This window comes from Salvia splendens, chromosome 15 (genome assembly GCF_004379255.2).
Source record: "Salvia splendens isolate huo1 chromosome 15, SspV2, whole genome shotgun sequence".
In the NCBI taxonomy this organism is placed as follows: Eukaryota; Viridiplantae; Streptophyta; class Magnoliopsida; order Lamiales; family Lamiaceae; genus Salvia; species Salvia splendens.
The window spans coordinates 17,735,436-17,806,089 of record NC_056046.1 but is presented as its reverse complement, the minus strand read 5'-3'; the positions used below and the strand labels follow the sequence as shown (position 1 = coordinate 17,806,089).

The window sequence follows — 70,654 nt, the reverse complement described above, 5'->3', positions numbered from 1 at the left end:
CTTTGGTAACGACCTAGCATTTCGAGCACAAAGCTAATGTCTGATAGTACAGACTTGAGCATTCATCAAACTTCCCACAATAGATGCATAAGGAATATTTTCCATCTCTTTAGGTTCTAATTCAGTTTTTGGACATTGATTCAAACTGAATTTGTCACTTTATGAATTGGAACAACACTTGGAGAACATGCACTCATGTCATATCTCTCTAAAAGATTCGATCTATGTAGCCTTTATGAGACAATCCAAAAGTCCACGTGATTGATCACAAGATATTTCTATCCTATGACGTAAGATGTCTCACACATATCTTTTATGTCGGAATTTTTAGAGAGATAATTTTAGTGTCATGTAGTAATCTAATGTCATTACTAGCAAGCAATATATTATCAACATACAGAACCAAAAATATGAACTTGCTCCCACTAACCTTGAGGTATATGCACCGATCAACGGTGTTTTCTTCAAAACCAAAAGCAGTAATAGTGTCATGGAATTTAAAATACTATCGTCGAGAAGCCTGTTTCAGTCCATAAATTGATGTCTTAAGTTTGCAGACTAAATTTTCATTCCATATCTTAATGAAGTCTTCAGGTTGTTTCAAGTAGACTTGTTCTTACAAATCACCATTTAGAAAAGCAGTTTTTCATATCCATTTGATGTAGTTCCAAGTCGAAATGGGCTACAAGTGCCAAAATGATTCTAAGTGAGTTCTTCTTTGGTACATTAGTGAAAGTCTCTTTATAATCAATGCTATCTTTCTGAGTATAACCTTTGGAAACAAGTCTGGCTTTAAATCGTTCGATTAAACCATTCATGTCGAATTTGGCCTCGAAGACCCATTTACACCTAATACATTTGTGTCTATCAGGTAATTCGACAAGGTTCCAAACATTATTATAATCCATAGATTTTAACTCTTCTATCGTGGCATTAATCCATTTATTAGAATTATTACGCTTAATGGCTAGTGAAAATGAAACTGGATCGTTATGCATACCTATATCGCATTTAGATTCTTGGAGATATATCACATAGTCATCAGAAATGGTCAACCTTCGTTTTCATAGAAAACGCCTTAATGGCACTTCTGTAGATGCTTCTTCCACACATATGTTCAATGACTTTGGCATCATCATTAAGTAGTTGGTCATTCAAATATTGTTAGGCTGTTCAACAATATTTGGCACACTTAATTCTTGAGAAAATGAGGGAAGAATGTTATACCCTTATTTCATTAATGACCACATTACGAGTGTTAGAACTCCCACTAATCTCACCATTCTCAAAGAATCATATATTTCCAGTTTCCACAATTTCCATGCTATCATTAGGACAATAAAACCTACACCCTTATAATTTTTCCAGTAACCCATAAAATAACCACTAATTGTCTAAAATCCATTTTTCTTTTCTTGCGAAGAGTATACTCTAGTTTCCGCTGGACAGCCCCAAACTGGGTTTTCTACCTGTCCAAAGTTCATAAGAAAGTATTTGGTACAACCTTACTAAAAACTCTTTAATACATAAATAGCGGTTCTAAGAGCATAAATTCACAACGTTATGGGTAAGGTAGAATTATCATACTTCTAACCATTTCCATGAGAGTTTGGTTTCGTCTCTCAGCAACATCATTCTGCTGAGGCGTACTTGGCATAGTATATTAAGCATAAATGCCATGCTTTTCTAAGTATTTGGCAAAAGGTTCATGTAATTGACTTATTTTAGTGGCACGACCATAAAATTCACCACCTCTATCAGATCGAATCATTTTCACATTTCTATTTAATTGCCTTTCAACCTCAGTCATAAAATGTTCAATTGTGCCTAAGATTTTTCTTGCAATAAATAAATCCATAACGCAAAAAATCGTCAATAAAGGTGATAAAATATTTTTCTCCACCAAAAGTCGAAACATCAAAAGGTCCGCAAATATATGTATGTATAATTTTAAGGAGCTCATTGCTTCTTGTGGCATTTTTAGTATTGTGTTCGGTTTGTTTATATTTAATACAACCTCACAAACGGTAATGCTTGTAAAGTCTAAATTCGAATGAATATTATCCTTGATAAGCCTCTTGATTCTTTCACTAGAAATATGATCCAGTTCCTTTATGCCATAAGAATGATAAATTCGAATGAATATTATCATTTAGATGCTCCTTCGGTTGCAATGTGAGCATGAGATGCACGCTCCTCCTAGACCAATACGTTTCCCAATTCTTTAAGAGTCCACTAATCTTTTATAGTGAATCAATTTGGAACGGTCCATATTAAGGAGGTAAGGAAGTTAGGATGAATTGGACAAGGAAATACTCATCCACCTATAATCCTAATTTATTTATTTATTTTTATTTTTTTGGAAGAGATGTTATTTATGTCCATCACATGCTCGTATATAGTCCGAGAACCATTATATTGCATGCTCATGAGATCCTTCATAAGTTTTCCTGCAATAGACTTATATGCAGTTGTGAAGCGATCCTCAACATTCTGCAAACATTCTTTTGCAATGTCAGTCGTTGAGAGACTTTATCTGCAACGAACATTCTAAAGAACTGTAAACTTAGTCCTGTTAGATTTTTCTCAAGCATTATGGGTAATCAGCCAAACTACTTTGATCATAAGATAATTTGCTTATCATTCAATAGTGTTAGGTCCAAGTCCATTACTCCAAGAGTGAACTTAAGTTTCTCTTTCCATTCAAAGAAGTTAGTTCCATTAAGTTAGGGAACGTTTGAGGTAAACATACTAGTTAAAAAAATATATGTTTTTACATTATAGGAGCAATTAAGAGATGAATGCTCACATATAAAAGCTTTGAATAATAACACGAACATTAATTTGAAAACTCATATCATGAGGCAATTATGAAAACTCCTTTGGGTAGTCTTCATACAATAATAAAAATCATGCTTTTAATATCCATATCTTAGTTCAACAATTGAGTAATAATAAATTGGCGTTACCTTTGGGTAATCGACACCAATTTAAATTATTAACTCCATTAGTGTTCATTATGTCGCAAAGACTATTTCCTTTGGGAATCTAGACCTTTTATGACAAACAAACTATTTAGATAATGAATATCCACAACAAGCATGGTGATTAATTGCATACATAGATTTTCATATTAACTTGATTATAAACTATTCTTATTTTACCTCACTATGGTGATGGCAAAATAAACATAATATAATAAGAATGTATAGTGACTAATTGTTTAAGCAGATTTCACTTAATTTGATTATAAACTCTTATTATTTTACCTCAATTTGGTGATTGCAAAATAAACATAATATAATTAAAAACGTATAATGATCAATTGTTTAAGCATATTTTCATATGAATTTGATAATAGACTCTACTTATTTTATCTCACTTCGATGATTGTAAATAAACATAATATAATCAAGATTGTATATATTAAAACATAAATTGAATTATGTAATCATTCATTCCACCGTCTAAATAGATTCATAATCATAAAACATTAAATTAAAATCTCAATTACAAACTCAATTTATAGTATATACACAGTAAATTCATCAATTCCTTGAGCAGAAGAATGACGGCAGTAAATATGTTATATACAAACGCACGTGAATTCACCATATGTCCATACATATTTTTCACATATAATCATACTACAAAATAAGCAATCTTTAATTAATATAGTAATTAACCAGTACAATTCACATACATATTATGCGAACAAAATTAAATAAACTAAATTACCAATTTCATCCTACTGTCTCGATTCATGCGGAATTCATAAAGACAACCAATCAAAATATAGTTGTTCAATTAGTCATATGCATATATTGAATCACAAATACATAATACACAATTGAATCACCTTTATTTGAAATCACAATCCATTAAAATGCCGAAAGAGATTTACCGAAACCAAACATACGAGAATACATAATTCTCAATTAATCAATAATTTATTTAAATTAAAATTCAACAATTATGGTTTTTTTCAATAATACAAAAATACATGACTTCTCAACCATGCTCTGATACCACATGTTGAAAATTATTTATCATCATATATTCAATAATACATAATTGAATATAAATAAAGCAAGATCCTCGAATATCATGTATTTCACGTATTAACCATAAACATAATGGATCGAAAACTTACCTTGACGATCCATAGCGGAAGCGATTGGGGAAGACGGAGAGAACTTCCTCGGACTTTCTTTGGCTTAGTGGCGCAACTCCAACTCCAACTCCAACTCCAAGGATTTATTTCTCTCTTTCCCTCGTCGTTTATGTGTTCTCTGTGATGTGTGTGATTTGATGAGATTTATAGGCAGAGAGAGGACAACCCCTAAATATCAAAAAACTTTAAAGCCCTTTCCATCAAAGTGGCTATTTAAAATAATTAACGGGAGACATTTCTTTTTACCAATATAGCCGAATCAATGGAATTGATTATTTGAAATCATGATCATATATATTGGTCGAATAGTTTGACCACTTTATAGGTATTAAATATTTCCTCAATAGGTTATATGATCTTATTCTTCCAAAGTCAATCATCAATTGTCATTATACCATATATACTTGAATGGCTAATTAGGGGTAAATATACAACATTATATATAAATATCTCATTTTCCTTAATAGCAATAAACTAATAGGAAATATATATTATTAGTCAACAATTAATGACTAACTAGGAAACATCCAGTTAAAATCAATATATTCAATTGATAGCTAATTAATTAGGGAAAAATGTCCAAATTAATGTATTACATCAAAAATCCAATTCTATTTAGGATTCTATCACATGTCACATATGTGAGACATAAAACTTACAGAGAGAGTCACAAAACAAGGGGCAGAGTGAGTGAGTGAGACGATGAATGAGACTTTGAATTGGTGGGCGGGAGTGGCCAGTGGGTATGCCAACTGAGGACTTTTCTCAGTTATTCAGAAAAGAATCTGCCCATTTTCATTGAAAAAATTAACCAGTGAAAGGGGTGAAAGATACACGGGCCATCCATTTTTTAGAGGGCCTTTGGGGAAAATGCAAATGTTAGGGATATTTACTCAAATGTGAACAATAGGATATACTGAAAGATGTGAAACTTTTTCAGATCAAATTAATTTGGTGGTTATACCAATATTTGATCGGATACAATTCAGGTTTAAAAGTTTCGTATATTGATTCTGCGATCTATACTTTGAACCGAAAATGATCAATAAGAAGAGGCCTGAAACGAAACGTCGCGTCTTTTCACGAAACGTTGCGTCTCTTCGAAAATTGCAAATTAGTCCTTCGACTATCAGAAATTATATTTCCGGATCAATTTTCTATACATCTCGATCCCCGCCAGGGGCTCTGCCCCCGAACTCCGTCTAATCATAATGAATTCAAACAAGCATGCACTCCACACTTTCCAAACTTGTATGATGTCTCATTATAACAATATTGATCAATCAAGTTAATCCAATTATACTAAAATAACCAACAGCAAATGGTATCAAACGTAAGAAAAGATCTGAAAAAAAACTCCTTTTCATGCCTTTTACATGCTATCAAACATGCCTAAATGTATAGATTTACATTTCATAACAATAATGGAATGCAGACATGAAGAATTATTGATGTAGTTGGATTACACCGGCAAATTTTAAACAAAAACTCAATATGATACACAATTATTTAAAATTTGTAAATGATAGTAATTTTCATACCATGCAGTATATTTTATATGGTCGAATAATTCCCATTGCGGAAAACTTTTCTAATTTAAATACTCAAAGATATTTTAAAATTCAATCTGATAATAAGCTAAAATACTTATAAATTCATAATAGTATCAAATATTATGGTATAGTCCTAGTATATGATTTTTTTGTTTTACACTTTTTAATTTTTTGTTTAATATTTTTATTTTATTTTCTAAAAAACTTTTTCCTTTAAATACTCAAAGCTAATTATTCTATTCTATAACTAATATTTGATGTCATAACTACAATTTATAAGTATATTAATTTACATAATTATTTGAAATTTATACTATTCTTTGAAGAAAAAAAATGATATACTAGCAAATTTGTAGGGAAATTGAACTTTTTAGTTAAAAATTTGCGGTGTCGCGAACTACACTAGCTGTTTTTTAATCTTAATTGAAAATTCATACAACCTAAAATAGTTATCTATGCATTTATTTAATAATACGTAATTAAATCTATACAACGAGTAAAGAAATATAAAAAGTAAGAAAAGGATGGCCCACTTTTTCCTGCGTTCCATTCAGTTTGAGCTGCGTTTTAAATACAGCACCTCATGCTGTGTTTTGTGAAACTGCAGAGGATCCATCCACCTTAGATAAATCGCAGGTATGTGAAAAGCTGCAGAGTTCAAGATGATCGGACAAAAATGTCCTTCAAATTATTTGGGCATTTTCGTCTGAAAAATGACAAAAAAACCTCATTTGTGATTATATATTTTGTTAGGCCCCCCTGATGCTATTTTTTTGTTAAGGGTCACTAGTGCAAGAAGTGCAAAAGTTAGGGTTATTTGGTGCAGTTCATTACTGTAACGCCCCGTTTTTATAAACCTAAGTTTCGAACCCTAAAGTACTTGGATTTAATGCTATTAATATTGCGAGGCCCGTGAATTAATTGTTAAGTGGAATTTGTCGCTGGACTAGGGTTTTGTGAAATAAATTACTGCGCGAATTTAAAACAATTCCTTTCCTTGAGGAATATATATTGGACTCAATTCGCGAGTTGGATCGAATAAATTGAATAAATAATATAAAAAATTCAGTTCGTGATAAATAAATTATGGGTTGTATAATTTAAATAAAATACAACCGTGAATTAAACTAATTTAATTAATTCCGCCAAGATGCATTAATTCAAATTTTGGTCAAAGATTGTGCAGAGATTTTCCTCCTCGTGATGAGATTTTCCTCCTCCGTGATCTGTAAATAAAATATTAGACAAATCAAAATAAGTAAACTAACGTCCAATTTGAAAGAAAGAAAGAAAATAAGAAAAATCGCCCCACTCCCTTTCCCACGTTGAAACCGTCCCTCTCTCCACTCACTCCATAAGTCTCTCCTACATATAAACCAAATCACCTCCTCTCTATACGTTCATCAATCAATTTTCCTATTTTTCCCATCTCTGCAACAATAACTCATTCCTCTGAAATCCACGACAAACCTTGAAGAGTTGCCGAATTCTCAATCCAGTCTCAACCGTGGTAATCAATTTCCTAATCGACTCATATCTAAATTTCTTTTGTTTCAATATCAAAACATCGGTGATTTCTTCTAACAGAGAGGAGGCAGCAGTCCGCGGTGACTGATCGGCGGTGAAGAAACTCGCCCTCGTCGCTAGATAAGTCTGGAACGCAGCGGCGGAGGCGGGCGAACGGTGACCGGGCGAGGAGACAGCGAAGCAGCGACGGCGACTCCGGCGAGGAGACTGCACAGCAGCGACGGCGACGCACGGCTAGGTCCGCTGCTGTCTAAATCAGAGGCGACGGAAGGCTGACCGCCGGCGAAAGGGTCGACGCGACGGATTTCTCGCGAATTGGAAGTTGACCGACGACCCTCGCGAGTTTTGGAGAAGGCGACGGGAGATTGAGAAGAGAGAGAGGCGTGGAGATGGTGGCAGTAGAAATTGGGCCTCACTAATTTAAATTGGGTAAATTATTAAAGATGGACTCCATTTAATTGTTTGGGCTTTAAAATGTTAATTTGAGATATAAGGTGGGAAAATAATTAAGCTTTGGGGCTTTTAAATAAATCTTTGGGCCGATAATTAATCGTGACGAAATTATTTAATTAAATCCCGAAATAAGTTTGAAGTATGAATAATTTATCCCAAGTCCGGAATATATAATTTTCTTAACAAAAGGGAAATAGTTGTGATAATTCAAATTATGCGCTTAAATAAATTTTGGGAATTTATTTGACATCGTGGTGGAAAATACGAGGAGCCAACGGAGGAATTATGGGCGCAAGCGGCCGCCGAATAATCGAAAAAAACGAGAGATAAATAACTCTAATTAGGAGGCATGCATTTATTTTTATTTATGTGAAAAATATGTTGAGTTATCTATTATCTAATTTTAAAGGGGAATCCTCGCAAGTGAATTGTGATACCAATGGAAAGAAAGTACTTGAGAATTAAGCAGTCGAGGTGGGCTTTCTTTTACTGAATCTCTTTAACGTTTTCAAAAGTATGATTATGGTGTAATAAGGGTGGTTTAAACTGTTATGTCATGCCATGTTTGTTTGATAATGAGATTGTTGCCTGATGCCTAGTTTGTGAGTTCACTCCATTAGGCTATAGGGCTATGTTAAACGAATTCGGGTCTGAGTGGGGCCGCAAACCCTATCAGGTTGTGTACACATGTGGGATCGTGAGCCGTCCTTACTAGTCGGCCGGTCTGTGGGCGAGTAGTGTGGCCACACTTTCGTCGCACTATGGAAATGTTGTGATTGATGGATTGTAGAGAAAGTGGGGAGATTGTTTTGCCTGGCCAGGTTATGAAACTGGTTTTGTGATACTCGATGATATTTATTTTCTAAATGCAAAACTCGAGTTCACTATGGTATGGATGACATAACTTTTCTCAACTATTTTCAGCGTGTGTCCACTGAGTATATTAAGTACTCAGCCCTGCATGTGTTTTCCTTATGTGCAGGTTGAGCGGCGACGAGAATATGGTGGTGTTGAGCAAGTAAATTGGAGAATGAATTGTTCATCCTTGGATTATGAGTGTCGTTGTGTCTTCACACATGACATCACTCTCTCTCTCTTGGTCGTTTCCGCTGTGACATTTCTTTTACTTACCATTTATTGGGCCTGCAACTCAAATTGTTTGGGCATTGAATACCTGGGATTTTGTTGGATAATGTCAACTCTTGGTCATTTTCTTTGAATATAAATTATTGGTCAAACTCGTTATCGAAACCCTAGTTCTCTTCGTCTGTTTATTAAATTCTTTTAATCACGATCGCCCGTATTTATTAACCCTAAAGGGCGGTCGTGACAGTTACTCACTCCGTCCCCAATTAGGAGTCACTCTTTGACCGAACACGAGTTTTAAGAAATGTAAAAAAAAGTTGGTTGAAAAAGTTAGTGGAACGTGGGACCCACTTTTTTATATTGGTTTTATAATAAAATGTGAGTGAAGTGAGTTAGTAGAATGTGAGACCTACTTACCATTTATGGTAAAAATGAAGGGTGACTCTTAATAGGGGATGGAGGGAGTATTTTTTATTATTAATTTTTTTTTACCTACAATGGTTGTTAAGTTTCTTCCTTTTTCATTTGTTGCTGATCTTGTGTTATAGTATAAGTAAGTAATATTGATTGAATTAATAGGTATTGATTTGAAAATATGAAGAAAAAAAAATCTAAGATAACGACAATGGAGCTAACATCATGCATTACAGTGTCGATATATGTCATGATTAGTACGTCATGTTCTATTCTCTCATCAAAGTCATTCTTAAAATGATAATCTTCGTCAACTCTTTTGGTCTTTAATTTGTTCTGTACTACACTATATTTTTTTTGAATTTAAATTTTGTTGATTAAGAGAAAAATTGAAAGAAAATAATATAGTTATAGTATTACTTAGCTACAAGATAGAAAAACATACCACAAGCAATAGAAAATAATTTTAGTTAATCATCATAAATAGAGAAATAAGATTATTTTTTTATGAGTGAATCAGTTCTGAAATTTGCAGTCACCAGAACGAACATAATTTAAGTTCTTAATCTTAGGGCGCAATTAGTAATGAAGGTGAGATATAAGAATATATGTAAAGTAAGATAAGTAATGCGACTTTGTATCAAGATATGCACAAATAATGTTTTTATATTATAGTTTGATAGAAGATTAATTATCTTGATTTTGTATTAGATTACATATGAAATGACATAATTATCCTTATTTTGAAATGCGTACAAGTCTCTATATAAACAAATTTAATAACTTAATTAGCTATTGCCAAATCATGTAAATATTACCTCCATCAAATAATAAAAAAATACCCACATTCATCGAAGAACAAAACTACTGACATACTTGGATTCTACATGGTTTTATAGGGTGGTTTTGTATGAATTTGATCATATTTCTTCTATTATTGGGCGTGTTTATATCTACTTCTCTATTATGTTGGTATGTTGACCATTTTGTTAAGAATGTGTAGAAAAAGGTACAAAATATGTGGATGTGCAGCGGCCTTGGTTTGAGACAATTTTTACTGGATATCTTGAAGTTCAATCAGCCCTTAATGCATATCAATCTCTTCGTCTTTGAAAGAGCTTCGTGTGGGTATCTTACACGCCTCAATCGGAGTCCCGTAGAAGACGTTATGACCATTTTACGAACACTGCGCTGTCCAGAAAATTTCACGCGGCCGGGTGAATTAACCACCCGGCCGGGTACGAAGTAATGCGACTTTGTATCAAGATATGCACAAATAATGTTTTTATATTATAGTTTGATAGAAGATTAATTATCTTGATTTTGTATTAGATTACATATGAAATGACATAATTATCCTTATTTTGAAATGCGTACAAGTCTCTATATAAACAAATTTAATAACTTAATTAGCTATTGCCAAATCATGTAAATATTACCTCCATCAAATAATAAAAAAATACCCACATTCATCGAAGAACAAAACTACTGACATACTTGGATTCTACATGGTTTTATAGGGTGGTTTTGTATGAATTTGATCATATTTCTTCTATTATTGGGCGTGTTTATATCTACTTCTCTATTATGTTGGTATGTTGACCATTTTGTTAAGAATGTGTAGAAAAAGGTACAAAATATGTGGATGTGCAGCAGCCTTGGTTTGAGACAATTTTTACTGGATATCTTGAAGTTCAATCAGCCCTTAATGCATATCAATCTCTTCATCTTTGAAAGAGCTTCGTGTGGGTATCTTACACGCCTCAATCGGAGTCCCGTAGAAGACGTTATGACCATTTTACGAACACTGCGCTGTCCAGAAAATTTCACGCGGCCGGGTGAATTAACCACCCGGCCGGGTACGGTGTTTCTACGCTGAATTTTACCCTTTATAATTCCATACGTTGTTTTGGCGTATTCTTGTGCCAAAAATGCCATTTTTGATGGGGGATTAAAGGAAAAAACGCAAAGGGTTCACATATTCTACACCTACCGCCTCCAACACTCACACACACACACCCAAGAACACCTTTGAGAGAGAGAATTTAAGATTGAAGTTGCCATCAACAACGTACTCGGTGGAGTCATCTGAATCCGCCGCATCAAATACGGCTAGGGGTGTGCATTCGGGTTTAGGTTCGGTTTTTCTCCCTAACCGAACCGAACCTGAAAAACCGAATTTCGCCTAAAATTAAAACCGAACTGAAACCGAAAACCAAACTTAAAAACCCGAATTAAACCGAAAAACAGAAATTATATAAAAACCGAAAAATCGACATGCTAGACAGTGGCGACCCGACGGCAGAGCATCACGTGCGGTGGAGAGTCGAGGCTGCAGGCGATTCCCGACGCGCAATGGCGGTTGTGGGATGAGCAAGCGGCGACTGAGGCGTCGGCGAGATCGGCTAGCTCCAAGCCAAGCTCGACGACGGTACCTCCGAAACGGCGGTCAGTGGATCGACTCGTTGAGAGGAAGAGAGAGAAGTTAGGGTTATTCGTTTCAACCGAGATTTTGATTTGTGAGGGAGAAATGAAGGAGGGGTGAAGTAGACGGAGAGAGGTGGGGAGAAGGCGGTGTCGGAGGTTGCGGGACGCCGCCGCGAGACGCGGGAAGGGCGGCTGCCCTGCGGTGTCGACGAGAGGGATGAGAGAGATGTAGGCGATCTAGGGTTTGAGATGATTTGGGGATTTTTGGAGTGGTAGGGAGGGAGTAGGCCGACGGATGGGAGTATAGTAGGAGATTAGGCCATTTTTTTAAAATTGAATTGGGCCACTGAAAATAATTAATTTGGGCCCGGTTTTAAGAGTCATTGAGTTATTGAGTTTCCAATTAGGATTTTACTTTTAGTTATAATTAAATAATAGTAATATATATATATATATAGGGGCATTATTCTCCTATTCATCCCTAAGATCATTTCTTCTTCTTAATATGAGTCGTTAGATTATCTTAATAAACGGTCCAGATTGATGCCTCATTTTAATCTCCGCGTTGCATTATAGTGGTTATCTTAATGCATTATGAGGGTATTATGGACAAAGACCAAAAAATGAACCGTCATAATTTTGGTAGTTCCGAAATTTGGGAGATTTGGAGATTTCAAATCAGGAGACGGTTCATTCTCACACATTCAATACTCTGTATTTCCTCTCCACTCGCTACCTTATCGAAACCCTAGTGTAGGCCGTCGTTTTGCTCTCATAGTGAGACCGTGAAAATCTTGACATCAATCGTCCAAGATCTCGTCTCCCACCTCCACCGGTGCTAAAGTCGAAGCTAAACCGCCACGAACTCCCCTTTTGTATCCATCAAATCGCCCAGGTATGTTCGGAAAGGGCTTTCTGGAAGTCGTATTCAAGATTTTGTAGATACGAAAAGTAAAATTAGAACTTCCACTATGTCCGATTTTGAAATTCAGAATAATAACTTGAAAAATCCGTGTGTTATCTGTATCCGTAGAGTATTCGATTTAAAATCGTGGATTCTGCTATCTTATATCTGTTTGTTTTGACAGATTTAAAATGTCTAAACGAGGTCGTCCGCGCTCCCAACCTTCACAAGCTGCAGGTATATTTGTGTCGCTAATTGTGCAATTCAAAATCATATGTGTTGAGTGTGTGGAAGGGTAATTGCATGTCTGTTTAGTGCGCATTAGGCCATATTAAAACTGCATTGCAGATGCACTTGGTTGCATTATTGGAAAAAAAATTGATTAATGTACCAGGATTTGTTGTTGTTGTGCGAAAAAGTGGTTCCTGAATGAATTTTATATGCATTATTTTGATTTGTATGTGCATTATTTTGTTTATGATGTGCATTATGAACATGTTTTTTGTCATAATCTGCAGTATATCATGCATTTTAGGGGTATTGTGTGTATTATTTACGCAACTCAGTCAAGAGTACATGTATATATTATTTGGTTTGAGTAGTGCAGTATGTATATATTTAAATTGTCATTATGTCCAGTAAATTATGCAATATGTAGGGTATTGTGTGTTTTAGTGACTAATCACAGGAAAGATTATATATGTCCATTACTTAGTTTAGACTGTGCATTATATACAATGATTTATGCATTATGTTGAGTATATTATGCATTAATAAGGGTACTGGCTGTGTTGGTTAAGCAACTCAGTCAAGATTAAATATGTTTATTATTTGGTGTGGGCAGTGCGGTATGGATCTGTAATTATGCATTTGTTGGAGTATATTGTACATTTCGAATAGTATTCTTTATATGGGTTAATAACCTTTGTATGTAATACATGTGAATTTTTAGGTTTAGACATTGCATTATGTACCATGATATTTACATTAAGTGAAGTAAATTAAACATGATCAAAGGTAATTTGTATCTGTACTTACATTGTGAAGCATGTAGTGTATGTATCAAATGTGCATTACTTGCCTTGTCCGATGCATTATGAGTCATTTTTAATTCATAATTTCGTATGATTTATGCATTATTTGATATGATATATGCATTAATCCTTAAAAAGCTAATAGCATTATGTATTCTGATTAATTGATAATTTTCTAATGTATTATTTTGTTTGTTCCATATCAGAGAAGCAACTTAGATTTTACATAGACGATGTCGTGGACGACGTTATTCCCGTTGCGCTGGCGAAAAAGTTTAGGGATAGGTTGTCCGTGGGAGGCTCTAGTACGTCTGGAGATGATGGTGAGCAGACACAGACTAAAGGACGAAAGGGTGATCGATGGTACTGTCGACGGACCCCGTCGGAATAGTTTATGGATAGTTTTGGTACTTTTGCACTTCAGAGATTAGCCGTGACTTTGCAATATTTATGTTCTGTGATACATTGTTTGTCAAAATTGGATGTAGCTAAGGGATATGGAAATGTGCATTATTTGAATTAAACCTTTCATTATTCTTCGAGAAATTATCATTATTCAGCAATATACATTGTGCATTACGTTTTTTAGCTCTGCATTATGTGTAATTAAATTGTCATTATTTGCAATATATTATGCATTATAGGAAGTATGGTGTATATGGGTGAATTGGTTTAATATTAATTACCATGCGTGTGTTTTTGTATTTTTTCTTAAGTACTTTTGGTAATTGGTATATTAAAGTAGTTAACTACCATTGTGGGCATCAGTCAAACAAACGTGTACATTATTTATGTTCAGGGATGCATGATATATTAAAAGTGGATAAAAATTCATCAGTAGACATATAAGTGCATTATTTGACTAAAACGTTGCATTATTTACTGAGAAATTATCATTATTTAAAATTTTGTAAGTAATATGATATATCAATGGGCTGCATTATTTAATCAAATAAGTGCATTATTTTATTCAAATGTTGCGCCAGAATTCAGGGATGCATGTTATATTAAAAGTGGATATAAATTCATCAGTAGACAGATAAGTGCATTATTTGATTACAACATTGCATTATGAACCTAAGACAACCATTATTATTTATAATATGTACATTATGTAAATCAATTAAAAATAGTCCATAGCCGCGATTAAAACAAAACACTAGTTTTATAACTCAAACAAGTGGTCTTTGTTAACGTTGTTATTAATGTGTACATACTACACCCTAAACCCTAGGCTTGTTAAACCCTTAGGAAAAACAAGAAACGTGCACCAAACATCGAAAAACGGCACAACTTAAATTAAACGGGTCAGGATAAATGTTCATTACATATCATAAATAATGCATTACAGAAACTAAACTACGCATTATACTACACAAAAATGTACATTATGTATCTGTTTTAAAAAATACCTACGCGCTATGCATGTGCAACCCAAGATGAATTACTGCAGCTCGTGTATTTGGACAACGTTTTTTAGACTTAGAACATACTACACCCTAACCCCTAGGCTTGTTAAACCCTTAGGGAAAATAAGAAACTTGCGCCAAACATCGAAATACGACACAACTTAAATTAAACGGGCCAGGATAAATGTTCATTACGTATCACAAATAATGCATTACAGAAACTAAACTACGCATTATACTACACAAAAATGTACATTATCTATCTGTTTTAAAAATACCTACGCGCTATGCATGTGCAACCCAAGATGAATTACTGCAGCTCGGGTATTTGGACAACGTTTTTTAGACTTAGAACATACTACACCCTAACCCCTAGGCTTGTTAACCCTTAGGGAAAACAAGAAACGTGCGCCAAACATCGAAACACGGTACAACTTAAATTAAACGGGTCAGGATTAATGTTCATTACATATCACAAATAATGCATTACAGAAACTAAACTACACAACATGTAAATTATGCACATCTGTTTTAAAAAAACACTACGTGCTATGCATGTGCAACCCAAGACGAATTACTGCAGCTCGTGTATTTAGACAACATTTTTTAGACTTAGAACATACTACACCCTAGCCCCTAGGCTTGTTAAACCCTTAGGAAAAACAAGAAACATGTGTCAAACATCGAAATACGACACAACTTAAATTAAACGGGGCAGGATAAATGTTCATTACATATCACAAATAATGCATTACAGAAACTAAACTACACAACATGTAAATTATGTACATCTGTTTTAAAAAAACACTACGCGCTATGCATGTGCAACCCAAGATGAATTACTGCAGCTCGTGTATTTGGACAACATTTTTTAGACTTAGAACATACTACACCCTAGCCCCTAGGCTTGTTAAACCCTTAGGGAAAACAAGAAACGTGTGTCAAACATCGAAATACGGCACAACTTAAATTAAACGGGCCAGGATAAATGTTCATTACATATCACAAATAATGCATTACAGAAACTAAACTACGCATTATACTACACAATATGTAAATTATGTACATCTGTTTTAAAAACCAAATCCGGCGACGAACTTCAGGCGACGAACACAGTGTTGGAACATAAACAATATGTACCTTCTTCCATTGTTCAATTAATAACAAATACCAACGAGGCACACCTGGAAATCGTCGACGAACGGTTGCAATAGACTGCACATATACTGTTGCAAATATATCAAATATATTAGCGAATGCATACAAGAACAAACAAGCGCTTTTTGGAAACATTATCATTATTGTGTACGTACTATACCCTAGCCCCTACGCTTATTAAACCCTTGGGGGTCACAACTCTTGACGTGTGCCAAAAATCTAAAACTACTACCGACATTTAAGCCCTAGAGGAACGAGGCATACTAGCGGTCCTATCTTAATTCGTACGACCTATACATTGCAAACAAGATATTATGCATTATACAGACAACATAATGCATTATGCGTATTCATTTTTTGCATTATTTGCACGACCTTTATTCAGTATACTATATACATTGGAAACTGACGTCATTTATTTATAGGTCAAACACAAGCTATTCTTAAACGTTGTTATTAATGTGTACGTAATATACCCTAGCCCCTAGGCTTATTAAACCCTTGGGGGAAAAAGAAACGTGTGCCCAACAACAATACTACAACCCCATATTTATACCCTATACATTACCGCTCACGTATTATACATTATATAGTCAAAAACATTCATTATACTTCATCATTTTGTGCATTACATGTATCGTTTTAAACTACTACCCTAGTTAAGCCGAGAGCGAAACCCTGAAGGAATATGTCATAATCGCGGTCGTTCATTTGTAGTATCTATCCTGTACATGGCATTACATACATTACGCATTATATAGTCTACATAATTCATTATCCATTACTATTTGGTGTATTGTTAGTACCAAATTACAGGATATTCGTCAAAACTAACGGCCATCATCATGGTTTTGTTTCTCACCCTATACTAAATAAGCAATCCCCCAAAATTGGGCAACCACAGGCCATAACAAGAACCCTATCGGATATCAAACGAAACCTGGGCAACAATTTTTTCGAAATATAAAAGAATACACGCAATCCGAGTTCAACAAGCATCGAGTACAATAAGGGATCTTAATTGGTATTGAAACCAGCGATTCATACACACACACGCATACGGAGAACAAACACTAGATTTACCTTCTTCCATTATTGAGAGATAAACCATTGCAATAACTCCGACGAACCAAGATAGAAAAGCCGAGGATCTGGGAACCGAGAATCGACAATTGCAACGTCCGAAATACTAAAATAAAAATTGCCAAGATTGAAAACAGGAAAAATTGCTTATCGAACGCGTGAGATTACTGAAAAAACAGTAAGATCTTCAAGGGAGGATTTGATGGAAATTTCCATAACCACCAGCATATTGTTTCCCTAATATGCCCCTCGTCGATTTAAATTTGATTAAATTGTAATATTTAAGTGCAATATTTTCGGCCTTAGGATGATGAAAATAGACGGTTGAGATCAAGAAGGAAATAGGAGGAAAAATGGGAAAAGGAAATGAATACATCCCTATATATATAATATAAATAATTAAATAAATTCGGTTATTCGGTTTTTCAGTTTTTTCTTCGTCCGAACCGAACCGAACCGAAAAACTGAAATTTTTGTATTTTCAAAACAGAACCGAAAAACCGAAATAACAGAACCGAATTTCAAAATTTTGGTTTGGTTCGGTTCGGATATTCGGTTTCCGGTTTTTTTGTTCACCCCTAAATGCGGCAGAAAATGAAGTGGGGGGGAGTATTTATAAAAAAATGCATGAAAATTTTAAAAAAAAATCGGCCGGCGCCGCGGCTCACGGGCCCCGCAATAGCCCGCCGCGGCTCATAGCCCCCGCCCCGTCCACGCCGAGAAGTCGGCTGAGGGCTGTCCGCCCCCGATCGCCGCGGCCCATGTGTCCTCCCCTATAAAGAGCCGTGGCGCCGCCGCAGAGTCGGTGGCCGCCGGGGCTCCCCTATTGTGGACACCCTAATACTCATCTGTTCACCGTTTAAAGAACTATTTTGTCATTTTGAGTTGTTCACTATTTATAGAACCATTTACTTTATTCCATTTTTAGTATGCTGACTCCACACTACACTAATTTTTTACATTCACAGTCTAATATAAAACTATTACTCCCTCCGTCCCTTTGTAGTAGAGACATTTCTTTTCGGCACAAGATTTAAGAAAAATGTGTTAACTGTTAAGTGAGTTAAGTAAATGGATAATAAAGTAATAACGAAAAAAGGTAGAGGGATGAAGAGAGAATAAAGTAAGAGAGAAGAAAGGTGGTTGATTTTTTTTTATCATAAAAGGAAATGACTTAACTACGGTGGGATACAAAAAGGAATACGACCCAGCTACAGAGAGACATGAGAGTATTTTAAATAGGTCTTCTTACATTCCACTCACTTTCTCCTTTTACTTTCTTTACAAAGTCAAACAATTTCTTAAAACCTGTGTCAAGTTAAAATGACTCTTTAAATGGTGGACAGATGAAGTAAAATGTGAATGGAAATGAGTTAGTGGAATATGAGATCCACTACAAAAAATAATAAAAAGTGAAATGTGACAAATTTTGTGGGATTGATGAAAATGGAAAAATATGACAAACTTTCTAGACGATGGAGGAGTATATATTAGACATCACATTTACTATGTAAATCACATTTGATAAGAAGATTCTTCTCTATTTTTTAAATTTTCATTATATATAAAAATAAAACGGAAATGAAACTGCAGAACGATACTGCTTGAGGAAAGAAGATTTAACTGGAAAGGACACCAAAATTCTAAAATTATGTTACTACTAAGTACTCCTTCTATTTCATAGAAGTAAACTCATTTTCTTTTGTAATTTGTTTGAATCATTACGAAAAATAAAAACACATTTGTGTTTATATTATTCTCTTTATATGTAAATGGTCATTGAATTATGCGTTTCGCATGCAAATGATTTCTGAACTTTAAAAATATTATGGGTAGTCCATGAACTAAGGTGTAATCACATTTATGGTACTTTTTCACTATTCATCACAATTTTGCACAAAAAATCCCTCCAATGCATGAATGGCAGTTTTGGACATTCATAATTAGGTACTGAAGTATGATATTTTCTCCATCTCTCTAGTATTAGATATGATATTTTCTTATAGTTTCAATACCTAAAATGATATTTTTTCACTGCACTTTTTCAATCACTTTATGTCAAATTCTCTTTCTCTTAAATTAGAATATAAAGGAAAGTTTTAAATAAAAAATACTACTCTATCCGTCCCATAAAAATATGGGCAATGGGTATGGCACAAGAATTAAGATAAAATTGGTAAAGTAAGAGAGAAGAGGAGAATGATATGGGTAAATTAAGAGAGTGGAGAAAAATGGTAATTAAAGTGGTGTTAGTGAATAGTGGGACCTAAATAATTAAATTGATATAAATTTCCAAAAATGGAATGCACATATTTTTGTGGAACGGACGAAAATGGAAAATGCACATATTTTCATGGGACGAAGGAAGTATGAAATTCTTAAATATAAATTACAAAAATTTAAATTATAAATTTAATTATCAAAATAATTTGTAACTAAATTTATTTTTGATTGTGATTCGATTTTTTTTAATATTAACAAAATAAAAAAAATTTAATTAGTCCTAAATTTTCAATTTTTAATATTAAAAAATAGCTTAAATCACAAGCAAAATTAAATTTAGCTACATTTTATTTTAGAATTATATTATAATTTTTATACTTAACTTGTTTAAGAAATTTCATACTATTTTTTATTTTAATTTTTACTTTCTAAAAGTTTTAAGAAAGAGAGAGAAAGAGAATCTCCCTAAACGGATTGAAAAAATGAAATGAAAAATATCATTTCAGGTACTCAAATTAAAATATCATATTCAATACTCAAGAGGGATAGAGAAAATATCAGATTCGGTATCTAGATATGAAAGTCCAAAAGTACCGTTCATGCCTTGAGGGTATTTTTATGCAAAATTGTGATGAATAGTGAAAAAGTATCATAAATGCGATTACAACTTAGTTCAGAGACTACTCACGATATTTTTGTACGAAACGCATAGTTCAAGGACCATTTTGCATAGTTCACTCTTATTTAAAACACAAAATAAAACTACATAAATTCTAATTAAACAAATTAAAAGAATAATAAGAATAGGAATAAAGTTGAGTAAACTCTGAACTCACTGAGCCATATTCATTTATGCAGTGTAATTAGGCCTGAAAATTTAGTCCGCGGGTTTCGGGTATACCCGATTCCCGACCCAATACCCGACGGGTTTTGGGTACCTGAAACCCGAAATTATGGGTTCGAGTACAGGTTTGGGTAGTTAATGTTAGGATTTTTCGGGTTTAGGATATCTGGAACCCGTATTAGGGTACCCGACTAATACCCAATTAAACCCGATTAATTATGTATTTGTGATAAATATTTTTATTTAGTATAGGGTGAGTAAATTTATTTAATCACATGTAGATTTATGCCAAAAATTTCTTTATTTTAAAATTAAGTAGTGTCTATTTGTCTAATGTCTATTATATACTCTCTCCGTCCCATATAAATAAGCCATATTTCATTTTTCGTATGTCCCATACAAATAGCCCATATCCAATTATGACAATATTTTTCTACTTCTCTTTACTTTATCTTTTTATGATTCACTGCATAATTTTAACTACTTTTTCTCATTCCCTCTTACTTTACTAATTATGCATTAAAACTCGTGTCAATCCCAAATAACCTATATCTATGGGACAGAGGGAGTATATGTATATAGTCACAGAATCATAATCTAGAAAAAGCTAAAGCATTAGAATTGAAGTTTAGACTTTAATAATAGTCAATAAATAGTATTATTGCATTATTTTTAATAATTTCTATTCTTATCACAATATAATTTATATGAAAGAATAAATTTGAAATACTAATTTCGGGTTTATGGGTATCCGAATAGTTAGGTTTGGGTACCCGCACCGAGTATTAGGGTACCCGAATTCACGTGCGGATTGAGTATTAGGTATGATATTGTTGAGATTTCGGGTTCGGGTACCCGAATTTTCGGGTTTGGGTACCCGTGGGTACCCGAATTTACATGCCTAAGTGTAATCGAACTTCATTTCTCTCTGCAATTCGCCCCAATCTCACAACCCTAAACCACAAACACCCAATTCCGTGAAGAAACCAACACGAGGATGGGCACTATGGGAAGAGCTCTGTACACCGTCGGATTCTGGATTAGGGAAACCGGCCAAGCCCTCGATCGCCTCGGCTCCCGCCTCCAGGGAAACTACCTTTTCCAAGAACAATGTAATCTTGCAATCTCCCTCTTTTGCTTTAGCTACTGGATCTTTTGTTAGCTCTCTGGTACCTGCATTTCTTTATTTATCTAGTTTTCGCTGTAATTTGAGGTCGGGGTTTTCAAGACTCGATTTTTAATTTGTGAATCGAAGTGGGCGCTGCGCTGTATGCTTTCGTGAGGTTGCGATTGAGCTGTGTGAGAGAAAAATGTGATCTAGGGAAAGTGTAAGACGGAGAAAGATTGGGTCTAAAATCTAAATGATGGAATGGAATGCGACATTTTCTATTCCCCGTTTCTTTCTCTTCCCATTTCCAGGTTTAATTTAGAAGATGGGGGTTTTGGAGGAGGAACTCACCCATACCTTATCTTTGTAATTGCTAGTTTAATGAGCATTTTCTCTGTGTATATTTCTTGTATCTTTAGCTCCCCATCTTGCCAACCATTTGGTGTTGTTGAGTCAGTATTATTTCATCTGATACTGAATTCTAACAGAGCAGTCACTTTATCTCCTACTTATTGAAATGTGCTGACCTTTGGAGGAGATGGATGGCATGGATGATGAACCACACAACTATTGTTCTTTTTTCAATTTCTGTCTCAATGGAGGGAACGTCATGGTGATTTATCATAGAATCCACAATGTATATCGTTTTCTCTGTACACATGTATGGATAATTGGATGGCAATTCATAACATTTGTGTCTGTTCTATTTGCTTAGTATCTTATTTCTACATTCTTCGGATATATTTGACACGGCAATTTATTTCCAGTGTCAAGGCATAGAACACTCATGAACTTATTTGACAAAGCCCCCTCAGTTGCTAAGAATGCCTTTGTGGCCCCTAATGCATCACTGACTGGGGAGGTTTATGTTGGACCTAGCTCCTCCATTTGGTATGGATGTGTTGTCAGAGGTATGGTCTTCACTGAATTAAATATAGTTTCTTTTCTTTCCATGTTATACTTGAATTTGATTGATATCCAGATATATAAATTACTACTGTACTATGAATTTTGTGCTCTAGAAAATGTCTTTTGGTCTGCAACTAAACTCTCTAAGTAGCTTAACTTATAACAAGAGAATTTAACCAATATTTAGTCATGTAAAATAGCATATTTTACATTTACTGTAGAATGTTCGTCATGCAGAGTCATCCATGCCTTCTCTCATAGTCTCATTAGACACTGTTCTTTCTCGAAGACTTAGCGTATACACTGAGCTATTTCAGACCCAACTATAACTATCATTGTGAGATGAAGGTCACTGTACAATCCATCTGATGGACCATTGCTCTATATTTCATTATGATGTATCTGAATTGCTTATGGTTCCTTTTCAAATGTAGTTTTTTATAATGATGGTCTTAGTTATCCCTTTGTCACCATTTTGATTTTGAGGTTTGCGTCAACTCTTTTGTTTAGTAATATTCTGTTCATGGAGATGGATTGACATTGTCCAAAATGAAAACATAAACATGAAAGTTTCTTTGACATTACATTTGATTATAGCAAGCTTCTTAGATGTGTTTTGGTTGTTTATGTCATCACTACTGGTTCAATCATAGTCTTTAGGCATGACATTCTTGTGTGATAGTAGTATTTTTCAAGTTGAATTGGTCTCTGCAGGTGATGTGAACAGCGTTAGTATAGGAGCTGGAACCAACATACAGGATAACTCTCTTATTCACGTAGCTAAATCCAATATTGCTGGGAAAGTCTTGCCCGTCCATATTGGTGACAATGTCACTGTTGGTTAGTATCATCAGATGACATTCTCAGATTATATTTCCTGCTCGGAATTTCTTGGTCCCGAGTATTAATTTTCACATTGGGCTCTATAGGGCATAGTGCTGTCTTGCACAGCTGTACTGTAGAGGATGAAGCATTTATTGGTATGGGTGCAACATTGCTTGACGGGGTGGTTGTTGAGAAACATGCAATGGTTGCTGCTGGAGCTCTTGTCAGACAGAATACAAGAATACCCTCTGGAGAGGTTAGTTAGACACATTGATGAGCTTTCTATTGTCTTGCCTTGTGAAGTTTTATATGCATAGAAGTGCCACTAGCTGACTGTATGAATTCTGGAACTCATCTTAAGATTCTTAACATATCTTAATAGCTACTTAAACCATCTTCATTCGGACCTTAAACATCTCTTCATGTTGGCTTCAAATCAGTGGCTTAAATATCTAATTAGGGATTCCGTTCATCTAACAATGCAATTTGGACTAATTAACCTTAGAGAAATAGGCGTTTATAAGGTGGCAATTGAAGGGTCTTTTCTGAATTTGTGATTTTTCAATACCAGATATGGGGAGGGAATCCAGCCAAATTCCTGAGGAAACTCAAAGATGATGAAATCGCTTTCATATCTCAGTCTGCTACCAATTATGCAAACCTAGCGGAAGCTCATGCTGCTGAAAATGCCAAGGACTTTGACAAGTCAGAGCTTGAGAAGGTTCTTCAGAAGAAATTCACTGGGCAGGATGGAGAATATGACTTAAAATCGGGTGTTGTTGTTTAGGTGTCAGCATCACCATAACTGCAGCACAATGAATCTTAAGAGTTTCCTAATATGGAACATGTACCAGCTTTGTTTTTTTTTTCTTTTTTACTGTTTCAGATGGATTTCATAAAGATGCCTGAATTTTGCAATCGCTTCCAATAAATTCTGGGGCAAGGCTGAAATTTCAAAGGATCAATCCTGGTAGAAAGTAATTCTTATGCGCGCCCTCTTCATCTTCCATTGATGAAACACTTAGATATTGCTTGTTCCTTTCATGATTATCTGTTTCGACTTTATTAGATGCCCTTTCTTTTGATATGTCTAGGGGAAGGCATCAGGAAGATGAGTTGTCATGTCTAAGAATTTGATATTGAGCTACAAGGAAATTCATAGTACTACTTAGCATGAGTAAGCCATGAAATTGTTGTATTCTTTCACCAATAATGGGAGGCACCATTCTGTTGTTTTTTTGTTGAAATCTTGAAAAATTTGGCACTGTGGTAGCATTTTCTTAGCACAAATATGCATTTAACTTGTGCCCACTTCTGCTTCTGTCTCTATTCATTTCTCTCAACTCTTAAATTGTTGCAATATTTACTGTTCAAGCTTGCTAATATACTTCATATATCACAAAAAGAGCTGGTCTATCTTAAAAGTGGCATTGATTGAATTACATAATTGCTGTGATTTTATAATTGGAGTTGATATTACACTGGCACTAACACCATCTTGACATTTGGTACTCACTGATTTTGAAAGCTCAAGTGGCCTAAAACATAACATTATCACAGTGCAAGATAAACTTATTCAACTCTTGTAGAATGGTGATGGGGAATGTGAGTGAGATTCAACAGAACAACACCCAACTTATTTGGAAACAGTAGATCAACAAATCTTCACAATGTTGTGCACATGCTAAATTCATTCACATTTTCCGTTCTCACCCGCTTCCATCTGTTTTTCCTTAGTTACAGAATTGTCAATGGTAGTATGCTTTTTCTGGGAATCCAAAGTGGATTCTTTGTTTTCTCCATTGCTGTGGGTCTGAGTGGAAAACGGCAGCAATCCCTTCTCTCTGCAGCTGTCAATGGCTCCTCTAAACATTTCCTCTAACGTGTACTTGAACGAGAACCCCATTCCTTCCAGTTTCTTGGAGGAGAAGCTCACCACAGGTATGTTCTTGTCAATGCCTTCAAACCTGTCCATGAAAACATAACTTTTTTGTTAGTGGTAAAATTTAGGGGTCGGCCAAATCTGAGACTAGGCTTACTCAGTCGGGATGCTGTATGCAGGCCATTTTTCTCTGATCAAATTTGCTATGTCGTAGATAGTTGCATCGTGTGAGGAGCAAATGTATCTTCCCTCGGCTTTAGGGTGCTCGAACAAGAATATATGAGCTTCACATAGATCATCTACATGGACAAACTGTCCTTGCTTTATGATGGAGTAGTGAGCTTCATCCCCTAGTTAAAATTGAGTAAACATTAGTTGAAAATGGACTTGAACTCTAGACAGGCACCAGATACATGAATGATGAAATTCACCTGTAATAGGAGAGAGGGCTGTGAGTAAGCTTGGCGGGAATGTAGGCATGAAGAAGGGTCCAACCACCAATGGTGGTATGATGCTGATGAAGTTTATGTTACTCTCTTTAGTTGCTTCCATGGCAGCTTTTTCAGCTAAGATTTTAGACACAAAGTACATCTGCAGCAAAAAAAGAAAATCATTTAATAGTGTTCCCACCAACAGCTGATAAACAGAAAGAGGAAAAGAAAAACAACCCATCCAGTCATTTTCTTGGAATATATGAATTCCAGATCACTCCAATTTGTTTCATCATAGGCTGGTTTCAGATGCTCTTCAGCATTCACTGTCCCAGCTGAGTTTGTGAATATTACTTTCTTGACAGTTTTGGCCTTGGCACATGACCTCATTATGCTCAGCATCCCATCAATTGTAGGCTTGATCACTTCACTCTGTTACACCACCCCATCATTTCATTTCAATGTCCAAACCAATCTATACACAGCAATGAATCTTTCTTTCAACAATCTTACCTCGGGATTGACGGGCTCGAAATCCATGGGAGTGGCCATGTGAAACACCCCTTCACAACCTTGGACTGCCTCATCGTAGCTTCCTTCTATACTCAGGTCTGCTTTCCACAGTGTCAAATTGGTATCTGCTCTTGCCAATTCTAGTAGGGGCTTTACCTTCTTCATGTTTCCTGCACAATTATATTGTCAAGATTATATCTCATGATTAAATATGTACTTTTGTTTGATTTATCAGATTGAATCTCATAACTTAATCCTCTATAAATAATCATGTGTCATGGTCAACTATTTAACTAAAATGATCTCATAACACAATTTTAGATTATCTAGGAAATCGAGCACCACCATAGTATATACTTATTGTGATGACTAGTTATACCTGGATCACGGACGGTTGCGCGAACAATGTAGCCACGTTCCAAGAGTCTCATGACAATCCACGAGCCGATGAAGCCGGACGCTCCGGTCACACATACCGTGGTGGATTTAGGGGTCGGTGGCGTGGTGGTTTCAAGTGGCATTTTTTAGAATATGGTTTCCATTGGATGTTGTTTAATTATTTATAAAAGTCCATAAGTGCCAATCTACATAGTAGGTTGTACAACCACGTGACGTTACTCACCATTCATGCACACCACCAATAAGTCTACAAATGAAACCTCATCTACCAAATTAATCATGTTCACAACTCATTTTTATTAGTCACGATGATTGAATATATAAGATACATATACATATATATGATACGATAAAAAAATAAGATTAAATAATCCAATATACTCCATTGGTCCGCCATCAGAAGTTCCGGTTTACCGTTTTAGTTCGTCCACCATTATGAGTCTCGATTCACTTTTACCGTAAATGCTAGGTAGACGCTACTTTACACTAACTCATTTCACTCCTATTTTATTATAAAACTAATATATAAAAATCGATTTCCATGAACTCATTTTGCTTATATGAGACTTTCTAATGGCGGACAGGGGGAGTATATAATTAAAATGGATATTGGTCTCTAATATCATGAAACTTTTAAAAATTTGTTTTTTCACAAACTTTCAACTTGACAAATAATATTACGAACTTTATCCGTTGTTATTTTCCACCGGCAACGAATACCAGCTACATTAAAATGACATGGATTCTAAGTTCGTATACATCTATATTAACAAAAATGGTGAATCTTGAATCGCGAACCCAATTGAAAATAACAATTACGGATAAAGTTCGAGATATTATTTTTTTTTTAAAAGGAGGATCGACGGTGGTTCCCCACCTACCCCCGAAGTGACTCGGACCCCCGGCCTAACGGTCGGAGGTGAAGCGTCTTACCAAGACGCGCTTCGTTGTCAAGGAGGGACCCAATGGGTCCACCAGCCCCGCAGGAACGGGTCTAGGATTTTTCACCTCCCCCAGCTCTGGAGTCAGGCCAGTGAATCCACTAGGCCCCAGGGAAATTAATCCCCAAGATGCGCCTCCCACCTCTAGGATGAGGTGGTATCCTTGCCTCCCTTCTCAACCAGTTGAGCTAGGAGGCTTGGATAAGTTTGAGATATTATTTGCCAAGTTGAAAATTCTTGGAAAACAACAATTTTTTAAAAAGTTCCATATATTAGTGGCCAATATCCCTAATTAAAACTCGACCCCTTTTGCTTAGAATATGCAATTTGGACGTGTACACATACATACATTCAGGCCGGCAGTTCCATGCCAAGCAATAATTTAGATTTAATTAAAGAATGGATACGAGGAGATTAAACTATAATCACCAAGAATCAGTCTCTATACATTATCATAATAATTTTTTTTCAACCCAAAGAAAAGGTCAAAACATCACAACTATATGTAACATAAAAGAATACTCATAACATGAGACCATATATAGAATTAGAAACCTCCTCATCACACTACCTCACCAATAAAAGCTACTCATTTTTCTTCATCAACACAACAAATTACAAACACCTCTCTCTCTCTCTCTCTCTTTCAGATAAAAAAAACATCCATGTTTAGAGCTCTGAGCATACGGAGGCGGGGCTACGAGCACCTGGACGAAGGAGGCGAGCCGTCGCCATCAGCCTCTTTGATGCCAAAGTTGAGCCGAACAAAAAGCGTGCCTACAAAAATGATGAATTCCCCAAAAAGGGTGCCCACCGCGGCGCAAGAAGCCAGCAAGGCACGCAAAGTTCATCCCTTTTTTAGTATGTTTGAGACGAAACGGAGGAAGAAGGCGACGATGAAGCCGGAGTTTTCCCGGTATTTGGAGTATCTCAAGGAAGGAGGGGCATGGGACATGGCTGCAAATAGGCCAGTTATGTATTATAAATGAAAACTACTAATGTTTTTTTAATTAGCTTTGGGATATATGTTTAATTAAGAGCACTCTCATAAAATTGTGAGTGCAATCACATGTGCTATGCAATATTAATTGTATTTCAAAATTTTTGAGGTGATTAATATTGCCACAATGATTATTGCTTAATTAAGGAAGGTCACTATCGCCTTGTTTCTTGATTGTTGTTTTTTGGACTTTGTGGTCGCATATTTTCAAGATTTAAGACTTTTTAAGGGTGGTTATCAATCATTTTCTTTGGTAAGGGAAGAATCAAACATGATGAGATTTGATAACCTATTTTGGTATAATTATTTCAAAATTTTCACACTTTATTTTGCTATAATAGTTACTGATCTTAAAATTTTAAATCAGAATATTTTGCCACAATGATTATTGCTTAATTAAGTTCACTATTGTCAAATTGGAGTTGAATTGAAATTGAAAAAGGGCTAATTGCGCTTTCACACGTTGAGCATTTCGTTGACCGGAACTCGTTTACAAATCATGCTCTACGCGCTTAATTAATACTGCGAAGATGCATGTAATTAAAATTGTAAAAGCATACAAAAGTCAGAAAATCGAAACTTGACACATGGTTTATCCGTTTTTTATATTTTTCTTATCTTACCTTTATTAATTATAAATATAAAAACTTCAAAAAATTCCAATCGATCATGAACGACTAATTTTGATTTTAATTTTATTTTATACTCCCTCCATCTCACAATAGGCATCTTATTTGGTTTGATCACCAGTTTTAAGAAATGTAAAACAAAACGAGTGGAAAAACTTAGTGGAATGTGAGTCTCACATTTATATATAATTTTTATAATAGAATATGAGTATAATGAGTTAGCAGAAACTGAAGTCCATTCACCAAAAATGGAAAAAATAAAGTGGACATCGGACAGACTAAAATGACAGGTGGACAACATTTCACGAACGGAAAGAGTAAAAAAAGAGAAGATGGTTGGGTTGGATGAATATGATGATGCCGAAGATGATATGAATGAAATAGAAATTAATTAAATATTGAAAAAGTGGATGGTTAGGTTGGATTGGATTGAATAGATGGCATGTTTATCAACAACCCACAACCCAACCCAACCAAACCATCCACTTTTTCAATATTTAATTCATTTCTATCTCCTCCACATCATTAATATTCATCCAACCCAACCACATATATTTTCATGGTTTATCAATGACCACCCAACCACACTATTATATATTTATTTTTATATTATTTTTTAATACTATTATTATTACATGAAATATTTATTATTGTAAATTTATCGAAAAACGTAATAAATGACAAACTAAAAATTATAAAAACAAACAAATAAAAAACATAAATTACAATCTTTGAAATACGAAATTGAAAATACATAATTGGTGCTCATACATAAGATGAAAACTAGTCATTCAATTGCAACTGCCGAATTTTACCCACATATGCTCTACCAAATCGTTTAGCAGAGCTTTGTGAGCTTCTTTGTTTTGAAGTTGGGCTTTATTTTTCATGTAAGAAGCTAGACTCGCAATCCTATTCGTAGAATATATGAAATCATTATTCGCATCTCCATCTTCATTCTCACGACTACTTTGTCCAAGTCGATCTTGAATAAATTCTGCTGGATCACAATAGTTCGAATACGTGCTTCTTTCGTCTTCCACTATCATATTGTGCAAGATTATGCAAGCAATCATTATTTTCCTCATAATATCACGATCCCAAATAAGACATAAACATTTGATAAAAGCAAAACGAGCTTGCAAAACACCAAGCAGACATTAATGCCATAGATGGTTACTAGTTTGGTTGGTGCCAACAACTGCATTTGTGCTCACGAAACACCAAGCAGACATTAATGCCATGTCTTCTTGCTCACTCCAACCATGTGGGGTGTTAACAACATTCTTGGTTTGTGATATGTCTTGACTTGATTGTTGATTTTGAAATGAACTTTGAAATTGCTCAGAATTCGAAAAATCATCAAGGCTAGGGAAATAATATTGAGAAGGGTTAACATTTTGGGAAGGGTTGATGTTTTGGGAATGGTAGAAATTTGGAGAATCGGAGAATATATTATTCTCATCATCCTCCATAGCTAGCAACAAGGGAAACAAAAAATATGAAATTCTATTAAACAATAAGGATTATAGGAAGAGAAAAGATGATATTGTTTTGTGTGCAAAATTATAGCAAATGTGGTCTCTATTTATAGAAGAAGAAAAATTATGAATTTTGATATAATTTTTATAATTTTTTAATATAATATATTAAAAATATATAAATTATTAAAAAGAATAATATCAGCCAATGAAATTGTGTCATTTGGCACAATCTCATTGGCTGAGTGGTGAGAGTGGGGAGAGTGACCTTTTGAAGAGAGAAGGCAACCTATGTCAAAGAGAGAGACCCATGTATTGAATAATTTTTTTTAATTAGTTTAATGATGTGGGGGTCGACCTCATGGACCGATAAACATGGTCTTAGAGACCAACGTAGGAAACGATTTCTGCTCATATTACAAAATATCGTATCACTCTTCCAAATAATCTCTAACAACTCATTAAGTCTCATGGTTTTGTGATTATATGTTATGGAGTTGATTCTTGAATGATAAGCTTGATAGATGTTTCATTTTCTTCTAATTTCTACTATTTTCGACATTTATATTAGTCTCTCATCTCATCTCTCCGTCTCGACCTTTTGCAGAACAGCAAGGCGACTCAGGCTTTGGAAAAGAAGACGGAGATGGATCTGGGGTTCGATTTCTGCCACATTGATGCTAGGTTCGGGAATCTTATTGTACTCTTACTTACACGGTGATAATGGATCGTCTTCCCAAAGCTCAGCACAAGCTTCTCCGGCGCCCCTTTCCAGGGGACTTGAGCCCGTTCCGTCGCTGCCACAGCCCATACGGCCATACTGTAAGAATGATAGTAGTCATAATAATAGAAAAACAAGGGGTTAAGCACCATCTCGTGACTGCCAACTCTGAGTAGCTACTATACGGAGGCAATTAAATGCCAAAATATGAATCTTTTTGTGTTTTTTCCAATAGAGAATGTCTACACTTCAAGTCGAGCTTGATGTAAAAGATTGGCTCGTTACATGCCGAATTCTTTAGCAAATTTTTGGTTCTTACTGATAAATAGGATGTTTTTTCTTAAATATTTTGAAGCTTAGCTCAAATCAGACAATGCTCAAGATGGCTGCTATAAAACCAAGAATATCTTCATGGGTCAATCTTGTTAATTTCTAGATGTGCATAAAAAATTCCATTTCATTCAGTACAGAAACAGTCCACAAGCAAAAATGAAACTAGAAATAGTCTATATACTAGAAAAGGAACCATGCAAATATGGAGCACATAGAAAGTCAGAAATTCAAATAAGATGCATCAACCTAGTGCTCAAATGTGACACTGCCCGACAAAAGAAGGTTACAACGATTAGATGAACATCAAGAAAGTAATAGGCGTCTTAATTCATGGAACATAAATCGCTAAGAAGAAAAGTTCTATGCTGCCATGTGATTCTCAAGCCATTATTTTGGCTGACCTTGCATAGAGGCTGTCCACAACCTTCTCCATGTTTGATATAGTCTCCAAAGTCGCTGGGTAGATGGCGTCAGTCTTGGGATAATCAAATATGATCAGGCATCCAGCACCCTGGTCTAGAGTCCCTGCAAACTTCTTATCCAGAATCATCTGAGATAATTTCTTCTCAACTTGGTGGGATGGCAACTCGATTAACTCAGAAATGTGGGCAATCTCGACTCTTGAGAATGGCTCGATCAACCTGCAAAGATTCTGCTCCTGTAGTGTGTCATAGAGGGCGGAAAGGTGCCTGTGGACAATTGGGTCCTCATCCAACTCATTCTTGAAATTCTGCAGGGCAGTCTCAAAGAGCTTCAGCGAGCGCTTTGAGTGAGCGTCAGCAATGGCCTTCATTGCATCTAGTTCTGGTCCTTTATATTGCAAACCAACCTTGGGTGATGATATAATTCCTGCCACGTCCTCAGCCTGGTTCACCATAATTTTGCACAGAAGCATGTACTTAAGGCCGTAAATTGCCTGGGGATCTGCAAGAGTGTTGAAAGCTTCAAATGCTTCAAAGAAGTAGCTGTATGCTGTTTTGTAGTCCTTCTCTTCAGCATGGAGGATTCCACTCTGCAAATCTATGGTGCCCTGCTGCGCTGGGGGCACATACACCGCATTTGCTGCTGTTCTTGCAGCAGTAAGTGCAGCCTTGGCTTTGGGCAGGTTTCTCAGGGCAAAATGGAGTTTGCTCTCAAGCAAATCAATTTCCACAAGCAGCAGCTTGTCATCTAATCTTCTAACCTCTTTAATGAGACCTGAAAGAAGATTCAGTGCTTCTGAATATTCCTTACTTTCCATCAAAAGAGCTGCAAGCCTAGCCTCAATTCGTTGACGGAGAAAAGTGCGCTTCTCAGCCCTTGTCCATTGCACAATCTCCTTACAGAGAGAGATTTGGAGATCAGAGGTCCTAGGTATTTTAGCAACTGAATCGATAATACCACGGACAAGCTTTGCAGTTTTTGCTTTAGGGATCAAGGAAAAGAAAGGCCGCAATTTAGTAAGTAGGCTCTGCAGTTCTTCTGCTCGGCCAACTTCCCTTAGACGATCTGATAGGTCGGTAATAGCCAATTCTTTGATCTTTAAGGCTTCTGAAGAAGATGAAGGATCTTCAAGGATCCCATAAAGGAGAGGGATGGCCTCAGCAGCAGTTTTCTCTTTAGCAGCACTAATCGAATCCTCAGTTGCAGGAACACGTTGGGACAACATAACTACCACTTTCAGAAGGAGGTTCTGCCAGATTTGAACTCAATAGTTACAAAAAAAATCTCCAACAAAGTCACACATTGATACGAGAATATCTCTACGAATATCCCATATATCTATTATTTAGTTTAGTATTGATTTAGCATATCTTTCCATATATTCTTAGTATCTTTATTTCTTATTCCCTAAGTCAGAGTAGTCTTATAAATAGGAGATATTGTATTCTTCTATTTCAATCAAGAAATATGAAATTATCTTTTTAGCTTTTATCGTATTTTATCCTTTTGCAATCCTAAATCTTGGTTTGATCGACCGGCAAAGCTCCGGCGACTGCCTTTTATCGTGTTAAGGGAACTTCACCCTTAACAATTGGTGCTTTCATCGTGAGCTCATCCTCCGAATTACCACCATCTTGACAGCCACGTCATGTATTGTCGCAACCAACAATATCAGCCATGGGCGATTCCGCGAACAGAAGTTGTCCTTGACGCGGAGATGCCATTGCTCCAGGAGGCGCAAGCAGCAGACCCTATAGCTGCGATCCTTGATCGTCTGATGACGGTTGTATCGAAATTGGAGACTCGCCTTGACGATACAGATCGGTTCGTTGGAGAATTTCGACCACCAGTCCAGCCACAGCCTGATCCAGACCCCCTATATAACCAGCCTCCCTATTACGGTGCAGTGATGAGGCCACTTGATAACCACCAACACGATTACCAGCAGCCTCGCAACGGAATTCAGCCACTGCGCCCGGATTACCCACCGCCGCACACCGACTTCCAACACCATCACAACAAGGACCCACACTCCTGGTGGCAAAACTTAAATTTGGGACTATATACGCCTGATACAGCCCAGCAGCCGCCCTTTACGGGCTTCGATTCGTGCGGTGTTGGAGAGATTAGCACCCCTCCGGTGCCGGGGCCACCACTACATTCAGCTACAGACCAATTGTACAACCTGTCGCCTTGGGAGACACCGGGACAACGTGCTCTCCATGAGTACGCATCGTACGATCAGCCGCCGCCGCATCCACCTTGTTGCTGGGATCCACTTGCGCAGTGAGCCCTTAGTGGCTATCCGCCCCCCAATCAATCCCACCACGTTCAGCCGCCGCATCGGGACCCAACCCCACCCTACGGTGCGCCGAGTTACGGACTCCTTGCTTGGGACTATCACGTGCAGCAACAACAAGAAGCATGTGATCAGCAACAGTATGAAGTGTGGCTTGATTATTACAATCAAACTCAAACGGAGATATCTGCAGCTTCCACCCCTTCATGGAGACCAGAATCTACTTCATTCGATGTAGCTCCTATGCAGTCCGTGGCAGCTACTAAATTTGAGAGTGAAGAAGGGATTTATAGTTATGTGTATGGAAGTAAGCATCGAATGAGGGAGCAAGTAGGTGAAATGTCAGATTCTTTGATTTTAGATGCTTTGGTGGAAGGGGAGCATTGTGATATCCCAGAGAGGGACTCTATATTAGCAACGGATGCGACTAAAATCATAGATCGTGAGGCTACTTATTGTTCGATGACGAACCGCCCCAACCGTCCCCAATGTTGCAGTTGTACATCCTCGATGTTAGTGAGGAAGAAGAGGCGTTGTTCGAAGATAAAGTGGAGGAGGATTCTATTGGTGAAGTGAAGGAGATCAACACATCAATTCATGTTGCTCGTGTGTCATCTCAAGCTGTTGAGAATTGTTGGAACAAGAGAGGAGGTGCTTATACCGCTTTGAAGATAATTATCTATGGGGATTTGTTTGTTTGTGATGTTACGGGTACTGTTCATCGTTCGACATCACTAGACGCCGATGCCCGATTGGTCCCTCTGCGCCACTACACGCCATTCCTCCGATTCCCTGCATCGTCTTCTTGGTTTCAAGTTTCTAGAGTAGTATGGGGTTTTTTGATGACCAAATGTATGGAGCTCAGTCATTTGAAACATAAGTGCGGTCTCTTTTCTTCTGAGAAGAGCAGTGGCAGTTGCATGTCTTACCCCAATGTTGATTTCTTTCTAAAGGTTTTTGATCCCGGAGAAGATACCTCAAAGCTTCTGCTATCATTGACTCTCATGATTACTTCATGGATCCCACCTTGAGGACAATGTGGCTTTCAACCGTGGGGGAGTTGATACGAGAATATCTCTACGAATATCCCATATATCTATTATTTAGTTTAGTATTGATTTAGCATATCTTTCCATATATTCTTAGTATCTTTATTTCTTATTCCCTAAGTCAGAGTAGTCTTATAAATAGGAGATAGTGTATTCTTCTATTTCAACCAAGAAATATGAAATTATCTTTTTAGCTTTTATTGTATTTTATCTTTTTGCAATCCTAAATATTGGTTTGATCGACCGGCAAAGCTCCGGCGACTGCCTTTTATCGTGTTAAGGGAACTTCACCCTTAACACAAATCACAAGCGGAACAAACAAGACAATTAAACTGATCCGTAAATTCATTGTTCCATGAGACTTCTACTCAGAAATTCAAAAGGCAACAGAGTATATAAAACCAAAATCTGAGACAATAACAATCGTGTTTAACAGGAAATCAAATAGAAAACCAATATACAGACGGTGGAGCAATCTCTCACGGTTCCTCAAATTTTCCATCACTCTTTCCTAAAGATCCCATTTTTCCTTTCGAGATCAAAATTTCAGCTGAAGTTATGAATAGCACTGGAGCCTACTGCTTCAAGCAATTAAACTTCAATTTCACAAATACTTCCCCCAAATATATCAAGCAAGCATATAAAATACCACAATGTCCAAGTACAATTACGGCAGGCAAGGGGAACGAAAACGAAACTGAAAATCACGAATTCATAACACACGCAAATTAGGCAGATAAATAAATAGCATACAGCAATACAATAATCACATACTCAAAATCCTTAACGAGGAAAGCTTACGAGTAAATGTCAGAGCAAATCCACCGCCGGCGCCGATGCGAAGAGAGAGAAAATACGCAGCAAGAAAACTGATAGATTCGAAATAAATTAAACCATTTCTTGATGAGAGGGGCAACTCCTCAATTTGGGCCGTGGAGTCTTTTGGCCCATAAACAGAAACTGATGGGCCTGGTGAAATACCGGAAATGCCCTTCATCGAACGACGTCGTAGCTAGTGATGACATGATACAGTCGAACAGATAACGTTCTGTTTTTTTAGCTATGGAGTTTGCAAGCTTTCCCCACGCTTAAAAATCGAGCGACGGCGGTTGGAGGCGGAAGATACGGCGGAGATGTGTATCGAATTTTGCCTGTGAACTTGAAGAAAGCCTAAAATGAAGGAATTAGCTCTGCAATACAGCATTCCCCCCTCTTCCACCTCAAAACTAGGAATTTTCCAACGGAGGAATTTTCCCCAATTTCAGTCCTCTAGGAATAGGTGTGTAAATTGCAGCTCCGCCGCCGCTGGTAGCCGGAGAAAATCGAGCAAACCTCTACAAGTCGAAGAAATCGAAGATGTATTGCGCAGCAGTAGGTATTACGTGCAGAGCAGAGACGAGGAAGAGGAGGTAGAAGTGGATGAAGATGGAGATGAAGCGACTTCGTCGTCGATGCTCCTGTCATTGAGCATAAAGCCTGACAGGAACATTGCTTTGCTGGACGATTACGAGATGGAAGAGATGGATTACGTCTCCGACGACCCCAATCACCGGAGCGGCTACGTGGCGGTGGTCGGAAAGCCAAACGTCGGAAAGAGCACTCTGTCGAATCAAATGGTCGGTCAGAAGCTGTCAATCGTCACTGACAAGCCTCAAACAACTAGACATCGTATCCTTGGAATATGCTCTAGCTCGGATTATCAGGTTAGCTTTCTCTCTCGTTTCTATGAAGATTTTTTGTGATGCTTAGTATTTCTAACAGTTGATGGAATTGATGATTGATTGTGTTTCTTTTTTTTAATGGTGTTATCTACCTTTGTTAATAAATTGATGTAATTTTGGGGATTCTGCGTAGATGATTCTGTATGATACACCGGGTGTTATTGAGAAGAGAATGCATAAGTTGGATTCTATGATGATGAAGAATGTGCGGAGTGCTGCCATTAATGCAGACTGTGTTGTCATTGTTGTTGATGCTTGTAGGGCGCCTGAAAAGGTACTACTCCCTCCCTCCGTCCCTCTGTAGTAGAGAAGTTTCTTTTCGGCACGAGATTTAAGAAATTGTGTTCAAAGTGAGTTAAGTGAAGAAAGAATAAAGTAGGAAAGGAAAAAAGTAGAGAGATGAAGAGATAATAAAGTAAGAGAGAGTAAAGTAAGAGAGAAGAAAAGTTGGTGCTTTTTACCAAAATAGGAAATGACTAAACTACAATGGGACAACCAAAAAAGGAATACGACTTAGCTACAGAGGGACGGAGGGAGTACTATTATTTTTCATTTTTGGAAGAAAGTTTCAGTTTTATGTCTTTTTTGAGTTGAACTACTTATCTCTTATCAGATTGATGAGGTGTTGGAACAAGGAGTTGGAGATCGGACGAGTAAGTTACCCACCTTGCTTGTTTTGAACAAGAAGGATCTGATCAAACCTGGGGAAATTGCAAAGAAAATCGAGGTATATATTGCTCTTTTATGCTGGTATCCTAAGATATGAAGAAGTTGATCAATATTGTCACAAGTGCCAGATGATATTCTGTTAATGAAAGCATGGTTGGGTCTAGTGACCCTAATGAATGAGTGCATGCAGAGTGCTTGATATAAGCTGTGGTTGTGTCACATTATTTTGCCCAAGATTTCTGGCCCCGATCTTCACAGTTTAACCTGCAAGATATAGTTTTCTTCCTCAAAACTAGTACAGGCATCCATGCTTCCAGACTCCAGTACGTTCGTGTAAATGCAAACATGGTTAACTATCACATCTCTTGCAGTGGTATGAGAAGTTTGCGGATGTTGATGAGGTCATACCTGTGAGTGCCAAGTTTGGCCACGGAGTGGATGATGTCAAGGAATGGATTCTATCTAAACTACCTAAGGGACCAGCTTATTATCCTAAGGTGTGGTGTGTATATTATGTTTCCAATATTTTCTGAAATTTTTTTAAGAAAGATTTCCAGAAGGTGTAATTGTAGCTTTGGAATGATTGGCTTTCATCTCTTTAATCAGAAATCTATTTAATATTACATGGGTTCAAGCCATGACCAATTGTTTGGTTAATCCTTTCAGAAGGTAAAGATCTAGATTTGAGATCAAGTTATTACTTGTCTTCAGGATATTACTAGTGAGCACCCCGAGAGATTTTTTGTGGCTGAAATTGTCAGAGAAAAAATCTTTATGCAGTACCGAAACGAAGTCCCTTATGCATGTCAGGTAACCTACACTTGAAATTGTTAAAAGTAATTCAAGATATCCATAAATTGTCGATGATATTGTCTTATTTGTTCACTGTGACATTTTGTACAACCGGACAGGTTAATGTTATTAGCTATAAAAGTAGGCCTAATGCAAAAGATTTCATCCAAGTAGAGATTGTTGTGGAGAAGAACTCACAGAAGATTATCCTTATTGGAAAGGTAATCTTTTCTATCCATGAATACACACGATCTCCTGTACTCTGTATATCTCTGGTTGTTTTGATTTCTGTTAGAAGTTAGATAGAGAAGCAGTAAATGGCGCCCCTCTAAGGATTCATATTCTTAATAATCTTGTTGTTGATCACATACTATTAACATCGCAAATAAGTAAACAGAAAACTTTAGGATCCTTTTATTGAAACATGGTTTGAGGCCAAAATGAAATATTGATAGAAAGGAATATTAAGACGATCAGTCAGAAGGAATATGTAGGTTTGTATTCCTCAAATCTTATGATTCTCTTTTCACTCTCACTTCCTTCTTCCCATGACAATGGCTTGGCTCCTTATACTGTTATCTACTTAGATTCATAAAAAGAAAAGCTGAACTGCATAGTATTGAAATTGCTAGCAACTAAATCCATTGGCAACTGTAATCAGGAAGGAAAAGCATTGAAGGTATTAGCAACAGCAGCACGGCTAGATATAGAAGATTTCTTGCAGAAGAAAGTTTTCCTCGAGGTATGAACTTCTCCAATCGAGCAATCATTAATGTCCTTTTCTCAAGATCTTCCTTTAAAAAATTTGAGCTAACAAAATCACGTGTGCAGATAGAAGTGAAGATAAAAGAGAACTGGCGACAGAACGAAGGACTGCTCAAATACTATGGATATGGTGGCCAAATACAAGCTTTGTGACACACATATGACCTTCGATTCGTACATATGCCGCGAGTTTTGCTCATGGCCAAGTTTTGGTGTGCACATATTTGAGACAAGAAATTGAGGAATACCATTGGAAGATCAGTTGCCATCATGCTGAAAGGAAGGTAAAGCCAAAGGTGCTCATTGAGTGTTGGCTCATCGTTTGCCTCCTATCAAGGATGGTGGCCGTGGTATTTGATAGGTAGGAGACACCACGCTACATGTCTTCACATATTAGGTGCCACTCTTCACGCCTCAATTAATACATAGCCCCATTCAATGTTCCTTTTCTGTATACTCATTTTCTCTTCTTTTCTCTTTAATTTGGAAGAAAATACTCTTATTTTCAATTACGAAAAAGGTAAATAATGCAATGTAGGGAGCAAAATAAGATTGCTTGGTTTCCTTCATTTGTTACGTCGGTGCCCTTTATTACTTTTTACTTGATGAAACCACAGTCCAATAAAAAATAATACCAGTGACCCACCATGTTTATAAAATTAACAAAATTTAAATCTCTTTAATTTTTAAAAAAAATTAAATACATTTCCCGTTAATTCCGGTACACATAGACATAACTGCAAATATAAACTTCCCCAACCAAAGAAAATAGGGTATATTCTTGTGGGACGGAGGTAGTATTTGTTACAATAATGCTTTTATTGATTATATTAACAATATTTTATTAATTAAAATGATTATATTTTAATAATTATAATCTCTTGTCAAATAGCAAAAATAAATAACTTTTTCTGCAATAAATAACTTTTATTTGCAACAAACTCTATTAGTAAATTTATATATTAAACACTAATTTTTCATAGTAAATGTAAATTTTATTCCCAATAACAATACTCTTTATTCTATGATGAAGTATAGTAAATAACAAGCTCTCTATCTATCCAATAGACCAAAGGATTTGAGTCATCACATGTTAAATAGAAACATATTATTGATCCTTTTAAAATAATAAATTTTATTTAAAAATTATAACTTTTCTTGAAAATATCAACACAGTATATTGAAATGTCAACAAAATTATTTGTTGTCATTTTAATGTCACTGTATTGACATTTTTAATTCACTGCATTGATAAGTTATCAGAGTTTGCAACTTAAGAAAGCCTCTCCTGTAACAAAAGCTATAGAAAATAACAAAAATAAGATAATGCAAAAATTCTTCATCATAATAACTATATTATTTTATTATAAAATTCAAATTTGAAGAAGAAAAATGTTTTAACTTTTATTTTTTTCATATATTAAAATAAATGATTTCACTGTTGTATATTTAGAATATTTTTTTAAAAAAAGAACTAGATATAAAAGAATAGTAGTACTATATTAAGTTATCAAATTATTTTATAATTAAATATAACATTTTAGTTACATAGTGTGTTAATTAATACTACTATAATGATAAATTTATAATCTGAATTAATATTTTTTAATTAAGCATTAAATTAACATGACATAAGTATATATATACATATGATTTTGTTTGAAATCCATTTATAACTTTAATGCATGATTCACGTTTATCTCTAATAAATGAGCATGCATTTAGATAAATGTATTTAATTTGATATAATTTTCCTTAACTAGATATATATCCATTTAATATGATATTAGGGTAGATTAGTCACAATATAAAATATAGTTATGGCAAAGTGACATAGGGGCATTATGTCATAGAGACATTATGTCTCTAAATCACTACTCTAAAAAATAATACCAGTGACCCACCATGTTTATAAAATTAACAAAATTTTCAAGGTCTCTCTCCTCTCTAAAAAAAAACAAGTCTTTGTGTGTGTTTTGTGTTGGCATAGAGACTGCGTGGCTAGTGTCTGAGGCCAAATGTCTTAGGTTTGAGTCCGTTTTTAAATTTATGGTTATTGATTTTATTATTGTTTTTGAAGGGGCTGGATTTTGTAGTGGCAGAAGCAAGGAGATGTGGGATTAGGCTGATATTGAGTTTGGCTAATAATTATGAAAGTTTTGGTGGGAAGAAGCAGTATGTGAATTGGGGTAGAAGCAGAGGACAGTATCTCACTTCTGATGATGATTTCTTCACAAACTCTATGGTTAAAGGCCTCTACAAGAATCATATTAGTGTATATTAACACACTCGTTATTTCTTGTTTCTAGCAAACTCAAATCAAGATTTTATCATGGTTTGTGTTTTTTGTTTTTTTTTTGTTTTGCAGAGTGTGCTTAACAGATATAATGCATTCACTGGAGTGATCTACAAAAATGACCCAACAATCATGGCTTGGGAACTCATGAATGAGCCAAGATGCACCTCTGATCCCTCGGGCAGAACTATTCAGGCATGGATAATGGAGATGGTGTTAAATGGTATAGACAACATATTTAGAGAAGAAAGCAATGGGAGAAGATTATTATATTTTGATTGAATGATGAAATGGTACTCAACACCCATATATTTATAGGGATGTTAGTGACTTTTGAGATCCTACAATAAATGTATATTCATGGAACTACACTACTATTGGAACAATGCATGCACATCTTCAATGCTTCTTGGAACTCCATTCTTGGAACTCTATTCTTCTTTAATGCTTATTGATACTTCTCCTTTTCTCAACACTCCCCCTCAAATTGAGTGGTGGGATCTCCAAAACTCAATTTGGAAAGCACATCTTCAAAGCTCCTTGAGTTGACTGCTTTAGTTAGGATGTCGGCAAGTTGATCCTCAGAGCGAACAAAAGGGAGTTCGACAATCCCATTCTCAATGTTTTCTTTGATGAAGTGTCTGTCAACCTCCACATGCTTCGTTCGATCATGTTGTACTGGATTTTGTGAGATGCTTATAGCGGCTTTGTTATCACAATACAACTGGCACTTGCTTGGAGGGAGATTAATCTCTTTCATCAATCTCCTTAACCATAAAATCTCGGTCAACCCACTTTTAATCCCACGAAATTCTGCTTCGGCACTCGAAAGAGCCACCACCTTCTGCTTCTTACTTCTCCATGTTACCAAATAACCTCCAACAAAGGTAAAGTAGCATGCTGTAGACTTCCTATCGTTTGGGTTCCCTGCCCAGTCAGCATCTGTATAACCATGAATCTCAAGATGCCCATTTTTAGCGAACAACACTCCATGCCCTGGAGTTCCCTTCAAATACCGACAAATCCTAAGTGCTGCCTCCATGTGATTTGTCTGCGGCTTATACATGAACTGACTTACAACCCCAACTGCATAGGCAATATCTGGCCTAGTGTGCGAGAGATATATGAGTTTTCCGACTAGTCGCTGATATCGACTACGGTCAGCCAACTTGGCTCCTTCTCTGATTTGTAATCCGTGATTAACTGCCAGAGGAGTGTCTGCTGGTTTACATTCCAGTAGGCCAGTCTCTGCTAGGATGTCCAAGATATACTTCCTTTGTCGCAGAAAAATTCCTTTGGTTGACCTTAGCACTTCAATCCCAAGAAAGTACTTGAGATTCCCCAAGTCCTTCATCTCAAATTCCTGAAAAAGATTTTTCTTTAATTCCTCAATCTCTTCTAGGTCGTCACCTGTAATAATCATGTCATCAACATATATGATTAAACATGTGATCTTATCACCCTGCTTCTTAAAAAATAGCGTATGGTCTAAATTGCTCTGTGTATATCCATAGCTAATCATTGCCCCAGCAAACTTCCCAAACCATACTCTTGGAGATTGCTTCAATCCATACAAGGTCTTCTTCAATCGGCACCCTTCACCTGCTTTAAAATCTGTTGCAAAACCTGGGGGTGCCTCCATGTAAACTTCTTCTTCCTTCTTCAACTCTCCATGTAGGAAGGCATTCGTCACATCAAACTGGTGTAATGGCCAGTCCCTATTAGCAGCAATGGATAACAACACCCGAATTGTGTTCATCTTAGCTACTGGAGAGAAGGTCTCAGAATAGTCAACTCCATATGTCTGAGTATAGCCTTTTGCGACAAGTCGTGCCTTGTACCTTTCTATCGAGCCATCAGGTCTTCTTTTGATAGTGAAGACCCATCGACAACCCACTGGTCGCTTCCCTTCTGGTAGAGCACATTTCTCTCATGTGTGGTTTCGAATCCGTGCATCAATCTCTTTCTTCATTGCTTCCCTCCAATGCTTGTATTTCATAGCTTCTTCCCATGTCTGTGGTATTTCTTCTTCCTCATATAGTGCATTCTCAAAAGCCCAAGCCATCTCTGATAAATGGCCTTTGGCTAGGTTCACAACAGAGTACCGCTTTTTCTTGTCAATCCTCTCTGGCGTATACCTTTTGGGTGGAACTCCTCTGTTTGACCTTGGTGGAAGTATGTACCTCCCAGTGTCAGAGTCAACTCCTTCGACCTCGACTTCCTCAATTTCCCTTTCTTCGGCCTCAATTGAATTTTCTTCTGCACTTACAGTGTTAGCCAAACAATTATCTGTAGCCAAACAATTATCTGTATCCACAGGATTACTTACATTGGATAACCTTAACGGAGAAATATTTGAGGCGATGCCACTTTCTACGATGGACTCTACCACATCAGAGACTTGCTCAGCGGAATTGCTCAGCGGAATTGCTTACTGTTTTCTCTGATAGATCCACATCAGGATTGCTTGGCGTTGGCAGTGGCATTGAGATCCAACTTAGCGGGTCCGTATCATTGTTATCTCTAACATTACTCTCCCCCTGACCGCTAAGATGGGTAAAGAAGTACTCAGTTTCAAGAAAGTTGCAGTTCATTATAACAAACATCCGGTTGGACTTTGGATCGAAACACCTATACCCCTTTTGATTTACCCCATATCCTACAAAAACGCATTTGATAGTGCAAGGGGATAGTTTAGTTCTTTCATGTTTAGGAATGTGGACAAAAACGGAGCATCCGAAGACGCGAGGTTCAAGAGTCAAGGGCGGAGGAATTTTTGTGAAGGTGGACAAGACCTGTAGAGGAGTTTTGTGTTTGAGAATACTTGTGGGCAATCGGTTTAAGAGATAGGCTGAGGTGGCAATGGCTTCTGGCCAGAAGTGTTTCGGGGCTTTTGACTCTATAAGCATAGAACGAGTCATTTCGAGGAGAGATCGATTTTTCCTTTCAGCCACACCGTTTTGTTCGGGAGTATGAGCACATGTGGTTTGGTGTATAAGGCCTTTGTTTTGGAAGAGTTGTTTCATGGTAGAATTAACGAACTCCCCCCCATTATCTGACCGAAGGACCTGAATGGTTTTGTGAAACTGAGTTTGGATAAGGTTATAGAAATGGGTAAAGTGTGACAAAACTTCAGATTTTTGTTTCATGAAATATATCCAGGTCATGCGAGTGCAATCATCCACAAAAACTAAGAAATATAAAAAACCTTGCCCCCAATAACTGGTGCGGGCCCCCAAACATCAGAGTGCACTAAGGCAAATGGGGTTTCAACACGAGTATTACTTAATGGGTAAGAGTTCCGATGACTTTTGGATAAAAGACAAGTTTCACAGTACATGTCATGCTTAGGAATAATACTAGGAAATAACAATTTTAAGTAACCGATAGATGGATGACCCAAGCGCCGATGCCAAAGCCAAGCTTTCCGGTCAGCTGATCCGTGAGTTAACATGGCAGTCCCTTTTTGAGCTATCTCATCCACATAGTAAAGCCCATCACGTTCAGTGCCACGCCCAATTATCTCTCCGGTTCGGATATCCTGCAACAGACAAAATTGTGGCTGCATTAGTAACGTACAATTCAATTCCTTTGTGACATGACTAATGGATAATAACTTATGAGACATCGAAGGAATATATAGACAATTTGATAACTGCAAAGTTGGGGAAATGTTAACGGTTCCAGCCCCCTCAACCACCGTAAATTCCCCATTGGCAGTTTGGATATGAGATTTTAGAGGTTTCTGAAGGTTGGTAAGGTCTGAGGCATCATATGTTATGGTATCGGTTGCCCCACAGTCAAAAATCCATTTATCATTTTTCTCATGGCCATTAGATACTGCACACACAACTCCAAGCTTCTCGAGAGGCTGAAATCGATTTTGGCAAGTGGTTTGGGAAATTATGGAATTTTCAGGAGATTTGGGGGCTAATTGTGACTGAGAATTTTGGTGGGGTAAAACCTGCAATTTCCCAAAGATTTGGGGGCTTCCAATAAAAGAGCCCCCTAACCCTAATCTACCTGAATCGGGCGCCGTCTCTCCCCTCATCAATTCTTCACTCCAATCGTGAATTACACTCCCACTTCCGCTGGCAACGAAGTTTGCTGCCCCGGTTGTGTTCGCCGGCTGAGCAGCTTCATTTCTGGTCCTTCCTCCTGGCTGGACAGCACCGGCGGTTTGCGCGACCCCCTGCACGGCGTTGCCTCCGTCGCCTCCAACTGCTGCGGCGGCGTGCCCGCCACGGTTCCAGGGTGTTTGCGGTTGCGGCGGCTTGCCGTGCTTCTCTTCCCACCAATCTGGATATCCAACTAGTTCAAAGCATGAATCTTTTGTGTGTCTTTTCCGTTTGCAGTAGGAACACACCAATTTTGACTTGTCTTCTTCATCACTTCGCCGATTTCTATCATTGCCACTGCCGCGACCACCACTGTTGCTGCCACGACCACCACCGTTGTTGCCGCGACCACCACCCTGAGAGCCGCCGGTAGGGTTCTGCCACCCTCGGATGGCGAGGCTAGTTCCAATTCCATCCATGGCAGCTGCTCCGCCGGTGTTTGCCTGTTGTAACACTCGGAGTCATGTCTCCTCCTGCTGAATCAGGTTGTACGCATAGTCGACGGAGGGAAGCGGGTCCATTTTCAGTATCTCCCTCTTGGTTGTTTCATATTTGCTATCAATTGCATAGAAAAACTGACATACTCTCTGATCTTGTATGAATTTGTTATGAATCTCCATATCCTCTGGACATTTCATTGGGTTCGTCTGTTTTTGGTCGATTGAAATCCAGATCTCTCCCAACCGGCTCCATATTTCTTCTAATGAACTGCTTCCTTGTCTCAGTGTGGTTGCTTTGAACTGAAGATCATACACCTGGATTTTATCTCTTCCGCTCCCATATGTGACGGCCAACGCATCCCATATACGCTTTGCCGTCGGATGTTGTGAAACTCGACTGACCAGTCGAGGCTCAATGTTTTGTATTAACCAAGTGATCACACAGTGATCGGCTTGTTCCCATTGTATGAAGGCTGGATCGGTTCGCGGTGGGGAAGGAGGCACTCCGGTGACGTGAGATACCATTCCCCGACCGCTTATTGTCGTCTTCATCAATACGGACCAAAGGGTGTAATTTTCTCCATTCAACTTATTCCCACCAATGTGGAGGGGCTGCGTGTCATTCTGAATGGCATGACAGCTGTTTCTGGTGGATTTGGTTGGTTCATCGCAAAACTATTGCGCATAAAGTTGGCAAATTGCCGGGCAAATTCATCTGTCATAGATGAATCTGAGGTTTCGGTTACTATATAGTTGTCATTTGACATTTTGGCTTATGGTTATAGGTACAGCGGAAAAAGGAAAAACAAAATTATTGTATGTTAAATGGTTATAGGTACAACGGAAATTATTGTATGGTTATAGGTACAGCGGAAAAAGGAAAAACAAAATTATTGTATGGTTATAGGTACAGCGGAAAAAGGAAAAACAAAAAGGTATCAAGGACGATGATGATACCTTACCTGAGTCCAAACCCGCTCTGATACCATGTTAAATGGTATAGACAACATATTTAGAGAAGAAAGCAATGGGAGAAGATTATTGTATTTTGATTGAATGATGAAATGGTACTCAACACCCATATATTTATAGGGATGTTGGTGACTTTTGAGATCCTACAATAAATGTATATTCATGGAACTACACTACTATTGGAACAATGCATGCACATCTTCAATGCTTCTTGGAACTCCATTCTTGGAACTCTATTCTTCTTTAATGCTTATTGATACTTCCCATTTTCTCAACAGATGGCTTCTTATTTAAAGTCCGTAGACAGAAACCATTTGGTCGAAGCCGGATTAGAAGGCTTCTTCGGCCCATCATCGCCTCAGCGAAGCAGATTGAATCCAGTCTCCAACATTGGGACAGGCTTCATTGCAAACAACATGGTTCCCGTGGTTGATTTTGCAACAGTGCATTCCTATCCCGACCAATGGTACGTTACTACTAATCGAAACTCGCTTGTAATTAAGTTGTAATGTATAATGCATAGTTGTGACATTTTGTTGTTTTGTGTGAGTAAAAGGCTATCAAACACAAATGATCAGAATCAGGTGTCTTTCATGAGCAAATGGCTTGACACACACATCCAAGATGCTGAGCGCGTTCTGCGGAAGCCTATACTGATCGCGGAATTTGGGAAATCGTGGAGAGACATGTTCAGCGGTGGAGCTGCTGGTGGAGGTCTCTTCTGGCAGCTGCTGGCCCCGGGCATGGATAACTTCGGAGATGGGTACGAGATCATCCTGAGCGACAAGAGGCAGAGCTCGACTGCAAACCTGATAGCACAGCAGGCTCTCATAAACTGTACCAGATCAGAAAGTGGTTTTGGAGAAGCATCAAAGGGAGACACATCCACAACTGATTACTGACTCTCTATCTCTAGTCTTGTCTCTCTTTCTTTGGGATGGATCATGGATGATGGTGTTCATCCAAGAGGGTATGCTAAGCAAGAACAAGATATAGATATACTATAAGATTTGGATGCAGCTGTTGAAATATACTATAAGATGTTTGATGTTTGGGTGAGTTTAAGATGAAAGTGTGATATGTTAATGTATCCATCCTTCATAGCTGAAGCTACTATGAAAGTGTGATATTGCAATGCAAATATTTGACTACTCACAAAATTTACTCAAGTGTGAAATGCATAAACAAAAAATGATGGGGGAACATTAGAATCATACTCCCTCCGTCTCATAGAAATAGGCCGAATTTCATTTTTCGTCCGTCCTATACCAATTGTCCATGTCCATTTATGGCAACTTTTTCTTCTTTGCTTTTACTCTCTCCATCCACCATTTAAAGAGCCATTTTGACTCGTCACGAGTTTTAAGAAATTGTTTGACTTTGTGAAGAAAAGTAAAAGAAGAAAGTGAGTGGAATGTGAAACTCATTTAAAGTATTTGTTTTATATTAGATTGTGAGTATAAAAAGTTGATGGAATGTGAGATCCACATACTAAAAGTGGAATAAAGTTAATTGTTCAATAAATTGTGGACAAACCGAAATGGCAAAAGGGGGCTAAATTCCACGAATGTACGTCATGGGAGATGATATCCGCCATTTGTACCCGGAAAAAAAACATTTACAGTGATGGGAAAGACGCGTGAGGCTCTCGCGTCTTTGATAAACCAAACACGCGATAGTCTCTTGCGTGTATACAAAACAAACATCAAGCTCATGCGTGTTTGAAAACACCCGATCGGGTGAATTTTCAGTTTCAAAACACCCGGCCGGGTGAAATATTTAAGACAGGGGGAGTCCAGAGAGAACACCCGGTCGGGTGATTTTAACTTTCAAATCACCCGACCGGGTGAAATTCGTGTTTCAAAACACGCAATTCTTTTTGTTCATTGAATCTACAATGATGGGAGCATTGTGTAATAATTGGATAATTGATCATATTGCTTTATTTTAAACTGCTATCGGTGTTAATAGATAAGTCATGTAGTTTATGGATAGTGTTCTAGCCAAAGCTCTTTTCTGGTCTCAAATTGGCTTTGTAGTCGATGTGGTTTCTGGACTTCACAATTTTGCTGTATGGACTGTCGCTTGATGGATTAGTAGAGATGATAAGCGTAATTGTCCACTTTATGGGAGAGAAGAAATAAACTTATTGTAATTTGACATTATTCGTTTTTTTGTTGTTGCAGCAATTGGGTTCAATGTGGAAACAGTGCAGTATAACAACATAAAGTTTCAGGTTTGGGATCTAGGTAAATTTCGTGCACTATTTGATTACATTAATCTCTTTATCATGATAAAATTTTTGTTATTATACATACTTGAAACACGAATTTCACCCAGCCGGGTGATTTGAAAGTTAAAATCACCCGACCGGGTGTTCTCCTTGGACTCCTCCTGTCTTAAATATTTCACCCGGCCGGGTGTTTTGAAACTGAAAATTCACCCGATCGGGTGTTTTCAAACACGCATGAGCTTGATGCGTGTTTTGTATACACGCAAGAGACTATCGCGTGTTTGGTTTATCAAATACGCGAGAGCCTCACGCGTCTTTCCCATCACTGGAAATATTTTTTTTTCCGGGTACAAATGACGGATATCATCTCCCATGACGTACATTCGTGGAATTTAGCCGGCAAAAGGGTTCTTTAAATTGTGGACGGAGGGAATACCATTTATAGAACCCCACTATCCACTACTCCATCCATCCGTCATTATGAGTCTCATTTGAGTTCGACACGAATTTAAGAAATACAAAGAAAAGTGGGTGGAAAAAGATAGTGGAACGTGAGACCTATTTTTATATATTAGTTTTATGGAGTAATAAAATGTGAGGAGAATGAGTTAGTGGAAAGTGAGGTCAACCCACCATTTATAGTAAAAGTGAACTGGTACTCCTATTGGCGAACAAACTAGAATGGTCAATTGGGACTCGTAAGTGTGGACGGAGGGAGTACATTATTTGAACTACTTTTTCTCCTTATTTCTTAATTTATCAATTGTGCATTAAAACTCGTATCATTCTCAATTAATCTATTTCTATGGGACGAATGAAGTATTATAAAATCAATTTTTCTCCCTACTCAATTAAGTACTATTAGAGGGTGTTCGGTTTGCAAGATTGTATCTCGGGATTAAATATGTAGAGTGTTTGGTTCATGTGACTCAATCCTATACTTCAATTTTAGATGGATAATCATGAGATAATTAGTCATGACTAACTTCCTCCAACTAAAATAATCTCACAATTCAATTCTAGATTATATTTTGTAATATTTTATCTAGGAAATCGAACCCCATTTTAGTATAACTATATAAACAAACTATTGACCTTATTGGAACTAAACTACAAGAATCAAGAATACATTTTGAATAGCAAATTAACATTTCTTCCCAAAATATTAGCAAATAAATTATTTTGCCGTGTCTATTTTTAAATATGGTGTTACAATTGAGGCCTCTTGTTAGAAGACGATTATATACGAAATCAAGCTTAGCCTACGCTGATTCCACACAAATTTGTTTTCGGGAAGATGGGAGACTCTTTGAAGCCATGGAAACGAACATGCTGCACCTCAATTCCCAGCTGAAGGAACTCGTAAAAACCGGCGACCTGAGAAGAGCCCGCCACATGTTTGATGGATTGCCTCACAGAGATGAGATATCTTGGACGACTATGATCTCGGGCTATGTGAATGCCTCAGATTCATCTCAAGCGTTGTCTCTGTTTTCTAAAATGTGGGTGGCCCCGAATACCCGAATGGACAACTTCGTTCTCAGCCTTGCTCTCAAGGCGTGTGGGCTGAATGTGAATGTGAATTTTGGGGAAACTTTGCACGGCTATTCGGTCAAAGCTGGTTTTTTGAACTCTGTTTTTGTAGGGAGCGCAGTTCTTGATATGTACATGAAGAATGGTAGAGTTTTGGAGGGTTGTAGAGTGTTTGATGAGATGCCGTTGAGAAATGTAGTGTCTTGGACCGCCATCATCACGGGGCTTGTTCGTGGGGGTTGTAGCTTGCAGGGGCTTTCCTATTTCACAGAGATGTGGAGGGATGGTGTCGAGCATGATACTTACACGTTTGCCATTGCATTGAAGGCCTGTGCTGATTTGCAGCTCTTGAAACATGGGATGGAGATTCATGCTAGGACGATAAAGGATGGTGTGAATACGCCCTCGTATGTGGTTAATAGCCTTGCCTCAATGTATAACAAGTGTGGGAAACTATCTTACGGTTTGCATCTGTTTGAGAACATGAGTGAACCTGATGTGGTTTCGTGGACGTCTGTGATAAATACGTATGTTCAGAGAGGGAATGATCATCAGGGAATCAAGGCTTTCGTAAGGATGAGAGAGTGTGGTGTGTGTCCTAATGAGTACACTTATGCTGCAGTGATTTCTAGCGTTGCAAATGTTGCACGAATTATTTGGGGACGACAGTTGCACGCCCTTGTTCTGCAGCGAGGTCTTGCAGATTTGTTATCTGTAGCGAATTCGCTCATGACTATGTATTCAAAATGTGGGCAGGCAAGTTCAGCTTCAGCAATATTTTCCGAAATGAGAATAAGAGATGTAATTTCTTGGAGTACTATTATTGCAGGTCATGCACAAGGGGGTGATGGAGAGCTGGCCCTCGAGCTTCTGTCATGGATGAGGAGGGAAGGGTCGAAACCGACTGAATTCGCTGTTTCCAGTGTCCTGAGTGCCTGTGGAAGTATGGCCATTCTTGAACAGGGTAGACAGCTTCATGCTTATGCTCTGACTGTTGGTTTGGATCAAACAGCGCTTGTTCGAAGTGCTTTAATAAGTATGTATTCGAAATGTGGGAGCTTACAAGATGCTGAGAAGACTTTCTCTCTGTCACAGACTGACGATATAGTGTCATGGACAGCCATGATCAATGGCTATGCTGAACATGGGCGCAGCCGAGAAGCCATTGATCTATTTGAGAAGCTTCATCATTTTGGTTTGAGGCCAGACCCTGTTACCTTCATCGGCGTTCTTAGCGCTTGTAGCCATGTGGGACTTCTTGAACTCGGCTTTCGCTACTTTGATTCATTGACAAAAGAGTACAACATAGCTCCTTCAAAAGAGCACTACGGTTGCATGATCGACCTCCTATGCCGGGCTGGAAGACTGCAGGAAGCTGAGAATATGATCAGAAGCATGCCTGTGGAAAGGGATGATGTTGTTTGGTCAACTCTCCTTAGAGCCAGCAGAGAACACAGTGATGTTGAGCGTGCAAGGACTGCAGCAGAGCAGCTGCTCCAACGGGATCCAGATTGCGCAGGGACGCATATCACACTGGCTAATATATATGCCTCGAGAGGTAAATGGAGCGAAGCAGCAGAGGTGAGGAAACTGATGAAATCAAAAGGTGTTATCAAGGAAACTGGCTGGTCTTGGATCAAAATCAAGGATCGGGTTTCTGCATTCGCTGCTGGTGACAAAAATAATCCACTGTATGAAGATATACACTGCATTTTGAAGTTGATAGCTTCAAAAGATGATCTCACACTACAAGAACTTGCTTCAATCCTATCTTTTACAGAGGTTAGTTAGCAAATGGTTGAGGATTGTTATGCAATGTCAAAGCAATGTGTTTATTTATTCTGGGCTGATGGAAATCTTGGACTCCTTCAAGAAACTATCTATGAGAAAGGTCAGCTTCTTTTGATCAAGAATGGAAACTGGCACCTGAATGAGACATGCCATCCGTTCTTCCAGCACCAAGCATAATGCCCATGTCAGCGTCGAGCCACAGAGCTTCGAAAAATTTTAGTTTTAAGAAAGAATCGCGCTAGTTGGGGCTAAAAATCTCATGGATCAATGCTCTGATCAAAGATTTCATGATTTATACAAAAGTTCTACCTGTTTGTTTTCTTCTTCTTTTCATAGTTTCTCTCAATGCATTAAGAATAAAAGTTTAAAATTTTGTAGAAATAATAATTTTTCATTTATTATGAGCATCAAGTTCAACAATGATCCTATTGAGAATAATGTTAAAGACATTTCATCTGAATTTTCTATGTATCATTAAGCCAGGACTGGTAACTGTGAAAAACAAAAGAAACAACAAATACAAAGGAACCCAAACTGATAACAATTTTTGCCCACAAGAAGGATGTGAACAAGTTGAGCACAAAACTATTCCATGACCAGAACCAGAGGAACCCGAACGTGAATCCCACGACTGCTCCCACTACCACTTGGCTAACTGTATGAAGACGCTGGGAGACCCGAAGCCATGCCTACAACAGCAAGGTTTCAAAACTCAACAACAAATTAATTCTATCAAAATTTAACTAGCAAGTCTGCGCGCAGCTGTTGTGTACTTACAAAATAAGAGCCGTTTATAGCAAAAACACCGCTCAGTGCGACTGTAAAAGCATCGACTCCGAACATCTCCACCACTACAGAGAAGGATACACATCAGATATCCAATATGCGTAGTAAGACAAGGTAAACGAAGCAGATTTGGCAGCAGTCAACAATATTATTGATCATATTACGTGAAGAGGAATGTGTGCTTAAAACTCGTATAATTTGCATCCTTATTTCACGTAATTTCAACCATATTTATTACAGCAAGAATGTCATAATACTTACATGAAACAGCGAGAAATGTGATGGTATAACTTATAGACTGCGCATGAGAAGAAGGCATCCCCGGGTCTGATCTTAGTCCGGAAACCGGCCTTTCATGGTTTAGTAAATGCTTAAGTACAACAGAGAGCGTAGCGTTGAGTGCAGACCCAACAGAAGCCCATAAAGCTAGTGCATCATGCTTCCAGAGAAGGAATACAATAAGAATCGCTGAGATGAGCCACTTGCTCTGAATCAAGTTTACGAAGCCAACGAAATTAGTAAATTCTAAAGATACGAAAATGTTCATCAAGTCCAATCAATTTCAGGAAAATGGTTGCTTTCAACATGATTCACGCACATATACATCATGAATCTGGCAATCAAGATACACCTTTTTGGAGCTTCGGGAGAAAAAAAAAAGGATAAGTGAAGAACTCAAGAGGAGAAAACAATGCTCAAGAATAAAAATGAGGAGATGCTAATTAGTAGTACTACTATATCATAGCTTTGCTTTGTGCAGCCACATTTAATGCTTACCATTAAAAATCATCTACCTTTCAGAGAAAATCATGTAACCAAATCATTGACTTCAAACACATCATTAACAATTCACATCAAATATTAGACTATGATGAATACCCTTACAAAATTTCAACAACATTAGCTGCTATATCTACAAATTCTACAGCTCCTATTTGTTGAGAAAGGAAGAAGATTACGCTGAGATATCAGAATCATCCAAAGAAGGAAACAAGAATAAAATCAGCATAAATCAATTAGCATTGATTGAATAATATATTTCCTATGATTCTGTAAATCTTACCTTGTAGTCTTGTACAAATGATGTAAAACTCTATTTAAAGAGTGGTAACCAAAGTGAATAGAATAACACAGTTTACTACAATCATCTTTTCTATACAGTTCGTTCCTCAACTATGAGTAATACTAAATTCAAGATGGTATCAGAGCGGGGGTGAGACTCAGAGAAGTCTCATCACTGTCTCGGAACCAATCTCAAACCAAAAAGGCCAAAACCCGGCAGACCCTGTTCGAATCAAAACCATGTCAGAATCCGATGACAACCCAAACCCAAAACCAACCAAAAATGAGCAATGTGCTCGATTATTTGCTGAGTTTATGCGCACCAGCATCGCACAAAGCCAACAAATCACAACCACCACACCAAACCATCCAGAACCCAAAGTTGAAACCCAAAGAGTCGATACCTCACCATTGTTGATTGGAACCAAACTCAATGGAGAGAACTACTCACTCTGGGCCATCCACATGACGGCGGCAATCAGTGGGAGGGGTATGATGTCTCACATTAGATGGCAGCAAGGAGACCACTGCGTATTCACGTGGTTGATCCAAAACTTGGAGCAGAAATTAGTAAATCGGGTATCTCAATACCCAACATCCTGAGACGTATGGACGAGCCTGGAGGTTACATATGCAAGCAGCGGCGACAAAATCCAAGTGTATGATCTATACACAAGAGCAAACAGATTAAAACAGACAGATCGATCATTGGAGGATATATGGACTATCCTCAACGATTTATGGGTATCAATTGATCAGAAGCAACCCAATCGAATGAAATACCCAGAAGACATCGAGATTTACAATGATGAAAAAGAAGAACAGAGGCTATATCAACTACTCGTTGCACTGAACTACAAGTATGAGGGAGTCAAGAAGGAAATACTCAGATTGGAGCCACTGCCGTCAGTAGAGGTAGCATACGGAATCCTCCGGCGAGAGGACACCAGAGCAAGCATCCTGAAGGCAGGGGATAACGGGGCTGCACAAGGAGTCGCGGCTGGACTCATTGCAAGGCAACCATGGATCAACCAATCCGCTCACCGCCCCTCCTCTCACCGAAGCGACGGCAACGCCGGCGGAAATTGGAACAAGAAAACGGAGGAAGAGAAGCTACGACTTACATGCAACCACTGTGGAAAGAAAAAACACACTCGGGACACATGCTTCGAACTCCACGGTTATCCAGAATGGTGGGAGGAACGGAAATCAAAGCCACCGCCTCGGGGGGAAGAGGAATGGCAGCCGTAGCGAATGGAGGAGGGGGGGCGGTGGCCGCCGCCATCGGGGGCAACGCTGAGGCCACGACATCCCGAGGAAACAACCAGCCGGAGGAGATTACCCTCGGAACAGTCTCCTTCGCTCACAGTGGAATCGGAGAGGACACGACGTAAATGGTAGAGGTACACTAGGGTTGGGGTTTTATCCCCAAGTCCTATTATTTTCGAGAAATTAAGAAAGATACCCCACCCCATTAAATATCTTCACCTTCAGCCCAAACAAATCATAAATTCTGAAAGGCACCCTACCAGTTTAAAAATTCTCAAATCTGCCCCATTAGTTTGCAAAAATAAATTTCAACCACTTGAGAATTTATCCGATAATTTGCCCAAATCATATGCTCTGTCCGTTTCCTCCAGTACAAAAAATGACAAGTGGATTTTTTATTGTGGAGCCACAGATACTGTAACTTTTGATAAATCTGATATCTCTAGCATGCACAGGGCACCAAAGAGTTATTGATAAGGTTCCTTGTGAGGGAATCCTTCCATGTGCCCAAGAAACACCCAAACTCGTGTTTGATTCCAATTTTTTTGTGTTTTCAAAGATAAAGTAAAGATAAAGAGCATAGCCTCCAAAAACTAAACTCAAAATGGTTTTGGATGGAGAGAAAGAATGTGAGAAGAAAGTGTAAAGAAGGAGGAATCCTCTTTGAGGACCTATGACCTCCCACAAAAAGATGTGGGCAACCCTAGGCTACTTTCACCCAAAGCAAATACTCCATTGGCTCCACATTCATGACTACACAACCATAAATGCATACCTATACTTGATTTAGCCAAATGAACATAAAACAAGCAACCTACAATGTAGGAATTTGGATAGAAATCTCACATGGGAGATGCTCTCAAAGGAGTCTTCATAATAACATTCATCAAAGTCAGCCCTTAAAGTCTTACAAAGAGGATATTTATAGTTAGGGTTGGAAACCCAAGAAAAGGGCTAAAAAACAAGGAAAAACGGCTGTAAAAGTTGAATCGCCCGGCCGGGCATTTTGGGAAAGTGAAATCGCCCGGTCGGGCGAACTTTCTGGATTCGGCGCTGCTTCTTCAAACGCCCGGTCGGGCGTTCTGGGATGGTGAAATCGCCCGGTCGGGCGAACTTTCTGGACTGTGGACGATGCTCAGCGCGCAAACGCCCGGTCGGGCGTTTTGGAGGTGTGGATTCGCCCGACCGGGCATTCCATCTGCCTCCTCCATTCCCCTCCTAATGAAGTTTGAAACGCCTTCCCGAAGCCTTTGTCTCATTGATCTCGTGACGGGCCTTCCGGGCAGCTTAAGGGGAGTCGTGGTCGGGTCAGCCCGGGCCTTGGACTTCCCGTTTGTATCATCCTCTCCATCTTGAGAAGGATTTGTCCTCAAATCTGGGTCGTCCCCTACAAAATCAAACGGGCTCAAGTCAGCCACATTAAAAGTACAACTCACGTTATACTCACCGGGAAGATCAATGATGTAGGCATTGTCGTTCACACGCTCGAGGACCATAAATGGGCCATCCCCTCGCGGGGCAAGCTTGGATCTTGCTTTGTCGGGAAAACGTATTTTCCGAAAGTGTACCCACACCCAATCTCCGGGGTTGAACAACATTTTCTTTCGCCCTTTGTTCACCCTTTGAGCTACTTGTTCCCCCATCTTGCGGATTCGTTCTTGCACTCGAGTGTGCACGTCTTGTACAAACTTGGCCTTCTCCATCCCACCTACATCAACCATATAAGACAAAGGCAAATCGGCCGTGGACAAGTCCAACGGGGTGAGTGGATTGAAACCATAGACAACCTCAAAAGGGGATTGTTGGGTGGTGGAATGTATGGTCCTATTATAAGCAAATTCGGCTATAGGCAAACATTCTTCCCAAGAAGTTTTATTTTCAAAAACCAAGGCACGGAGAAGAGTTCTCAATGAGCGGTTTACAACTTCCTTTTGACCACCCGTTTGGGGATGTGCGGTGGTAGAGAAAAGGAGTTTGGTGCCCATCCTACCCCAAAGTGTTTTCCAAAAGAAACTCAAAAATTTGACGTCTCTATCACTTACAATAGTTCTCGGGACCCCATGGATTCTTACAACCTCCTTGAAAAATAAACTAGCAATGAATTTGGCATCACTTGTCTTCCGACATGGAATGAAGTGAGCCATTTTGGAAAACCTATCCACCACCACAAAGATGCTATCATTTTTCCGATGAGACATTGGGAGACCTAGAACAAAGTCCATGGACAAGTCTACCCAAGGATGTGTAGGAGTAGGCAAAGGGGTGTAAAGACCATAATTGTAGATTTAGACTTGGCTTGCCTACACTCTAAGCAACTACTACAAAACTTTTCAACATGCTTCTTCATGCAAGGCCAAAAGAAATGCTCACTTAGTATGTCAAAAGTTTTAAGCAACCCAAAATGACCCATTAGGCCCCCTAGGTGAGCCTCCTTAATCAACAAATTTCTCAAAGAGCATGAAGGTATGCACAACCTATTCTCTCTAAAAAGATAGCCATCCAACTTATAGTATTTATCAAAAGCACCTTTTTCACAAGCTCCGTAAATAGAAGAAAAGTCATGATCATGCTCATAAAGGTCTTTAATAAACTCAAATCCAACATATTTGGAGGCACACATAGTAAGCACACGCTTTCTCAAACACACGGTATCACTCACAAGTAGAGTGCCATCATGCAAGGTCTCAAAAGGTTTCCTAGAAAGAGCATCGGCAACCACATTGTCCTTTCCCTTCTTGTACCTAATGACATAGGGAAAAGTCTCTAGGAAAACACTCCATTTAGCATGCCTTTTATCAAGTTTATGTTGACCTCCTAAGAACTTAATAGACTCATGATCCGTGTGTATCACAAACTCCTTGTGCATCAAGTAGTGTTGCCAATTCTCAAGGCAACGGACTATAGCATACAACTCCTTGTCGTATGTGGGGTAGTTCAATTGGGCTTGATTTAGTTTTTCCGAGAAGTAAGCTATGGGCTTACCCTCTTGCATGAGAACTCCCCCGATCCCCACACCACTTGCATCACACTCAAGTTCAAAAGTTTTATCAAAATTAGGGAGTGCTAGTAAGGGAGCATGCGTGAGGTCATTTTTCAAAGTACTAAACGCTCTCTCTTGCTCCTCCCCCCACTTAAACTCAACATTTTTTTTGACAAGGTGGTTCAAGGGTGAAGCTTTTGTGGAAAAATCCCTAACAAACCTCCTATAGAAGCTAGCAAGGCCATGAAAGGACCTAACCTCACTCACATTCCTAGGTGTTGGCCATTCCCTAATGGCTTTCACCTTTTCCTCATCTACCCGCACTCCTTCCTTTCCCACAACAAAACCAACAAACACAACTTCCTCAACACAAAAAGTGCATTTAGGCAACTTGGCATATAAAGTATGCATTCTCAACACTTCAAGCACATTCCTAAGATGACTAGCTTGCTCTTCAACACTACGACTATAAATCAAGATATCATCAAAATATACCACCACAAATTCCCAATAAAAGGACGAAGCACATGATTCATCAAACGTATGAATGTAGAAGGGGCATTAGTTAAACCAAAAGGCATCACAAGCCATTCATATAAGCCAAATTTGGTTTTGAAAGCGGTTTTCCATTCATCTCCCTCTTTCATGCGAATTTGGTGATATCCACTAGCCAAATCAATTTTAGAGAAACATATAGAGCCACAAAGATCCTCTAACATGTCGTCTAGCCTAGGTATAGGGTGTCTATATTTGATGGTGATTTTGTTAATTGCCCTACAATCTACACACATCCTCCAACTTCCGTCCTTCTTAGGTACAAGAATGACGGGTACGACACAAGGAGATAGAGATTCACGAATTAGACCTTTGGCAAGGAGTTCCTCGACTTGCCTTTGTAGCTCTTGTGTCTCCTTGGGGTTCGCCTTGTATGCGGCCCGGTTTGGGAGTGATGATCCCGGTAAAAGGTTAATTTGATGCTCGATCCCCCTCTTGGGAGGGAGTTCACTCGGGAGTTCCTCCGGGAATACATCTTCAAATTCCTGCAACACACTTTGGACAATCAAAGGATACGGGTCAAGGTTAGTAGCTAAGCACAAATCCTTACGGACCACGAGGAGAACGGAGAGGTGATTGTTTAGTGCCCACCCAAGGTCGGTTTTACTAGCTATCAAACATTCCTTTCCCCCTCTTGTTTGTGGGTGCTCTCCTTTGGGGGCTTTTATTTTTCTCTCACCACCAACACTCTCACTTAGCTTTTTTAGCTCACATTCTTCTACTAGCCTTTTTTCCCTATCTCTCTCTCTTTCCTTTTGTAGATGTTGGCTAGCCTCAAACACGGCACTAGGTAGCAATGGCTTCAAACGAACCTTCAACCCGTTGAGCATGTAGAAATACTCATTCGTGAAGCCATTTTTGTAGGCCCTTCTATCAAACTCCCATGGCCTCCCTAGCAAAACATGACATGCCGTCATAGGAATGATACACATAGGATTTCTTCCTCAACTTCTCCAATCTTCAATGGAACTTTGCATTGAGCCTTCACCCTCAACTCTCCGGAGTCCCCTAACCATTGCAATTTGTAGGGGTTTGGGTGTTTAAGTACCTTCAATCCCAACTTGGCCACCAACCGGTCGCACACCACATTTGTACAACTCCCTCTATCTATGATGACCAAGCACGTCTTGGACTTCACCTTACACTTCATATGAAAGATGTTGCACCTTTGCTCCTTATGCTCCTCAAGGTTGGGTTGTACATTGAGCATTCGGAGTACAACCATAGCCCTTAAGGGTGTATCTTCTTCTTCGCCACTAGAAAAAGCTATGTCGGTGTCCGGGCTCACTTCTTTAGTGCCCACACCCTCCCCATCTTCTTCATCTTCCTCACTATACACGCTACCATCTTGCCCGATAACCATTACCCGTTGGTTTGGGCACTCGCGTGCATAATGGTCATACCCCTTGCACTTGAAACATTGAACCTTCTTGTCTTCCATAGGGGCTATAGCTTTAATAGGTTGAGTATCCGGTAAAGCCTTCGCGATCGGCCACCCTTGGGTGTTTGGATTGGCCATGTTTTCCACCTTCTTACCGGGAGCACTCCACTTGCTAGTCCCCGTCCCTCCGGTTTGGCTAGACGCCCATTTAGCCCGGCTAGAAACCAACTCCTTACTTTGCCTCTCAAAAGTGTCGGCAAACCCAATCACCTCATCCAAGGAAATTCCCCTCAATGCCTCCACTTGCACCTTGTGCTTCAAGTTGATGTTAAGGCCATGGATAAATCGATCTTGAGTCGCCTCTTCTCGCTCCTCCACCCCTACCTTGGTCATCAATGATAGGAGTTCATAGTAGTACTCCATTACGCTCTTCGTCCCTTGCTTCAAATCTTGAAACTCCCCTCGAAGTCGGAGGAAATAGGACTTTGGTACAAAGGTAGTCCTCATGAGCTCACACAACTCCGCCCACGAACCCACTTCCCCTCCCCTAACCATCCTTCTCCTCCTCATCGTATCATTCCACCATGTATCTGCATTGCCACGAAACTCGGCTATTGCCACCTTCACCTTATCACCTTCCGAAAAGTTATGGAGTGAGAAAATTTTGCTCATTTGTGACTCCCATTCCAAGTAGGCCTCGGGATCAAACTTGCCGTGGAACTCGGGAAATGTGTGCTTGATAGACTTGGTGGGATCATCATACCGCGGCTCCATCTCCTCCTCATAGTTTCTATATCTTCCATGTCTACCATTCCACCCATGGTGCCCCATGTTTCCATTCCCTCTTCCGCCCATCATGTTCCCGAACCTACCATTCTTATTCCCATTCCGTCCTCCTCCTTGTCCCCCACGCCCCCCATGATCGTACCAACCATATGGCTCTTCCTCTCCATTACTCCCCTCGGAGGCATCATGATGTGTGTGATTGCTCCTAGGGGTGTTTGACCTTGATAGTCGTACGGCCTTCAAAGCGTTGAGCTCGTCGTGGAGAAAAGTTTGGTTTTCATGGATGGATGCTTGGTTCACCTTGAGTTCCTTCAAATCCCCGAACATAGCATCTTGAGTGACATGCATTGTGGTTTGGCCTTCTTTTAGATCCCTCAAATCCGTCATAATTTTTTCCATCATGTTTTTCAACTCATCCCCCGCCACACTAAGACTCGTGCTCGCACCCGGTTGCGGATCCCCCATCGTGGTGGATCTAGTACGAGGTGGCATTCACAATGGTACCTACAATAAGAAATAAAAATAAACTAGGATCTAGTCCTAAGGGTTAGTAAAATCCACACTCACACACACAAGAAGGGGAGATTTTAGTAAGAACTCACTTCCCAATTGGTAATCCCACCCCCAATTCACTCACCAATGTCACTCGGAAAAAGGCTTAGAATATAGTGAGGGCTTGGTTCACTCACTCTCAATATCCAACTTCCAAAATGCAAGTGCTAAGACAAATCAATCAAGGTATACACATAGGCAATATAACCAAGCAAGTAAAGCCAATCAAGCATGTGAAAGTAAGGTTCAATGCCTAAGGAAGCTAACAAACAAACTTAGTTGAGCTGAAAATTTATATAACTCTTGGCTGATCTTTAGGAATTTTTTTGATATGGCTACCCAACCCCAAAATTGATGAAACTTAGTAGATAACAAGATTAAAGGGTTTAGAATGAGGGAAAAATATCCCCAATATAGCAGGTTATCAAGAGGACCCTCGATTTTACGTTTTCCCCAAATCTGTCAAACTAGGGCACAAAACAGAGCAGCAACTTCCCACATTAATTTGACCTATCAAATGATGGAATTTTTGGCTGAGATTTTTCAGGAAAATAGTTCATATCTCAAGGTTCATGCACACCAAAAATCAGCTCAATCCTACAATAATTGACCAATAAACAAGCAAAGGCTAAAACAAAAGAAATAAGGAAAAACAAGGAAAATGAAATTTCATAGAGGTTTAAAATCAAACACTTGGTAGGCACCTAGGCTCTAGATACCAAATGATAAGGTTCCTTGTGAGGGAATCCTTCCATGTGCCCAAGAAACACCCAAACTCGTGTTAGATTCCAATTTTTTTGTGTTTTCAAAGATAAAGTAAAGATAAAGAGCCTAGCCTCCAAAAACTAAACTCAAAATGGTTTTGGATGGAGAGAAAGAAGGTGAGAAGAAAGTGTAAAGAAGGAGGAATCCTCTTTGAGGACCTATGACCTCCCACAAAAAGACGTGGGCAACCCTAGGCTACTTTCACCCAAAGCAAATACTCCATTGGCTCCACATTCATGACTACACAACCATAAATGCATACCTATACTTGATTTAGCCAAATGAACATAAAACAAGCAACCTACAATGTAGGAATTTGGATAGAAATCTCACATGGGAGATGCTCTCAAAGGAGTCTTCGTAATAACATTCATCAAAGTTTGCCCTTAAAGTCTTACAAAGAGGATATTTATAGTTAGGGTTGGAAACCCAAGAAAAGGGCTAAAAAACAAGGAAAAACGGCTGTAAAAGTTGAATCGCCCGGCCGGGCGTTTTGGGAAAGTGAAATCGCCCGGTCGGGCGAACTTTCTGGATTCGGCGCTGCTTCTTCAAACGCCCGGTCGGGCGTTCTGGGATGGTGAAATCGCCCGGTCGGGCGAACTTTCTGGACTGTGGACGATGCTCAGCGCGCAAACGCCCGGTCGGGCATTTTGGAGGTGTGGATTCGCCCGACCGGGCATTCCATCTGCCTCCTCCATTCCCCTCCTAATGAAGTTTGAAACGCCTTCCCGAAGCCTTTGTCTCATTGATCTCGTGACGGGCCTTCCGGGCAGCTTAAGGGGAGTCGTGGTCGGGTCAGCCCGGGCCTTGGACTTCCCGTTTGTATCAGTTATATTCAAAATTTAAACGGAGAGTTGACACCTGTAGTGGGAGCAGGAACTGTTAAAATTTCACCAAGTTTAACGTTATCTAATTGCATATATGTTCTCTCTATGTCGCATAAACTGCTCTGGATTAGTCGTGTGACTAAGGAACTAAATTGTACTATCCTAATGCAACCGAATTTTTGCCTGCTACAGGATATCAGGACAGGGAAAATTATTGGACGTGGCACTGAGCGAAATGGGTTGTATTATGTGGATGAGATAGATCAACATGGACATGCGATGGTGGCTCATGGGACAGCGGACAGGGAAGCTTGGTTGTGGCATCGCCGCCTAGGACATCCTTCATCGGTTTATTTAAAATTGTTTTTTCCTAAATTCAGTCGAGATTTGTATTGTGAAACGTGTGTGTTGGCCAAAAGCCACAGACAAACCTACAAAACAAATAACACTAGAGTTGATTCTCTGTTTGATCTAGTCCATTCTGATGTTTGGGGTCCCTCACCAGTTTTTGGGGGCAGGGTTTTAAATATTTTCTTCTCTTTGTGGATGATTGTACTCGTATGACGTGGGTATATTTTATGAAACAAAATTCTGAAACCTTCCAACATTTTACCCATTTCTACAACCTCGTCCAAACCCAATTTCAAAAGACCATAAAAACACTTCGATCAGATAATGGAGGAGAATTTGTGAACTCTGATATGAAACAGTTTTGCCACGACAAAGGCCTTGTACATCAAACTAACTGCCCCTACACACCAAAACAAAACGGAGTATCAGAAAGAAAAAACCGAACCCTTTTGGAAATGGCCCGTGCTATGCTTATTGAATCCAACACCCCAAGAAAATTATGGCCCGAAGCAGTAGCCGTATCAGCCTACCTCTCAAACAGATTGCCATCAAGCTCACTAAACCTAAAAACACCGCTAGAGATCCTCTCGACACTAGCTCAAATTCCCTTACCTCTAACCCTTCGACCGCGGATATTTGGCTGCTCAGTTTTCGTCCATATTCCAAAACACGAAAGAACCAAACTATCCCCTTGTGCAGTAAAATGTGTGTTGGTAGGGTATGGGGTAAACCAAAAGGGATATAGGTGTTTTGATCCCAAATCTAATCGTCTGTTCACCACTATGAACTGCGATTTCCTCGAAATAGACTACTACTTTAGCCACCTTAGCGGTCAGGGGGAGAATGATAACAGGATCGACCCACTAAGTTGGTCATCAATACCACTACATCAAACACCATCAAACCTTACGGAATGAGGAGAGGAGGCCGACAAGATCTCACATATACAGCCCCCAACGCTCAATACCACTGTCCAGAATACTCTCTCACTGATATCCACTATAAGTCCTTCTGCTGAGATTGCTACACCAGAAAATACCCCACTTGATTCTACTAACATTGTTACTGAAGAGAGTCAAGAGACAAGTGCAGATTCAGGCGATGTGAACCAAGGTGAACCAGAAATTTGTGATTTGTTGGAAGAACAGATCAGTGAAGAGATTGGGGGTATAAATTACCCTCGAGAGTTGGAGGGTCTTACTACGATCTGGTAGTAGCGTGGTTTCACACGGAGTAAGCAAGTGTGCACAGAGAAAACTAATGCAAGTGTTTGGTCAAGACTCCACGCTCCTTAAATCCGCTGGATCACCAGGTCCAGGAACTCAAGAGAACACAGAGTGTTTTTGTCGTTGGACACACTCGACTCCCCTTCAAAAATAAATCCCTCAACCCGAATACTATAAATTAGCATAGGGAAGCGGGGTCGATCCCACGAAGATGGATTCGTGAAGTAGTGCTTAGAGACTCTGGAAACTAGCGGCTGCTGCCACGCAAAAGGGTTGAGAATTTTAACTACCTCTAGATCTAGGCACGAAATGTAAATGCTAGACCTAAGACACAGAAAATGTAATAAAATCATACTTCAACACTGAGAGACACATTTTACTTCCTAGATTAAGTAAACGACTAACTAACTAAGCCTAGACAGGGAAAATAAAACAGTGGGGACCATGGCTCCAAATATAGCAAGTACGGCTAAAGCTGCAAATAACAAACTCATGCTCCAGCTAACAACGACATGCAATTTCCTAATCGATTCAAGCACGCAAATGGAGAAAACAGAGCATATATCTAGATTCGAACAGAATATAGAAATTGGGATGCCGGAAACTTGCTATGAACTGGAAATACATCAGATCTACGTAAACTATGCGAAATGAAATGAAGACACGTAAACTAGGCATAAGATTAAATAAATCTTGTTCAGATTCACGTCGGGTGCTTAATCCACTCTGGATCCAAGCGATCCGAACCCAACAACAGACACAATCGACTCCATAACTCCGGTTTTCACAGATCTGCTCCGCTCAACTCCGAATTCAAACAATCACAGACAACTCCACAACTCCTGCGAACTCAACCCTCCGATTCATCCACAAACAGACTCCGATCACCCAGATCCAACCACAAACCTGCATAAATTCAGAAAACAACTGCGAAACGCACCCAGTTCGAACAATCCAACTCCAAAATTCCGGAAATCAACATGACAGACGTAACAGAAAATCAAACTTGCATTAAAATAAGAGAATATTCGGCAAAAGCAAACAGAGGTCCGAGCTTCGAACAGCGAAGCTCGGCAAAATCAGCAAAGTATGAAATTAAATTGTTTCTTCACCCCCACTGAAGGACGGTGTTACAACCCAATCGAAAATATATGAAAGCTCAAGTAAACTCCAGTGCATGACCCCCCTGAATCTCCCCACGAAAAAGAACCCAAGTGTGTGAAAAGTGAGCTAAGCTACAGGCTGTTAGCGAGGTCTCCAACCGAGAAGATCCCTCCAGCGTGCATGCTTCTGCCTTTTATAGACGCGGACATAGCCTTCTAGAGTCTTCGTAGAAATCTCTATTCTACCCTTCAACTCCGAGGCTTCCTCCGTCAAGCAATTTTCTGCATAATGTCCACTCATTCGCCTATTTCCTAGGTCCACGCAACTGTCTTCCTCCTTTTCTGGACCTGGCGAAAATCTTCACACACCTGGCTTAAAACGTGCGTTAGATCCAGAAATTTTATGAATTAAAACCCTAAACCTATGCATGAAATTAGCCTTATCAAGAGTAAACAGAGGAGTTCCACCGAAGAGATACAGCCCCGATGTTCACACAAAGGACAAATACTCAAGAGTCTTCTTGGCCAAGAATCACATCTCAGAAATGGCTCAAGCATTTGAGGCAGCACTATACGAAGAAGAGGAAATCCCGTGTATAGTAGAAGAGGCTTGGAGACACAAACATTGGAGAGAAGCAATGCAGAAAGAAATGGGAGCACTGGAGAGAAATGGTACATGGGAAAAGTGCATGATACCCGAGGGAAAGAAGCCAGTCGGATGCAAGTGGGTATTTACAATTAAACGCCGACCTGATGGCTCTATTGAATACACACAGACCTATAGAATAGACTACGATGAAACTTTTTCCCCAGTGGCAAAAATGAATACCATTCGGATTCTACTTTCAGTAGCTGCAAACAGAGACTGGCCCTTACATCAGTTCGACGTTACGAATGCCTTTCTACACGGAGAATTGAAGAGGGAAGTTTACATGGAGGCTCCCCCAGGTTTTTCTGATGACTACAGAAAAGGAGAAGGGTGTCGACTACAGAAAACCTTGTACGGGCTCAAACAGTCTCCTAGAGTCTGGTTTGGAAGATTCACCGAAGCTATGACAAAGTGTGGGTTCAAACAAAGCAGCTCAGATCATACACTATTTTTGAAGAAGAGGGACGGTCGAATAACCTGTCTAATCATCTACGTAGATGATATGATCATCACTGGTGACGGCCATGAAGAAATTGAGAGACTCAAGGAAGGCCTATCACAAGAGTTCGAGATGAAGAACTTGGGAAATCTCAAGTATTTCTTGGGGATAGAAGTATTGAGATCAGAAGAAGGTATCTTCTTAAGACAGAAGAAGTACAAACTAGATATTCTTGCTGAAACAGGACTACTAGACTGCAAACCAGCCGATATACCAATTCTGGTGAATCACAGATTGTGGAAGGAGCAGAACCGGCAAACCAAGGCAAATATCAACGCCTAATGGGAAAGCTCATATATCTGTCTCACACAAGACCAGATATTGCTTACGCAGTAGGCATTGTAAGTCAATTTATGCACCGACCTCAGAAGGATCATTATGAAGCTGCGTTGAGAATAGTAAGATATCTAAAGGGAACAGTTGGACATGGAGTACTGTTCAAAAGAAGTAAACATAAGGGGATTTATGGATACACAGATGCAGACTGGGCAAGCAATCCAATTGACCGGAAATCAACGGGGGGATACTTCACCTTCGTTGAAGGAAATCTAGTCACTTTGAGAAGCAAGAAACAAAAAGTAGTGGCCTTATCAAGTGGAGAAGCGGAGTTCAGAGGTATCAAAAGTGGATTGATGGAAATATTATGGTTGAAAAGATTAATGAAAGAGATGAGACGACATTAATTTATACAGAAAAAAAAAAGGAGAAATGACATTAATTTTATACAAAAAAAAGTGCCACCGAACTTTTAATAGTAAAATATTTAAAGAACAAATGTGGCATCTCTGTACTAATTTGAGCCTAAAATATGAGATTCGCCTAATTCATCCTCACATATTCCAACTGCAATATTTGCAGAGTTCAATTATATATCTGAATATAAAAATAGATATTATTAAATTGAACAAAAAATATATTTCCCCTGCTTTACTAACTTGCTTGGATATTTCGAAGATGCATGCTAGTTCCCAATAATTGATTTCTGAAAATTGATATTTTAATTCATAAAATTAATAGTATTTAATTTTAGAATGCAATTTGATACTATATTATAGGAATATTGTTACGGATCAATCATTACTCTTTGTTTCACCACTATTAGAGTGGAACGGAAGGAGTATATTTTTATGTTAGATTTTTTTTTTCTGTAGACAAGGACTACTAGCCAATTATCCTTACTCAAAAGTTCGAATATTACATGTGCAATAAACTATCAAATTTTAAACCTAGTGAATAGAAACTATCACAATATATACAGTGAAGAGGGTAATTTGAAATTCTATCTTCAAAATTTTCAAGTTGTGGGACAATTGTATTGCGATTTGATTCTCTTATCCAGGGGTTGTAAATTCCATTATCGGATTTTGGGTATATCTGATACTCATCGGATTATGAACTCAATAATCAATATTACGGGTTTACATAATTGGTGTAAGAGATTTTTGGATTTCGAGCACCCATATAGTAGTACTCAGTTATGGGCTTGTCTTACAAATATTTTTGTCCAGAATAGCATGTAGGGTTATTTTTTTTTAATCTTTCATCATTTTATTAGAATCTTCGTATCTCACCCATAAACTTGAAGTTTCTTGTGCCACCATCCGTATTCATTCACCGCCATTTACTGTCCACTTAGAGCATTCACAATAGTTGGCCGATGGAGAGGCCCTCCTGATCGGCCCCATCGGCCAACCATTGCAGGGGAAGGGCCGATCAACGCATCCCTCCATATGGCCGATATATCGGCCTTGGCCGATGGATATTGGCCGATGACGGCCATCCATTGGGGAGATGCCGATCGTCGGCCATTGTTCTTTTATTTTCTTTTTTTTTTTAATTTTGCTGAAGAAGAAAGAGAGATAGAGGAAGAAGAAACCTAGAGGAAGAAAGAGGCGGCTTGTGAGGGATGAAGATGAGAAAATACCCTAATTTGTATTTAAACTTCTTTTATTAATTCTATTCGGCCTAATAGTGGGCCGATAAATTTATTAAATAAATAATATTAAAATTTTAGTATTTCTATTTTTTGGGTTCAATTTAATTTAGGTTTTTAACTAATTAATTAATAAGTTGTCACATTTTTTGGATCAATTAAAATTTGTTTCATGAGTTATATTATTATTTTTATTTAAATTTATTTAATTTGATAACATATTAAATATAGTAGTGTAAAAAAATAGTGATGATATGAAAATGAAATAGAATGGGAGGGCCCTTCCGTTGCAAGGAGATAGGTCCTTAGATCAAATGTTGATGTGGAATGGGAGGGCCCTATGGGAATGACCCTTCGAATGTGAATGCTCTTAATCCCCTATGTTGTTTTGATACCACAAGCAAAAATGGTCATTTGACTCTGGCATTTTCAAAGCATATTGAAAACCTTTTCATTTCTTCTTCCCCTAATCATCACAAAATTAAAGAAAAACCGTTTCATTTCCACATCTTTATTATATGAATAGAAGTAAGTTTGTGGGCATAACCGTATAAGTGTCAAATAAATAACAATATTGCATTTCGGACAGAAATAAAGAAAAAGAAAATGTGAAGTTGGTAAGAGGAAATCAATAAACAATTGGTTTTCGGAATGACATGACCACCTAAATAAATGATATTTGGTAACCCAACTAAATTGATATGACAATAGTAACTTGACTTCACATTCACAAATTTTTATATCTTCATAGTGTGCGTGTGAAAGAAGATGGATCAAATATGTATATACTGATTTCAAATCGAAAGAAAATAATATACTACTATGTTTTTTAACGTGTCATATGTCATTTGTTGCAATCTATCAATTATCAATTTGTAATCCAATAACTATTAATCGACCAAAAAAATCATGAATTTTTCTCGAAAAAAATAAAATAATAGTAGTACTAACAAAAATAATGCTTCCATTTTCAAATTCGCAGCTTCAACTCATATGTCATATCTATCGAATGACATAAAAGTAGATAATATACACATATCTCATATCCTATTTAAATCTTTAATAAATTAGTTGTAACCCATGAGAGTATAGTTTTTGCATAATGTACATGATAACACACCGGGTTCTGGAATAGTAGACAATGATGCATAATTCGATTGGGGGTGGGCTAATTAGGTGAAAATTTTACGACTCTAATCCTACAAATTTAGTGAACTATTCGTATCAGTATACACAGATTTCGGGTTGCACTGACATCCTTCGATATTATATTAATAACAATAACTCTGGCAAAGTATATATGTCCAAATATTCAATTTCTCAAAAAATATCATCTTTTTTTAAGATTCAGTAATTTATTTAATCCAA

General features: G+C 38.3%; 7 protein-coding genes and 1 long non-coding RNA gene across 15 annotated transcripts; 5 read left to right on the top strand and 3 right to left on the bottom strand.

The window, feature by feature from the left end:
- Nucleotides 1-7,036: 7,036 nt before the first annotated feature.
- Nucleotides 7,037-8,952, top strand: LOC121767751. Its single transcript, XR_006043195.1, has 3 exons — nt 7,037-7,237; nt 7,315-7,683; nt 8,690-8,952. It is a non-coding gene; the product is annotated as an uncharacterized LOC121767751 (long non-coding RNA).
- Nucleotides 8,953-21,205: 12,253 nt separating this feature from the next.
- Nucleotides 21,206-24,378, top strand: LOC121768373 (gamma carbonic anhydrase 1, mitochondrial-like). 2 transcript variants are annotated; one of them, XM_042164856.1, is made up of 5 exons: nt 21,206-21,401; nt 22,165-22,308; nt 23,021-23,146; nt 23,236-23,387; nt 23,703-24,378. In XM_042164856.1, the coding sequence occupies exons 1-5, from the start codon at nt 21,287-21,289 to the stop codon at nt 23,916-23,918; spliced, it is 753 nt and encodes a 250-aa protein (XP_042020790.1). In that variant the 5' UTR covers nt 21,206-21,286; the 3' UTR covers nt 23,919-24,378. The 2 variants fall into 2 exon arrangements, with proteins under 2 accessions (XP_042020790.1, XP_042020791.1); XM_042164857.1 differs by lacking the exon at nt 21,206-21,401 and adding an exon at nt 21,473-22,058.
- Nucleotides 24,379-24,545: 167 nt separating this feature from the next.
- Nucleotides 24,546-26,496, bottom strand: LOC121768372 (dihydroflavonol 4-reductase-like). Its single transcript, XM_042164855.1, has 6 exons — nt 26,337-26,496; nt 25,958-26,127; nt 25,682-25,876; nt 25,445-25,604; nt 25,171-25,363; nt 24,546-25,098 (listed from the first exon to the last, which is right to left on the bottom strand). Exons 1-6 carry the CDS (start codon nt 26,476-26,478, stop codon nt 24,822-24,824), a joined length of 1,137 nt encoding a protein of 378 aa, XP_042020789.1. The 5' UTR covers nt 26,479-26,496; the 3' UTR covers nt 24,546-24,821.
- Nucleotides 26,497-29,604: 3,108 nt separating this feature from the next.
- LOC121767695 (26S proteasome non-ATPase regulatory subunit 11 homolog) lies at nt 29,605-36,218 on the bottom strand. 7 transcript variants are annotated; one of them, XR_006043175.1, is made up of 3 exons: nt 36,034-36,143; nt 31,122-31,227; nt 29,605-29,968 (listed from the first exon to the last, which is right to left on the bottom strand). XR_006043175.1 is itself a non-coding variant. In XM_042164021.1 (2 exons), exon 2 carries the CDS (start codon nt 33,107-33,109, stop codon nt 31,841-31,843), a length of 1,269 nt encoding a protein of 422 aa, XP_042019955.1. In that variant the 5' UTR covers nt 33,110-33,133; nt 36,034-36,160; the 3' UTR covers nt 31,619-31,840. The 7 variants fall into 7 exon arrangements, 2 of the variants coding, with proteins under 2 accessions (XP_042019955.1, XP_042019956.1); XR_006043174.1 differs by lacking the exon at nt 29,605-29,968 and having other exon boundaries at nt 30,721-31,227; nt 36,007-36,218; XR_006043177.1 differs by lacking the exon at nt 29,605-29,968 and having other exon boundaries at nt 30,721-31,204; nt 36,007-36,218.
- Nucleotides 36,219-36,288: 70 nt separating this feature from the next.
- Nucleotides 36,289-39,748, top strand: LOC121767694 (GTPase ERA-like, chloroplastic). The gene is made up of 8 exons (XM_042164020.1): nt 36,289-36,935; nt 37,087-37,227; nt 37,567-37,680; nt 37,994-38,119; nt 38,334-38,432; nt 38,534-38,635; nt 39,076-39,156; nt 39,246-39,748. The coding sequence occupies exons 1-8, from the start codon at nt 36,408-36,410 to the stop codon at nt 39,330-39,332; spliced, it is 1,278 nt and encodes a 425-aa protein (XP_042019954.1). The 5' UTR covers nt 36,289-36,407; the 3' UTR covers nt 39,333-39,748.
- Nucleotides 39,518-47,947, top strand: LOC121766797 (mannan endo-1,4-beta-mannosidase 7-like). Its single transcript, XM_042163041.1, has 5 exons — nt 39,518-39,529; nt 41,260-41,454; nt 41,548-41,688; nt 47,284-47,471; nt 47,562-47,947. Exons 1-5 carry the CDS (start codon nt 39,518-39,520, stop codon nt 47,905-47,907), a joined length of 882 nt encoding a protein of 293 aa, XP_042018975.1. The 3' UTR covers nt 47,908-47,947.
- A 2,472-nt stretch (nt 47,948-50,419) lies between these two features.
- On the top strand, nt 50,420-52,882 carry LOC121766524 (putative pentatricopeptide repeat-containing protein At3g47840). The gene has a single exon (XM_042162780.1). The coding sequence runs from the start codon at nt 50,442-50,444 to the stop codon at nt 52,560-52,562; it is 2,121 nt and encodes a 706-aa protein (XP_042018714.1). The 5' UTR covers nt 50,420-50,441; the 3' UTR covers nt 52,563-52,882.
- A 77-nt stretch (nt 52,883-52,959) lies between these two features.
- LOC121766525 (lipid phosphate phosphatase epsilon 2, chloroplastic-like) lies at nt 52,960-54,032 on the bottom strand. Its single transcript, XM_042162781.1, has 3 exons — nt 53,610-54,032; nt 53,340-53,413; nt 52,960-53,251 (listed from the first exon to the last, which is right to left on the bottom strand). Exons 1-3 carry the CDS (start codon nt 53,893-53,895, stop codon nt 53,027-53,029), a joined length of 585 nt encoding a protein of 194 aa, XP_042018715.1. The 5' UTR covers nt 53,896-54,032; the 3' UTR covers nt 52,960-53,026.
- Nucleotides 54,033-70,654: the final 16,622 nt, after the last annotated feature.

What these genes read in the sequence shown, in the direction of transcription:
- LOC121768372 (XM_042164855.1), bottom strand. Translation starts at nt 26,478, where the DNA reads ATGCCACTTGAAACCACCACGCCACCGACCCCTAAATCCACCACGGTA. An exon ending in AGCCCTCTCTCCTATTACAG is followed by an intron (nt 25,364 to 25,444) that starts GTGAATTTCATC and finishes AATTTTAACTAG; the next exon opens with GGGATGAAGCTCACTACTCC. An exon ending in GCATACAGCATCCCGACTGA is followed by an intron (nt 25,099 to 25,170) that starts GTAAGCCTAGTC and finishes TTTCATGGACAG; the next exon opens with GTTTGAAGGCATTGACAAGA.
- LOC121767695 (XM_042164021.1), bottom strand. Translation starts at nt 33,109, where the DNA reads ATGTTGTCCCAACGTGTTCCTGCAACTGAGGATTCGATTAGTGCTGCT.
- LOC121766525 (XM_042162781.1), bottom strand. Translation starts at nt 53,895, where the DNA reads ATGAACATTTTCGTATCTTTAGAATTTACTAATTTCGTTGGCTTCGTA. An exon ending in CACATTTCTCGCTGTTTCAT is followed by an intron (nt 53,414 to 53,609) that starts GTAAGTATTATG and finishes CCTTCTCTGTAG; the next exon opens with TGGTGGAGATGTTCGGAGTC. An exon ending in CTATAAACGGCTCTTATTTT is followed by an intron (nt 53,252 to 53,339) that starts GTAAGTACACAA and finishes TTGCTGTTGTAG; the next exon opens with GCATGGCTTCGGGTCTCCCA.
- LOC121766797 (XM_042163041.1), top strand. An exon ending in AGGCATGGATAATGGAGATG is followed by an intron (nt 41,689 to 47,283) that starts GTGTTAAATGGT and finishes TTTTCTCAACAG; the next exon opens with ATGGCTTCTTATTTAAAGTC. An exon ending in CATTCCTATCCCGACCAATG is followed by an intron (nt 47,472 to 47,561) that starts GTACGTTACTAC and finishes TGTGAGTAAAAG; the next exon opens with GCTATCAAACACAAATGATC.
- LOC121767694 (XM_042164020.1), top strand. Translation starts at nt 36,408, where the DNA reads ATGAAGGAATTAGCTCTGCAATACAGCATTCCCCCCTCTTCCACCTCA. An exon ending in AAATTGCAAAGAAAATCGAG is followed by an intron (nt 37,681 to 37,993) that starts GTATATATTGCT and finishes CATCTCTTGCAG; the next exon opens with TGGTATGAGAAGTTTGCGGA. An exon ending in AAGTCCCTTATGCATGTCAG is followed by an intron (nt 38,433 to 38,533) that starts GTAACCTACACT and finishes ACAACCGGACAG; the next exon opens with GTTAATGTTATTAGCTATAA.
- LOC121768373 (XM_042164856.1), top strand. Translation starts at nt 21,287, where the DNA reads ATGGGCACTATGGGAAGAGCTCTGTACACCGTCGGATTCTGGATTAGG. An exon ending in GTATGGATGTGTTGTCAGAG is followed by an intron (nt 22,309 to 23,020) that starts GTATGGTCTTCA and finishes TGGTCTCTGCAG; the next exon opens with GTGATGTGAACAGCGTTAGT. An exon ending in TGGTGACAATGTCACTGTTG is followed by an intron (nt 23,147 to 23,235) that starts GTTAGTATCATC and finishes TGGGCTCTATAG; the next exon opens with GGCATAGTGCTGTCTTGCAC.
- LOC121766524 (XM_042162780.1), top strand. Translation starts at nt 50,442, where the DNA reads ATGGTGTTACAATTGAGGCCTCTTGTTAGAAGACGATTATATACGAAA.